Here is a 72,089-nt window from a genome sequence, read left to right on the forward strand (position 1 = left end):
GAGCAAAAAAAGATAATAACTATATCCAACATATTTTGGGACAAACAGTTTTTTACTGTGTAAAATAAACATATTCTGTAGATTCTTAAAAAAAGAATTAAATAACAATATATGAAACATATTATTTGTCAAGATTACTTCTAATTTTTGGAGTGCAGTTCCTAAGTCTCTCTAAATCCATTTGCTCATCAATTTAAAGTCCCTCATAAAGACAGCTATTGACAAACTTTCCTATAGAGTGATGGAAAGAAAACCTCCATCAGGTTTGGAAAGAATGACTCAAAAAACAAACAAACAAACCTAAACTTAAAGAGTTGTTGACTTGGTACAGTAACAAATTAAACTCTTTGATTTTAACATTGCTGTCATATCTGAAATGCTTGGTTTTTAAAAGTAGGAGGAAGAGAGGTAAGCAGGAGAAAAATTATTTTTTGTAAACAAGTATTTCATCAGAACTAAGATACATAGATTAAAAACATCTTGGAGAGCATGAATAAGGTGTTCCTCAAATAAACTACTACTACTATTATTAATATGTAAATAAAATCAGGATATATTTTATTAAGTTTACATATCACAATATATCAAATAATTCTTATTTGCAACTTAATCAGTGTTCTTTGGGAGACTTATGAGGCTTATACATATTTATTCTATGAGAGTATATTCTAGACCCATGCATTTCTTCTCATTTGTTAAATGTGTTCCCTTAGTAGTTGCAGACAACAGTTCTCTTCACTTCTTACAATAATAACATGTAATCATGAAGGTTTCCTAGACCACTTTTATAATGATAGATGATTAATGGGTGGATGTTAAGCTTTCCACTGCTTTGGACATATCATTACTTCTTTATGTAGAAAAAGAGGTGTCACTGTATAAACTTTCTTTAGTTTTAATTTTACATAAATAGTTATTGTCATCATTTGACCCAAACATCATTAATTATAAATAAAACATACACAAATAACATATAATAACATATGATGAAACTTTATAATCTACCATAAATTACTCTAATTTTTATATTACATATTGTCCTAATCAGAACTAAAATATACTATTGCTTTCATAACCATCAAAATTCCTGAAGCATCAATATTTAAAAGCAAATAATCTGCAAAGCAATTTACTCAAATACTAGAAGGTATTTTCCACCAGTGAACAAGAACACAATCACCAATCTCATTTCCCTCCCATTCCACATGCATGTCATTTACTCATCCACACATGCTACTACTCTACTGGCAATATATATGCAGACTTTTGTTTTTCTATGATAAAATACCATGACCAAACGTAACTTATAGAAGAATAAGGTTAGTTTGTCTTATAGCTTCAGAACATAACAGTGGGGAGAGCATGATAGCCGGGACAGGATAAGTACATTTATATCAACACACAGGAAACAGAGACAGCACAATGAGAGAGGTGAGGCTATAAAGCTCTCATTCTGCTCACGGTGAGTACTTCCTCCAGCAAGGCTGCACCAGCAACAGGTTCTCTACCCTCTCAAAAAGTACTGACATCTGGGCTGCAAGAGTTCAAACAAATCTGGGTTATTTCTCAATCGAGTCACTGTTATGGGGAATTCTCTTTGTGTAGCAGGTCTCTTATCCAATTGAAAAGAACAGTTAGTCTGAGAGGCGGAGTTTACATTAAGCAGGCTGGAATGGACCATTCAACCTTGATGGACTCAGAATAAGAGAATCACGGGGTGGGGAGTTAGGGAGAGGGAGAGGTTGACAGGTAGGGATAGGGAGACCCTGAGTTGAATAGGCAGGCCCAAAGGTTTCATCACCCTTTCGGGAGCCTGAAGGCAGTGTGCTGAGTGGATAGCCGCTGCCATGGTAACTGTCTCAGGTTCTTATCTTTTATTTGTATTCGAGTTTTGTGGCATGAGTGCTAATAGGTCTTAATAATAAAAGTCCAGAGTCATATATTGGGGAAAATGTTGAGCAATCAGGGAGACGGGACAAAACCTCAGCCACTTTACTTCTTAACTCTCAGCCTGAAAAAAAGACTGAGTTCCTGTTTCCTCCCGCCTTATCACTTCTCTCTACCTAGCCATGTCACTTCCTGTAATCTGTACAGACCTCCAGACCTGTATGGTGATCTAGTGGCTAACTGTGCCCTCAGATTTTCAGACAAGCTTTACTTGTACAAACAAGATACTACCACAACTTTATAAAGTGCACATGTGGATGGGTCATGAAACACTTTGTCAAGCCCATTACATTGCCAAGACTCATTTACAGTCTTCACGTGTTCATGGACAGGATCACATTTGCAATAGCTCTCCTCAAAGACCAGGTTATTGTAATCTCTAATATCACATCAGCTCTCAAAACCCTCTGAGCAGAGTGCAGCATTCCCACCTGTCCTGTAAGAAGTCCACAGCTACATCCCTGAATGTCACAGGCTGTGTGACATGTTTACTGGAGAAGCAGACATTCCTTAGTGTTTCTCTTCATAGAGTTTCTCTTTCAGGAACAAAAAAATGCTTCCTTGCATTCTTAGCTACTGGTTCCTCTCTCCTTTAGACTCTTTTGTTCTTCTACACATATGAGCAGTTCTGGGTGAGCCTGAGACTCATAATATCAGGGTTGTGTGTTCCTGCCCCACTGGTGTCATTTGTAGACAGAAGTTCCTGTTCTACCTGGTTCTGCAGCCGTTCAGTTCCAAATAAACACATAGATGCTTATATTACTTATACACTGTTTGAACTGTTGCTCAGGTATATTGCTAACTAGCTCTTACAACTTTAATTAACCCATAATTCTTATCTAAGTTTATTCATGTGACTTGGCACTTTTCTCAGTAAGGCATCCTTATCTTGCTTCCTCTGTGTCTGGCTTAAGACTGTGACTTTGTCTTTCCTTTTCCCAAATTTCTCCTAGTCTGGTCACCCCACCTATACCTCCTGCCTGGCTACTGGCCAATCAGTGATTTATTAAACCAGTAAGAGTGACAAATCTTTACGGTATACAGGAGCATTATCCCCTAAAGAGTTTTATAGTTAAAAAATGATAAAAGTAATCTTTTCAAGCCACCACAACTTTTATCATGTATCATTCCTCACTTGACGTATCAGTCTCCTATCTGAGGTGTTATTTCAGTTCTTGGCCCACTTTTTCTCTCATTATTCCTTCCTATCACCCCTAATTGGTTATTAACAACTTCTGGAAATGTGTATCAATAATTTATCTTTTTCTTTCTTACATTTCTTATTGTCTTTTGAAAAATTTTTTAAACTTCAGGAGAAACATATTGATATTAAATTTTAAGGGACATATGTAATCAAAGAAACAATGTAGAGTCATGACAATGAGATAGCTACTATAACACAATTATTTTGTGTGCAGCTTTGTTTAAAATTCAGTATTTGTATTACATGATTCAAACTTATTTAATAAACAAGAAAATAGCAGCATAGAGATGATTAACTAGCTTTTATAATGTATATCTACTGAGTTATAAAGTCGGGATTTGAAGGCTTGCATCCTATAAAATTTGATTGTTTCTCTGAAGCTACAGTAGATGGAAAGTAATTTCCTAACAGGTATAAGAGCACCACTGAGATTGGAGGTGGTAAGTTTAAACAAAATAAATAAAAACTTTTCTTGGGAAGAAAACAGTTGACTCCCAAAAAGACAATATGTCAGTATAGTTGCTTTCCTCAGCAAGGGTCAAGAAAAAATGATATTAGATTAAATAATATGAGTTAAAAAGTCAAATAAGAAAAGAGAATACCTTCCTGCATATGATCATGCCTATATTAGTTTTACTAAAGTATAAAGCAATAGTAAGAGATAGAATTCTGTTTTTTTCCTGATTCATTAGGCAGCATATTAAGAAGGATCACACTCCAATTAGACAACAAGTAGGCTAACTGCGCATTTTCACCTCTCCCTCCTGCCTTTTCAAAATCCAATCCCCCAGGCTCAGGCCCAGCTCTGTAACCGACCACCTGCTGCAACCTCACTTGATGCCCTGATCTCCAGGGAATCACAGAGATCTTCACCTCCAACTTTTTTTCCATGACTCATCACATTATCCCAACACAAACTCCATGAAGCACTTTCCAGAAACCCAGAAGCCAAGTCTGCCAGGGAACAAAGTAGAGCAGAGAAGCAGGTAGGTGAGCTTCAGGTCTTCACTCTCCATCCTCTCCTCTAAATTGAATCCCCCAGTTTCATTGCCAGCTCCATAGCAGACTGCAGGTTGTGGGACCTTCTCTTTCTGCCCCCATTCCCAGGGGACTTAGCAGAACCTGGAAGATCCTGACACCCTATCTCCTGTGGAATCCCTAAGCCAAACCCTCTCCTAGCCTATATCTCTTCTGAAGTGTCAGCTCCTCCATATTTAGAAACACTTTTTATCAGAAACCCCCAGTGTCTACAAGTAGGGGGATCCCAGAAGAATTACTACCAGGTAACAAACAACTACCTTACCCTTTTAAGAAGCAGAAAAGGCAACAGAAACCAAGTAACAAAAATAACAAGACCAGATATTAGCACACAGAATTACAATATTCCCAAACAAAGATATATGGAAACCAACATGTAAACAGAATAACTGTCAGAACAATATGTCTCCACTGGAGCCACGAAACCTTACAATAGTTAGCCCCGATAACTGCTATATAGCTGAAGTACAAGAAAAATACCTTAAAATAGTCTTTATGAATATGATAGCAAGGAAACGAATAAAGCAGTTCAAGACCTGAAAATGGAAGAAGAATCAATAAAGAAAACCCAAACTGAGGGAAACCTGAAAATGAAAAAAAAAAATGGGAATCAGACAGAAACCTCAGAGACAGACCTCACCAGTAGGATGTATGAGATGGAAAAGAAAATCGCACGCATTGAAGACAAAATAAAAGAAATGAATACTTTAGTCAAAGAAAATGTTAGATCCAAAAATATCCTGGCTTAGAACACCAAGGAAAACTGGGACAATTTAAAACAACCAAATATAAGAGTAATGAGAATGGAAGGAGGAGATGCAACCCAGGCCAAAGATTCAGAAAATATTTTCAACAAAACCATAGCAGATAATGTCTTTAACCTAAAGAAAGAGATGACTATCAGGGTACAAGATGCATAAAGAACATCAAACTAGAACAGAAAAGACATTCTCCTTGGCACATAATAATATTAACAATAAAGATATAGAGCCAAGAAAAATATTAAAAGCTATAAAGGAAAATTACTGCGTGGTATATAAAGTCAAACTTAATAGAATAATACCTGACATTTCATTAGCAAATCTAAAAGCAGAATGGCTGGAACAGATGTTCTATAGACTCTAAAACACCACAAATGTCAGACCAGAATACTATAACCAGCCAAGATTTCAATCACAATAGATGGAGAAAAGAAGACATCCCATGATAAAACCAAATATAAGCAATATCTATCTAAAACTCCCGTCCTACAGAAGGTACTAGGAGGAAATGTTCAGCCTAAGCAAGTTAACCATACTCAGGAAAAACAAGCTAATTGAAAAAGCAAACACACACCCCACCACCAACAACAACAACAAAAATCACAACAGCAACAACAACAAAATAAAAGAAATCAACAAACACTATTCATTGATATCTCCCAAAATCAATGGTCTCAATTCTGTAATAAAAGACAAATACAAGCTGAATGGATGCAAAAATAGAACTCATCCTTCGGATGCATCCAAGAACCATGCTTAACATCAAGAATAGATATAACCTCAGTGTAAAATGATGGAAAATAATATTTCTAGTAAATGGGCCTAAGAAGCAAGTTAGTGTATCCAATTTAATATCTGACAATATATGTCTATAGTATGTTTTCTTTTACCATTGATCCCATATTAGACATTTAAATAGACTATATATCTTTACTTCTGTAAATAGCCACATCTATTTACTTCATTTATTTATATTTTTTTATTTTATTTTTTATTAGTACTTTGTTACTTTAAAAAAATACCAATACAAATTTCTATCCCCTCCCATCCTCCCACTTCCTCCACACACCCTCCCAAATTTCACCTCTTCTACCCGAAGGGAGGGAAAGGCACCCTGCCCTGTGGCAAGTCCAATGCCCTCCCTACTGCATCTAGGTTGAGCAAGGTATACATCCAAAGAGAATGGGTTCTCAAAAAGCCAGTACATTCAGTAGAGACAAATGCCAGTGCCACTGTCAGTGGCCCCTCAGTCTGGCCCAACTGTCAGCCACATTCAGAGGTACTAATCCCATGCTCATTCACTCCCAGTCCAGTTGGAGTTAGTGAGCTCCCATTAACGCAGGCAAACTGTCTCCGTGTGTGAACCCCTCACTTTCTTGACCTCCTTGTTCATATTCTCACTCCTTCCACTCTTCAACTGGACCTTGGGAGTTCAGCCCAGTGCTCCAATGTGATTCTCTGCTTCTGTTTCCATCTATTGTTGGACGAAGGTTCCATGGTGATATTTAAGATATTCATAGTCTGACTACAGGGCAAGACAAGTTCAGGCACCCTCTCCTCTATTGCTTAGGGTCTTAGCTCGGGTCATCTTTATGGATTCCTGGGAATTTTTCTAGAGCCAGGTTTTTTGCTAACCCCATAATTGCTTCCTCAATCAAGATATCTCTTTCTTTGCTCTCATATCTTTTCTTCCTCCATCCTGACTATCCCGTTCCCTCAAGTTCTCCTCAACCTTCCACTTCTCCCCTTCCTTCTACACCCTGCCCTCAATGCTCCCAGTTTTGTCAGGTGATCTCATATATTTCCAATTCCCAGGTGGGCCTATATACGTTTTTCTTTGTTTTCACCTCTTTGCTTAGCTTCTCTAGGATCGTGAACTATAAGCTCAATGTCCTTTGTGTATGGCTAGTATCCTTTAAGTGCCTTTCAGCCATTTTAGATTCCTCTGTTGAGAGTTCTCTGTTTAGGTCTGTAGTCCATTTTTATTGGATTATTTGTTCTTTTGATGACCAATTTCTTGAGTTATTTGTATATTTTGGAGATCAGACCTCTGTCTGGTGTGGGGTTAGTGAAGATATTTTCCCATTCTGTAGGCTGTTGTTTTGTCTTGTTTACCATGTCCTTTGCTTTACAGAAGCTTTTCAGTTTCAAGAGGTACCATTTATTAATTGTTTCTCTCAGTATCTGTGCTGCTGGGGTTATATTTAGGAAGTGGTCTCCTATGCCAACGTGTTCAAGAGTACTTCCCACTTTCTCTTCTATAAGGTTCTATATGGCTGGATTTATGTTCAGGTCTTTGATGGATTTTGACCTGAGTTTCGTGCATGGTGCTAGATATGGGTCTATTTTCATTCTTCTACATGTTGATATCTGAAACTGAGAAGCTTCTGGAAAGCAAAGGACACAGTCAATAGGACAAAAAGGCAGCCTCCTGAATGGAAAAAGATCTTCACCAACCCCACATCAGATAAAGGACTGATTTCCAAAACATATAGAGAACTCAAGAAATTAGACATTAAATGGCCAAAATATACTTAAGGGCATGTTCAACTTCATTTACTTCATTTCTCTATCTTTTCTTTTGTGAATTTTTCAAAGTAGTGCACATAGCAGTGCAGAAGTCTACCCGAGACCATGTTTTCAGTTTCTTTGAATATATTCCTAGAAAAAGGATTGCTGGATCATATGTTCGGTTCATTTTCTTCTTCTTCTTCTTCTTCTTCTTCTTCTTCTTCTTCTTCTTCTTCTTCTTCTTCTTCTTCTTGTTGAGAAAGCATTCTCTGCTGTCCATCACAGATACACTCATCCTCATCCTCATCTCCATCTCCTCATCCTCATCTCCATCTGTCTTTTTCCCTTTGATATTAGCTAATACCATGGAAGAAGTCAGTATCTCACTGTGGTTTCAATTTGTCATGGTAAGGTACACTTTTCAAAACGTCAGTGATATGACCACTTTTCTATTTATCTATTGACCATTTACATATCTTTATTGAAGAAATGCCTGTTCAAGTTCATTTTCTGTCAATTTTGTTCAACTACTTTATTACAAGAGTCCCTGTGTATATTTTGAAAATTATCTATCATATATTCAGCTTATAAATATTTATCTACTTTGTACATTATCTTTGCCTTTGTTGTGCAGAAACGTTTTAGTTTGTCATAATTTTCTTGTGTATTTTGCTTTTGTTTTCCTTAGAAATGATTTTTGTATCCAAGAAATCTTTTCTATGCCCAATGTACCGAAGCATTTTTCTCTGTACTTCAATCTAGGAATATGAAACTCTAAACATTATAATTTGGGTCTTTGTCCATTTAAACTTATGTTTTGTGCATAATGTGAGATATGGCTCCAAATTTACTTTCTTGTATATGGCTATTTAGTTTTCTTAACATCATTTATGCATAAAGATAATTCTTTTCCATTGTGTATTCATGACATTATTACCAGAGAAAATTATATCTCCTTGGATATGAAGGTTTACTTATGGGCTATATTCTGTTCCATTAGTCAACATTTCTCTTACATGTCATTATCACACAGTCTTCATTACTTTGACAGAGTTTTAAATTAGTAAGGATGAAGCTTCCAGATTTTTACCTGTTTATTACTATTTGGACTATTCAGAATCATTTGGAACTTACTGTGAATTTCAAGCATTTTTTAATCTATTCTTGTTGGTGGATTTTGATAGGCATTACAATGTGTATTGTGCTCTCCTTCAGTGTATTTTAGTAACACTAAATTGTATGTGCCATAAAACCACCTATTTTTCTATTTATATATTTTAGTTTTCTTTTCAATAATACCTTAAGGTACTGAGTGTACAAATATTGCCTCTTTTGTAAAACTTATTTTCAGTGTTTCATTCATTTTGACATTATTGAAAATAGATTTCTTTTCTATGTGTCCTGTTGTATAGCAGTTTTTCTGGAACTGAAAAAAGGAAGGGGAATGAAGGCTCTTGAGCCTCTGAAAATACAAACAGATGGACAGACACAGAGAGGGAAAGGGTTCTAACCTTTGACTTTACATTTTATTTTCTACTCTTTGATATGAGGATAGGAGAAAGTTCTGGAAATTGTATATCTGAGAATGTATAATTATTGCTTGACTTTGTGAATTATATCTGCTACTCTACATAATCATCAATCCCCACTGAATTTTGGATAATAAATTACCTGTTAATTAGTACAGTGAATTTTGTAATTGATTTTTGTTGTTATTGCTTATTGTTTTTAATATGCAGCCTGTTCTACTTAGAAAATAATTTACTGAGAGGTTATTTCTTTCCTCTGGTATTACATCTACAGTTCTAACAAATATGATTTCTTCATATTCCACATATGAAGAATTTCACAGATAAAAGTTATCAAAAGGTTTTTATCAAGTACTTCTGGCAGGTATTCAAAAGGAATGGTAATAGTCTGTATTGTTTTGAGAGACTCTGGTGCCTCCTTAACAATTTACAAGAAGGTATCCTATACTTGGCACTAGAATTTTTGTTTAGTAACCCAAGCCTAACGCATCATTATTCAGTAATGCAGATGACCACGCTTACATTGTTCATGCTTTAAGCTGACTTACAAAATACTAGGTTTCAGCCGAGCGGTGGTGGCACACGCCTTTAATCCCAACACTCGGGAGGCAGAGGCAGTCGGATCTCTGTGAGTTCGAGGCAAGCCTGGTCTAGAAAGAGCTAGTGCCAGGACAGGAACCAAAAGCTACAGAGAAACCCTGTCTCGGAAAAAAAAAAATACTAGGTTTCAATATTGCATTTTCATACTCTCCTCACTTGGTTTTAATATTCACCTCCCACTTTATCTTTTTCATCTCCTTTCATCCATCACTACTTAAACCATTCCCTTCAAGTATTCATCCTTGAGGTTTTTGCTAATCACCTACATTCTACCCTCTTCACTTTTTGAGGCATTGCTCACCCCTTTCATGCCCAGTGCTGCTGATTCTGATGAGCTGACTATGAGGATGGGGGGATTAAGAAAAACAAACAAGATTGAGTGGAGTGAAAGCATGGGTAGTGGCAACATGTCCAAAATGGCCCAGAGGGTAGGGTGGAAGTGTGAGCAGCAGCAGCAGCTTCCATAAGCTATAGTGAGAAGTTCCTCTAGGAAAGAGTCTTTGTGCCCCAGTCAGCCTCCGTTTCATTCTCATTCCATGATACCCAGCCACATCAACAACCTATGGACCCTCAGAAGCACTTGCACTTAGGGAGGTAACTTGAGCATTAGGCCCCCCTGGAGCTAGAAGAATGATCACCAGAGGCTGTGCCCTGCCTGAACCTAGAGTAGCAATGAACAGATGCACAGCCCCAACTACACCAGTTGGAGCAAGAAGATCCCCTGAATCACAGACTCCACCTGTACTGATTAGAGAAATAAATGGGTAGAAAACAGTGTTGGAATACATTCAACAACATATGGAGAAATACAGCACCTCCAAAAACTAGTGGCTCTACAACAATGAGATGTAAAGAATATCCCTCCACAGATGAAGCAGAAGAAAAAAAGTTAAAAATAACTTAATGAAGATGATTAAGGCCCTTAAAGAGGAAATGAAAAACTCCCTTAAAGAAATGGAGGGAAAAGCAAGCAAAAAATTGGAAGAAATCAACAAATCCTTTAAAGAAAACCAATCAAACCGGTGGCGGCAATGGTTTAAGACTTAAAGACTGAAGTAGAGGCAATAAGAAAACACAAACTGAGGGAATTCTGGAAATGGAAAATCTGGGCAAACAATCAGGATCTATAGATGCAAGCATGTTGATGGAATTTTCTGTCTCACTGGTCCAACAGTCATTCAGTATCATAAAACACACAGGTTATATTAATTATAAACTATTTGGTCTATTAGTTCAGACTGATTATTAACTAGTTCTTACAACTTAAATTAACCAATAATGATTTTCTCTGTTTAGCAATTTTGCTTTGTACCTTTTCTCATTAAGACATTCTCATCTTGTTTCCTCTGCATCTGGCTTACAAATAAATCTCTGCCTTTCCTCTTCCAAGAATTTTCCTAGTCTGGTTGCCCTACTTCCAGCTTTGCTACTGGCCAATCAGTATTTCATTAAACTAATATGAATGACAAAGGGCATTATCCCACAGTACAAGCATAAACAACAGAATACAAGAAATGGAAGAGAGAATCTTAAGCATGGAAGACATGATAGAGGTAATAGATTCATTGATCAAAGAAAATGTTAAATCCAACAAATTCTTAACACAAAGTGTCCAGAAAATCTGGGACACCATGAAAAGACCAAGGCATAAGAATAGCAGGGATAAAAAAAGGAGAAGTACAGTTCAAAGGCACAGAAAATATATTTAACAAAATCATTGAAGAAAACTTTCCCAACCTAAAGAAAGACATGCCTATGAAAATACAAAATCTTACAGAACACCAAATAGACAGGACCAAAAAAAAAAAAATAGTCCCCTCACCATATAATAACCAAAATATTAAACACATAGAATCAAGAATATTAAGAGCTGCAAAAGAAAAAGGCCAAGTAACATATAAAAGCAGACCTATCAGAACTCCACAAACTTCTCAACGGAAACAATGAAAGCCAGAAGTTCCTAGACAGAGATTATGCATACATAAGATACCATGAAAGTCAACCCAGACTACTATACCCGGCAAAGTTTTCAATCACCATTAACAGAGAAAGCAAGATATTTCATGAGAAAATTAGATTTAAATAATATCTATTAACTAATTCAGCCCAACAGAAAGTACTAGAAGAAAAGCTTCAACCCAAGGAAGTTAGCTACACCCACAAAAACACAGGCAAAAGATAATCACACAGCAGTAAATCCCAACGAAGGGAAAAACACATACAATACCATCACCAACATCAAAAACAAAATTAACAGGAATTAGCAATCACTGTTCCTTAACACCCCTTAATATCAATTGACTCAATTCATCTATGAAAAGACACAGGCTAACAGATTTGATATAAAAACAGAATTGATTCTTCTGTTGCATACAAGAAACACACCTCAATTTCAAAAACAGACATTACATTAGAGTAAAGGGTTGGGAAGTGATTTTCCAATCAAATGGACTTAATAAACAAGCTGGTCTAGCTATCCTCATGTCTAACAAAATAGATTTAAACTAAAAGTAATAAAAGAGATGAAGAAGGATATTTCATATTCATCAAAGTAAAAATACACCAAGATTAAGTCTCTATTCTGTATATCTAATATACAGATACAAAAGCACACACTTTATAAAGGAAATATTACTAAAGGTTAGAACGCATATCAAGTCTCACACACCAAGAGTGGGAGACTTCAACATCTTACTCTTATCACTGGACAGATCTACCAAACAGAAACTTAACAGAGAAATAAAGGAACAGATGGCATGGCTCAAATTGGCGTAACATACATCCATACTACATCCCACCCAAACAAAAATAATACACCTTCTTTGTACCCCTTGGAACCTTCTCAAAAATTGACTAAACACTAACAAACAAACAAACAAACCTCAACAGATACAAAAGATTGGAATAACCCCCTGTATCTTATCAGATCACCATGACTTAAAATTAGAATTCAACAACAACACTAATTGAAGAGAACCTACCCACAAACTTATAGAAACTGAACCGTGTTCAACTGGATCACCACTGGTTCAAGGAACAAATAAAGAAAGAAATTCAAGAATTCCTAAAATACAATAAAAATGACAGCACAATATACCCAAACTTATGGGACACAGTGAAAGCCATGTTAAAGAAGAAAGTTCATAGCACTAAATACCTACATAAAGAAGTTGAAGAAATCCCACACTGGCAAATTAACAGAACAATTGAAAGCCCTAGAACAAATGAAGGAAACTTACCAGGAGGAGTAGATGGCTGGAAATAATCAAACTGAAGGCTGAAATCAATAAAATAGAAACAAAGAAAACAATATAAAGAATCAATGTGATTAAGAGTTGGTTCTTTGAAAAAAATCAGCAAGATAGACAAACATTTATTGAAACTAACCAAAAGGCAGAGAGAGAATATGCGAATTAACACAATGAGAAATAAAAAGGGAGACATAATGGCAGACAATGAGGAAATGAAGAGAATCATCAGGTCAAACTCTGTACTCCACTAAATTGGAAAATTTAGAGGAAATGGACAACTTTCTGAGAAAGTACCACATAACTAAGTAAAATCAAGACCAGATAAGCAATTTAAATAGACTTATAATCCCTAAGAAAATAGAAACAGTCATCAAAATTCTACACACATAAAAGAGCCCAGGGTCAGATGGTTTCAGTGTAGAATTGTATCAGAATTTCAAAGAAAAGCTAATATAGTTACTCCTCCACGTATTCTACACAATAGAAACAAAAGGAACATTAACAAACTCTTTTTTACAAGTTTACAGTTAACCTGAGACCTAAACCACAGAAAGACATAACTAAGAAAGAGATTTACAGACCAATCTCTCTCGTGAACACTGATGTTAAAATACTCAACAAAATACTGGCATATCAAAGCCAAGAACACATTGGAAAAATATTCTATAATGATCAAGTAGCCTTCATCCCCGAGATGTTGGGATATTACAACATATGAAAATTCGTCAATGTAATCCACCACATAAAAAAAAAAACTGAAAGAAAAAAACCCACATGGTTGGCTTATTAGAGACTGAAAAAGCCTTTGACAAAAGCCAGCACTCCGTCATAACAAAGGTCTTAGAGAGATCAGGGTTACAAGGAACATTCCTAAACATAATTAAGACAATATACAGCAAGCCAATAGCCAACATTAAACTAAATGGAGAGAAATTCAAAGCCATCGCACTAAATATCAGGAACAAGACAAGGTTGTCCACTCTTTTTTCATATCTATTCAATGTAGTACTTGAAGTCCCAGCTGGAGCAAGATGACAGCAAAAGAAGATCAAGAGGATACAAACCAGAAGGGAAGAAGTCAAACTTGTTGCTATATCTTGCTATTTATATACCAAATAATCTAATTACAACATATATACTATCATATATCATATATCATAACATTTGTATATATGATAGTATACATATGTGACCCCAAAAATTCTACTAGGGAACTCCTGGAACTGTTAAACACCTTCAGGAATGTGGCAGGATCAAGATTAGCTAAAAAAAAAAAAAATAAGTAGCCCTCCTATATACAGTTGATAAATGGGCCGAGAAAGAAATCAGAGAAAGATCACCCTTCAGAATAGCTATAAACAACATAAATTATCTTGGGGTAACTGTAGCCAAACAAGTGAAAAACATGTATGATAGACCTTTTAGTCTTTGAAGAATAGAATTGAAGATGATATCTGAAAATAGAAAGATCTATGCTCTTGGATAGGTAGGATCAACAAAGTAAAAATGGCAATCTTATCAAAAGCAATCTACAGATTCAATGTAATGCCCATCAAAATCCAAACACAATTCTTCATAGACCTTGAAAGAACAATACTCAACTTCATATGGTAAAACAACAACAACAACAAAAAAAAACCCAGGACAACCAAAACAATTCTATACAATAAATAACTTCTGGGGGCAACACCATCCCTGACTACAAGCTCTATTATGGAGCTACAGTAATGAAAACAGCTTGGTATTGACATAAAGACAAGTGGACTGATGGTATAGAATCAAAGACCCTGATATTAATCCACATACCTCTGAACACCTGATTTTTGACAAAGAAGCTAAAAATATAACTAGCAAAAATGAAATCATCTTCACCATATGATGCTGGCATAACTGGATGTCGACATGTAGAAGAATTCAAATAGATCTGTATCTATTCCCATGCACAAAACTCAAGTCCAAATAGATCAAAGACCTCAACATAAATACATCCACACTGGATCTTATAGAAGAGAAAGTGGGAATTACACTTGAATGCATTAGTATAGGGGACCACTTCCTCAATATAACACCAGTGTCACAGACACTGAGAGCAATATGGGGCCTCCTCACATTGAGAAGCTTCTGTAAGGCAAAGAACACAGTCAACAAGATAAAATGGCACCCCTCAGAATGGTGAAAGATCTCCACCAACCCCACAACTGACAGAGGGCTGTTCTCTAAAACATAGAAAGAACTCAAGAAACTAGACATCAATATACCAAATAATACAATTAAAAATGAGGTACTCATCTAAACAGAGAATTCTCAGGAGAAGAAATTCAAATAACAGAAAGACACTTAAGAAATTGCTCAACATCCTTAGCTATCAGGGAAATGGAAATCAAAACAACTTTGAGATACCATCTTACACCTGTCAGAATGGCTAGGATCAAAAATACTGATGACAGCTTGTACTGGAGAGGATGTGAAGTAAGGGGAACACTCCTTCACTGCTGGTGGAAGTGAAAACTTATACAGCTGCTTTGGTAGTCAGGATGGCAGTTTCTCAGAAACCTGGGAATCAATCTACCTCGAGACCCAACAATACTACTTTTAGGAATATAGCCAAAGGAAGAACACTCATACCACAAGGACATTTGCTCAACTATGTTCTTAGCAGAATTATTTGTAATAGCCAGAACCTGAAAACAACCTACATGTCCCTCAACTGAAGGATGGATAAAAAAGAAAATGTGGTAGATTTACACAATGGAGTACTACTCAGCAGTAAAAAAAATCTTGAAATTTGCAGGAAAATGGACAGGAAAAAAAAACCAAATGAGGTAACCCAGACCCAGAAATACAAATATGTTATCTGTTCACTCATAAGTGACTATTAGACATAAAGTAAAAAATGACCAGCCTATAGTCTGAAGCACCAGAGAAGCTAGGTAATGAAGAGGACCCTAAGAGAGTCATACAATGGATTTGCATAGGAAGGGGAAATAGACATGATCTCCTAAAACCTCCATCCAATAACTGATAGAAGCAGATGCAGAGATGCAGATGCAGAAACTAACCACTGGCCAGAGTTCTCTGAGTCCTGTTGAAGAGGGAAGGGAGTGATAACATGAGTGAAAGGGTCAAGACCATGATGGGAAACCCACATTGGCAGCTGACTCAGACTAGTAAGCCCTCACTAACTCTGGACTGACAATCAGGAAACCTACATAGGACCCATCTAGGTCCCCTGAAAGTAGGTGGCAATGAGTGACTTGGGCAGTTTGTGGGGCCACTGGCAGTTAGACCAGGAACGATCCCCAATGAATGATCTAGCTTTTCGAAGTCCATTTCCGATGAAGAGAAGAAATTTGCTCAGCCTAGACAAGAGGGGTAGGGCATTGGTCCTGTCTCAATGTAGTGATGCGGCAGAATCTGTTGACACCCCATGGGAAACCTTACCCTCTCTGAAAAGGAGATGAGGTGTGGCATGAAGGGAAGGTGGGAAGAGCGGGAAGAGGGGAGGGAGGGGGAACTGGAATTAATATGTAAAAATAAAAAGGTGCTTAATATGAAAAGAAAGAAAGAAAGCCAAACAAGGTCGAGCACCTCTGTGTAAGGGAGGCAGAAGATTGAAAGATCTCGAACAAAAGGTTTGCTGTGAGAATTGGTTTCTTGGTCATTTCAAGAGGTACATTTATAAAGTCTCACTAACATACCTACTTAAGTATGAACTGAATAAGGACAATACAAATAAATATGCTAAAGTGGATGAGGAAAAGATCGTGAGACCTCAATCCTCTATAAACAAGTACAGGAGACTAAAACGCGCTAAGGGTGGTGGGGGGACGGCCTTCTCCAAAGATCATACCAAACAGTCAACACTGAAAACATACATACCATACCATTATACAGACTGAGCAGGTTATATTTAGGAACAAATATGCATACACACACACACATATATGTATGTATATATGCATGTACCAACAATGAAAAAAACATGGACTTGAAAGGGACAAGGAGGAATATATAGGAGAGTCTGGAAGGAAAATGGGAAGGGGAAAATGATGTAATTAAACTCTCAAAAATAAAGACAAACACAAAGTAGAAGTGAAGCTGGGAACCAGTGGACAACATGCTTGGATGGAGACAGGAAGCCCCTTGGGTACTCAGTGTTTATTATGTACAGGGAAAATAAGGGAGTGGTCACCTAATCTTAGTAGGTTATCTCATTGTGTGGGTGTGTGATCACCCAGTCTTCAGATGCAAGGAAACAGCTTTCTGAACCCATCCGCATGTACTGCTCTTTTGGTAAAGGTCAGCTATTTCCCAAACATCCTGCTTAAGCAAATATCCCAGTTTTCTGCAAGGAAGTCTCATCGAGGAAACAAACTATTCCTAAGGGTAGGCTGCCCAGCAGTAGATGGGCAACAGAAAGCAAACTCAATGGCATTTTTGGAGGTTCCTTGTCTTATAATGTCTTGTTGGGTCTTCTTTTCCAGTAATTTAATCTTTGAAATAAGTGGGATTTCACATCAGTGATGATAGGAAATAACCAGGATAAAAGATGTGGTAAAAAAGAAATTATATCTTTTTTACATATGATTATAGAATCATATGTCTAAGAAATTAATCTGCAGATATACTCAAGAATTGAACAAAAGTTTTAAAGCTATGAATTTTAATGTTGAAATAATTTAAGTCTGGATGTACTAGAATAGAGAATTGTATGAATAAATTATACTACATGTATTTGATGTATTATTCCATAAGCTTTCACAAAAGTGAGAAAGATCCTAATGTATGGACAAAAAGTGATTTTTCCAACGTGGCTCTAAATTAACCAAACATGCTACTGGTCAATGACAATTATACACTACTGTCTGTTTAAACCCATTGCTAATATTTGTGAACAATTAAATGCCAGAAATAAGAATTTTGACAGTAAGCAATGACATACACAGAAAACACTTCTGCTTTGTATTTTGATTTGTTATCAGTGAGTAACATAAGATATAAGTAGACCATAAATTTACAAATAAAAAGAAATGTGCCCACTGTTTCTATTATACTTGATGGCTAATGCTTTGCAGACGGCTTCTATACATTAAAGGGCACCATGGAATCAGGGATGTGTTTGGTACAGCTATGTAATTTCTTCCAGAATGTTAGCACATTGTAGGGGTTTAATAGATGTTTCGTCCTCTTCATCATGCATAGTACTTCCCAGATCTTGTCAGCAATTTTGCTCTAGACCTTCCTTTAGGGGTGGGCTGAATAATGGTAATGGTAGAATGCAAGGTGACCTGACATTACCCTGGAGTTGCTTCTCCATGTGATACAAAGAAATGAAATCCATCGCATTCACTCAAAGCATCATTCTTTTAGACTTTCTGATCAAGTTTATATTTAATGTTAGGCTTTATTTAACATGTCCTCTAATAATGACAAACTCAAGTTCTTTTAATGAAATGTTGCCAGCTAGCTTTGAATGAGTATCTTATTTACTAGATCTATCTACTTTCCTCTTATTAATAAGCCCCAAGTTCATAAAAAATGATTTTGTATTCTTATTAGTGAATTTTAGATTTAAAATAATATGTTAACAATACTACATGTAATTCCGGTATATAACAAAACAGTCATAGAAAGATATATGAAATTTGCAAAAAATATTAATTCTTTAAAAACATATACTACTTTATAGCAGATAGTGAGTGAAACTTACACCATATTTCTATGATCTCTGAGAAAATAAACTCGGAATTCAAAGATTGATGAGGATGGGAAAATACTAGTTTTGTTAGTAAAGAAAGAAAGAAGACTATAGGAAACAGAAACAAAAGAAGAGTTTACCTCCAGCACAGAGAACTCAGCTGCAGTTTGGAATCACTCAGCTCAATCAGGGAGCATTTAGCTCCCACTACAGAGGGATGAAAAAGCCTGAAACAATGTCAGGAAACCTACACTATGCTCTCAGAACCAGATTGTTTATAGAGGAAGCAGGAGACAAGAGAAACTGTGAGGGACAAGGGACAAAACTTCAAAAGAAGCCCTGCTTGTAGAAGGAGGTATTGAGAGCAAAGGTCACAAAGCAAGCAAATAAACAAAGTAAACAGATAAACAAGCAAACAAACAACCAAAAAGGAAGCTCAGAATTACAGAATCAGAATGGACACATCACTGAGCAGATTTTCAGTTCAATCACACAGAAATCTTGAGATTTGTATATCATAGAATAGCCAGAAAAGTCCTCTTTCTTAAGCACTTTAGCTAGAGACACAAAAGTAAAAAAAAAAAAAAAAAAGTCTTTTTTTTTCTTTTCCTTTCATTGAAAATAGATTCCCCGCCTCACAGTTTCCCCTCTCTATTCCTTCCACTTTCTCCCAACCTCCCCTTCCATCCAGATCCATTCCTCTGTGTATCTTAGACAAACAAACTTCTAAGGAATAATAATCAAATATATCATAACATAATAAGTAAGATAAAACAAAAACTAACATACCAAAATTAAACATAACAGACAAGAAAAGAACCCAAGAGAAGGCTCAAAAACAGAAACCCACTTGTTCACATACTCAAGAATCCCATAAAACACTAAGTGGGAGACATAGTATATAGGCAAGCAACTTATTAAATTAAAAGATAGTTTGTATATATATACATATATATGTATATACATATACATATATGTATATAAATTTTACAAAAATAATAAGATAATTTAAAAAAAAAAGAAGTGCCCTGTTATGAACTGCTATGAAGACAATGAACTTCCAGCGATGCCACTGAATTCATTTTTTGATGGCCATCTACTGCTAGGCATGGAGCCTATCCTTAAAAATAATTTGCTTCCTCAGTGAGAGTGCCTTGGAGGAAACTAAACTTTCATTTGCAAGTGATTATCAATTGGAGATTAATGAAGCCATTGTTTTAAAGAGGCCTGCAGAGTTGGCACCCACATTGCTCTTGAGGCAGAGATTCTTCCCTGCAGGGCCCACTATGAATTCCTGTCTGCTTTTAGGGAACTAGTCTGTAAAACCCACCTTCCTTAGTACCTCAACCTGGAAAAGGAAAATTCTGTAGTGTTTTTCTGTGGTGGAGGTATGTCTAAACCAAAGACTGAGGAGACTCACTAGCTGCCAGAAGACAGATGAGCAGCAGCAAGTATTTAAGAGACGCTAGAGTATGAAGCATGCCTGTGTAAGCTTCTCCACACCCTTATATAGTCCATAGAGACTGACTGATACCTCAATAACAGTACCCATGATCTACCCATAAAGCTCATCTCTGCTTACAGGAAAAATAACGTGAAGATCAAAAGGAAGTGGAATATCACAAAGGTGGTGGTAACCACTTTGGAAGACACCAACCATAAAGACAGTGTGGAGACGGGTAAGGTTTGCGCAGGAAAGTGAATGCACGGTTATAGCTGGCACCTGTGAGTAGGCAAGTGTTCACACAGAACAAGACTCTATTAATATTCATTCTGAATATTGTAGACTCTTGTTCCTGCCCTGTTCTTTTACCTTTTGTTTTGATATAGGCTCTCCCTGCGAATTTGGGTTGGTCTTAGCCAGCTTTCAAGTCTATGAATTGTTTTAGATGATATGACTGCCTTTCTTTTTTTTTTTTTTACTGAGAAAAGGGAAAAAAAAGTTTCCCCCTCCTCCCAGCCTCCCATTTCCCTCCCCCTCTCCCCACTCCTCTCCCCCTCCCTCTCCAGTCCAAAGAGCAGTCAGGGTTCCCTGCCCTGTGGAAAGTCCAAGATCCTCCCCCCTCCGTCCATGTCTAGGAAGGTGAACATCCAAACTGGCTAGGCTCCCACAAAGCCAAAACATGAAGTAGGATCAAAACCCCGTGCCATTGTCCTTGGCTTCTCATCATCCCTCATTGTTCGCCATGTTCAGAGAGTCCGGTTTTATCCCATACTTTTTCAGTCATAGTCCAGCTGGCCTTGGTGAGCTCCAAGGCGATGTCCCCAGTTAGTTCCTTGGGCAGATGAGGATAGGGAACCTGAAACGACCCTATCCTATAGCAATACTGACGAATATCTTGCATATCACCATAGAACCTTCATCTGGTGATGGATGGAGATAAGAGACAGAGACCCACACTGGAGCACTGGACTGAGCTCCCAAGGTCCCAATGAGGAGCGGAAGGAGGGAGAAGATGAGCAAGGAAGTCAGGACCACGAGGAGTGCACCCAACCCACTGAGGCAGTGGGGCTGATCTATTGGGAGCTCACCAAGGCCAGCTGGACTGTGACTGCCTTTCTTTACCTCTTCCTTTGTTTATTCAAACAGCTATTGTTGCCCTTTCTCCTTCTCTCTCTTTATTTTCACCTTAACTCCTCTTCTCTGCTGCAATACTACTCACAATGTATTTATTTATTTTTTCCTTCATATACATAATAGTTAATCTTTTAGCCGAAATACTATCCCACTTTCTTTATTCCATAGATGTTATTAGTATTGAAAGTTTGAGAGTGTATAATTTGCTATTACTCTATTTTCATAAGGGTCCTGCGTGCTGTAGACATTTCTATTGTTTGTGACACTGAAGAACCTATTTAATGCCCTGCACATGTTTTCAGTAGTGAATTAAAACTCCAGTGAAGAAAGGAGAGAAGAGAACCAACATTACTACATACTAGTCTGACTTTAATGCGCTAATGTCCTAAGAAAAGTTGTACAAGTTACAACAAAGAATCACAAGAAGCATGACAAAATTAGGCACAGCAATTTGTACAAATTAAGTACCAACTACATTTAAGGAGTCCAATGAGAGTGAATTAAATGAAGTCCCACACAAGATTCAAGAGCAATTTTTAAATTGATCAAAAAATCAAATAAGACACAGGAAAAATCCTAATGAATATATCAATAAATGAGTCTCTTTTCCAACCTTGCAACAGAATACCAGCTGCAGCCTCCCCTTCTCCTTGGCAGCTCCATGGGTCCCACAGACCATCACCTCTGAACCCCCCTCCCCACACTTATCATTTTATCTCAGCCCCCAACTCTAGCAGGCACCTACTGCTACACCACAGGCCTTGACTGCCAGAAAACCAGGTGGGCTACAAGGAGATCCTTTCCCTCTCTGTTTCCCCAGCCCCAATTCCCTAGTCTTGCCCCAAGTATTACGAAAACAAATAAACAAAAAAATGAACAAAACAAACTAACTAACAAAAAACAGCTGCAGCCTTCCTTCATCCCTGCCCACATCTGTGGATTCCACAAACCATGCCCCTATAACCTCAGTCCTGACAATTGTTGCTTTGTCTGAGACCTCAGTCATAGCAGCAACCTGCTGCTAACCAAGGGCAACTCTTCCCAGGTCTACAAGTAGGCTGAAAGGCAGACTCACACCTCTCCTACTGCTCCTGAGACACAGTCTCCCTAGTTTCATGCTCTGCTCTATAGCTGGAAATCTGTTTTGGTCTCTCTTTCCTCTCTGACCTTGTCCCCAAGGGATCACAAAGACCTTCACCTCCAACCTTCCATCCCCCAACTCATCCCAGTTACCCAACCTCCAACACTAGCAGGCATGCCCTGTGAACACACCAGCTGATCAGGCCAGAAAAACAGGCAAAACACAGCCATTATGCTCTGGGAAAAATCCAGAAGGAAACAGAAACCAAGGGAAAAATTACCCCTCCAACAAATACAGATACAGAAATCATTAGCTAGATGTATTATCCTCCCAAACCCAGATGCCAAGGTGCCAGAATAAAAACACAATCAACAACAGCCGGAGCAGTATGTCTCCACTGGAGCCCAGATATCCCACCACAGCACACCCTGAATATTCCAACGTATCTGAAGCAAGAAAAAAAATCTTAAAACATCCTTTATGAATATGATAGAGGTCCTTAAAGAGGAAATGAATAACTCCCTTAAAGATATCCAGGAAAACACAAACAACAGTTTAAAAAAATAAATAAAACTGCTCATGACAGGAAATTGGAAATATGTCTTGTGGCAGCACGGGCAGGGAGGGGAGAGATGCCTCCCCCCCATCAATGCCTGAGGCATGGGGGAGAGCTGGCCCTGAGGTCACAAGAGAGAACTGTCCCTGCTCCATACTCATCAACTGCAACACTCCAAAAAGCAGGCTCTGCACCTCATTAGGGCGGCACAATAGAGTGAGCCCTGTTGGCACAAGTATGGGTGAGCCAACCTCAAAACTGTGAGCATGGGAGAGCAGTTCCCCATCACCCATCTGTTTTGAGGCAGCATGGGAGGTGAGGGTTGGGTGAGCCAGTCCCAAAGTTGTAAGTATGGTGGAGCTGTCTTCACTACTTTTCTGTCGTGTAATTGTGTAGGAGGAGGAGAGATACTGCCTCCTTCCCTTTGCCCCTTACCATCTGCAGCAGATAAGAGAGCTGACTCTGCCCAGTTGCAAGACTTGGGAAAACAGGCCAAGGTCCTTGCCTAGGCAGCACAGCAGAGCTGGCCCAGAGATCAGAGGTGAGGGTGACCCAGACCAGATGTTGTGAGCAAGGGAGAGCTGTCCCCATTACTCACCTGAGGTGTGTCAGTATGAGTGGAGGAGAGATGCCCTCTCCACCACACCATACCCATCAATGCCTGAGACAGATAGAGGAGCTGGCCCTGGGGTCCTAAGAGTGGGAAAGCTGTGCCTACCACTCATAAACTACAGCACAGGAGAGTGGGTTCTGTACCTCAACTAGACAACACAATAGAGCTGGCCTGGATGGTGTAATTGTGGGTGAACTGACCCTGAGGGCAAGAAAGCAAGAGAACTGGATTCACCCCTCACTCATTCCTATAAGAGGTTAATCAGCTGGAGCAACCCTGGAACACTCACCCTGGTGGTAAGGAAAGCAGAGTACTGGCAGATGGACCAAACCTGCAGCTGCCCAGGTGCAGAACCTGGTTTATGACTTGTCATGCCCCAACATCCATGCCATCTATGATCTTCTGGAGCACATGAAGGGACCTTACCCTCAGACCCAAAGCTGCAGGATCTTCAAAACACAGGGCAACAGGATATCCAAAGAGTCCTACTGAGGGCCCAGCATCAATAGTGTAGTAGAAACCAGAGGCCTCAAACCAGAACAAGACTTTGCAAAGGCCAGACATTACCTAAGGCTAAAGAATTGGAAAAAGATATTCCAAACAAATGGAACTAACATCTAACAGAATATGCTTCAAGGCAAAACTAATCAAAAGAGATAGGGAATGACACTATATACTCATTAATGAAAATACCATCAAGATAACATTTTTACTTTTAACATCTATGCACCACACACAAAGGCACCTAAGTTTACAAAAGAAACAGTGCTACAGCTTAAATCATATATTGGCCATCACACACTGACAGGGGAGACTTCAATATCCCACTCTCACCAGTGGACAGGTCATCCAAAAAAAATCTAAACAGAGAAATACTGAAGCAAACAAATGTTATCAATAGACCTATAAGATATATATAGAACATTTCATTCCAACCCAAAAGAATATACCTTCTACTCTGCACCTCATCGAACTTTCTCCAAAATCGACCTCATACTCAAACACAAAGCAAGTCTCAATAAATTCAAGACAACTGAAATAACTCCCTGCATCCTGTCAGGACCACCACACGTTAAAGCTGGATACCAGCAACGAAAATAACAGAAAGCTTACAAACTGATGGAAACTGAACAACTCTCTATTGAAGGAACAAATGGGTGAAGACAGAAATAAATAATGAAAGACTTCCTAGAATTTGATGAAAATGAATACAAAACATACCCACACTTATTAGACACAACGAAAGCAGTGCTAAAAGCAAAGTTCATGGCTCTAGGTTTATTCAGAGCAACTAAAATTGGAGATATCGTATACTAGTAGCTGAACAGTGCACCTGAGATCTCTAAAATAAGAAAAGAAGTAATCGCCTCCAAGAGCAGTAGACAGCAAGAACTATCAAACTCAGAGCTGAAATCAATAAAATAGAAGCAATGAGAATAATAAGCATCAATGAAACAACCAACTGGTTCTTGGAGAAAAATCAACAAGATAGATAAACTCTTATCAAAACTAACTAAAATGCAAAGAAAGAATATCTAAATTAACAAAATTTTTAAAAAAAAAAGGGGGGGGCATAAGAACAGACACTGAGGAAATCCACAGAAATATGAGGACATACTTTTAAAAACATATTCCACAAAACCTGAAAATCTAAAAGACATGGATAATTTTCTCAATACGTACTATATACCAAAGTTAAATCAAGACCAAATAAACAATTTAAATAGAGCTATAATTCTTAGTGAAATAGGAGCAATTATTAAAAGTCTCCCAACAACAAAAAAGGCCCAGGGCCAGACAGATTCAGCACAGAATTCTTCAAGATTTTCAAAACATTAATGCCAGTGCCCCTCAAATTATTTTGCAATATAGAAACAGAATGAACATGGCCCATTTGATTTTATGAGACCACAGGTACCCTGATACACAAACCACACAAAGACTAAATGAAGAAAGATAATTACAAACTAATTTCCCTTATGAACATAGATGCAAAAATACTCAATAAAACAATTGCAACCTGAATCCAAGAAGCCATCACCAACATCATCCACCACGATCAAGTAGGCTTCATCCCAGAAATGAAGGAATGGTTCAATATATGAAAATCAATAACTAAAAGAAATATACCATATGATCATCTTGTTACATGCACAAAGGGCCTTTAACAAATTATAACACCTCTTCATGATAATAGTCCTAGAAAAATCAGTGATACAAGGGGCATATCTAAATATACTAAAGGCAAGCTATATTAAGACATAGCTAAAAACAAAGTAAATGAAGAGAAATTCAAAGAAGTTCCACTAAAATCAGTAAAAATAAAAGATTGCCCAATATGTCCATAAGTCCATAACTATTTAATATACTGAATGTGGGTATAGTTTTCTAGGCTACTTCCTGCTATTTGGGACATTGAAAATCTTCCCAAAAAAAATTAGGATTATATCAAGTCCTTACTAGAGTATTCTGTGAGGCTGGATCATTTCAGTCAGCAGTCTTGAAGCTGTTCTGGATGTAGAACTCAGAGGAAACTGCAACAAATGTACTCTGAAAAGTTGGATTATCTGGGTCATTTATTTCCATTGGAGATTTTTCAGGGTGTCTTTCTTGATCAAACCTCATGCTTTCTTAGTCCAGAATGAATCTACCGCCTCTCACTTCCTGTGGGAAAAAAAAATCAAAACCTTTTCTCCAAAATAACATATCTTTTGACTTAAATTTTGAAGTCAAGAAAAATTTACAATATATATGTTGGATTAATCCACCAGCATTTTTTTTTTTTTTGGTTTTTCGAGACAGGGTTTCTCTGTGGTTTTGGAGCCTGTCCTGGAACTAGCTCTTGTAGACCAGGCTGGTCTCGAACTCACAGAGATCCACCTGACTCTGCCTCCCAAGTGCTGGTTGCTTCTTCCTCAGCAGTCAAACAATTCAAAGACAACACAATAACACACAGTATCCAGATTCTCTGTGTATTTTCCATCTTTACATGGAATCTAAGCTGGAATGGATGGGAGCTGGGAACATTAGTTTTTCTCCTGAACCCAGATAATTAGGTTTGGGTTCCGATTCCTAGAGCTGGAATTCCAATCACGCCCTGGTGGGTCTGGTAGCTAAAAATCATCAGGCAAATAACTTTTTCATAAATTGGTGATACAAAAAGTTGGGTGCCAAATGAAGTACGATTAATAAAAACTCAGAGAGAGAATGAGGGTTCAACCTGAAGATCAGATCGAATACATTCTGAAATGGTGGTCCTGCCTCCAGGAATCTCAGAATGACATTGTGTTTTGAGAGCTCTTTCCTCCCACGTTATAATCCTCTCTAGGGCTGGGATTAAAGGCAAGCACCACCTGATTTCTATGGCAACTAGTGTGGTTACTGGGATTAAAGGTGTATGTTACCATAACATGGTCTGTAAGACTGACCAGTGGTACTGTTTTACTCTCAGATCTTCAGGCAGTCTTTATTCATTCAAAATAAAATTGAAATACCCCTTCAAATTAATAAATGTGACCTCATGAAACAAGGTTGGGAATTAATCTACCTCAAGATCCATTTATAACACTTTAGGATCCCCACCAAGGCTTTGGCAGTTGTCTCTGCCCAATTTTTGGGTCTTTCGAATGACAAGCCTTAGTATGAGGCCTGCCTATTAAACCAATCAGATGTTTTAGACAGACAAATTTTTACCGAGTTAAACAAATACAACATAAAAAAATGCAACACATCTTTGCATAATTAAATATTCCACAGCATAAACAAATGTAACACATCTTAAATTAATATTCCACAGCATAAATACATATATAGAGCATGTTGTACAAAAATAATCTTGAATTTGTGCCACTATACAAAAATATGTGACAATATAAAATACTTGAAATTAATTTTTAATTATTTCAAAAAACAATCTTTTCTCACTTTACATACCAATCTCAGTTCCCACTCCCTTCCCTTCTCCCAGTCCTTCCACCTAAGAGTTGCTTTTTAGTTTACAGCAGATTCAATAATCTACCCATCCAATCAATCCTATATCTGCTTTTTCTTTTCAGAATGAGATACCTAATTCTAAACTTCTTTGCTCAGATCTCTCCTTGACCATGACCAACCACAATACCTTGTAACTGTTTTAATTATAATTATGCTGGCCTGCCTTATCACCTGGGCACCTGTCCCTTTAAGGGACAAGCTCTGCTCACTTCCAATCTCACAGTTTCTGCTGAGGCAAAGGGATTTCCTGCCCCTTCTCCTCTTTTCTTTCTCTCTCTCTGTTCTTCTTCTGAAGAGGAAGCTTCTGCCTGTCTCTCCTCCCCTGTCTCTCACCCTTTCTCTCCCCCATACCCCTTACCTTTACACCCTCCCAATACCCACTAAACAAACTTCAAACCCAAGCTCTCCCCACATGGCATATCTGTCTATCTTCCACCTGCCTTGCAGACCTGCCAGTATCAACCACTCCCTGACTCCACATGGCAACATAGGGGTTCGGTTTGTGCCCAACCATTCTCATGGCCCCTGGACCTTGTAAATGACGACACAAGGCAGCCTGAGGGGCAGTCCATATTGAACCTCCGGGGCGCTGGAGTTCGGTCTCTTGGACCTTCTTCCCTCACTCATGGAAACTGCTCCACCCCCCGCTCAGATATCAAGCTACATAGCTGCCTATCGTCAGCTTACATTCTGCCAGTCATCAATAGTTGGAAATGCAGCCTATACTTTCTCCCTTCTCTATGTCTGTCTGTCTATCTTTCATTTCTGGAGTGTAATCACAGCCGCGCTAAACTCTGTTCGGCCGGTGCCACACCCCCACTGCCTCCCACTGCAGCTAAGTTCAGCTATGCGGTGGAATCTCTCTCTCCCTTTCAGGGAACCCTGTCTCTGCCACCACTGTGCTGTGGGTCTCTTTTTCAGCCCACAGGAAGGCGGTCCAAGGCATGGGGAGATCCTGCACCCAGACCTGCTACTGGCCCTGTTTCCAACCACCTGTCTGCTGGGACAATTGATATGAACCCCTCCTCCCAGTCAGCTTTTGTTCACAACCAACTCTAGAACTTCCCATGAGCAAGGCTTTCGGGCTTTGCCCTAGCACTGCACTCTCTGAGCAGTGCATTTGGTTTTCTGGCCCAGGGCCCTAGCACCACCTGAGCTGTGCCTTCACTTTTCGGATCTACAAATCCTTTTCGGGGAGGAGAGGAGGGAGGTTCCCTAGTGCCTCTTGGGCAACTGCCCTTTCTCTGCTCCCGGTTATCTTGTGGACAAATACCACAGACTCCTCCCTTTCTTAAACCCAAACAAAATGGTTTGGCTAGGATTCCATCCCCAGGCAAACCAAACATTGTGAGCAAAAGGTTCCACCACTTTTATGCTCTGTTACATATACTGTATCTCATTCCAGACTAAGAAAGCAATGTCTCAAATATTTTAAATTGATATGTACTTTTAAATCTGTTACAACACACTATATATGTGATTCAACTCTGCTTTCTATATAATGATAAAATTTTAAGATTATAAAGATCTATTTCAGAGTAAGAAAAGCCAATATACAGCCTTTCTGTAAGCTGTTCTTCACTATTGTCAGTGTTAAGCTTCTATTGCAAATAGTTAAGTTAAAAATCAGTACAGTCAAGCTTGGATCTAGCTCTCCAGGCAAATCCTATACTGTAGTCATAACATATATTCACCTGATAAACAGCCCTCAAGTGTTCAGAGATCTGGGGAATATGGCATTTGAATGTTTAATTATTAAAAGGCTTTCCATAACAGAAAGACAGGTTGGCTCCTAGCAGCACTACCACATTTACTCCAAAGAAGACAGAAGACAGATGGGCACAGAACAACATCCATCTGCAATTTGCTTCATTAACTGAAAGTGCTAACCACTGGGAAGAACAGCCTTTCATCCACACTGAATGAAAGAAACGTGGAATCGACTACCTAGGTGCCCATGGCAAGGTAGGATTGTCTTCCTAAAATTTTTGAACCACAGGATCTTCTGAAGCCTGGCAGGCCCTATGCTGACAGCAAAATAAGTACAGTCCTGAATCCCTTGAACTCAATGACCTTGGAGGACCTGAGGAATAGCTCTAGGTAACCAATTGAGTAAGTTCTCTGTCATTTTTAAATAACTCAAGTAAATAACTCAAGCAAATTTTATCCTGACAGATCTCTCTCTTTCTCTCAGCCACATAACCCTTACTCTCTCACACCCTCCCGTACCCACTAAATAAAACTCTCTATACCCAAGCTCTCTTCACGTGGTATATCTGTGTCCCACTCACCACGGCCTCTCCTACCCACAATGGGACCTGCCAGGGTCATGCCCATGCCAAAAATCTTTCAGTAATTATTACCCTAAGTAATGATAAACATCCATAATACATTAAACGACCAAAAATCACTCATCCCACCTCTTGGGAATGTGGTCATCATGTTCTCTAGACTGCTTCCTTCTCTGTGAAGATGAAGGCATCTCTAGGGCATCCTGAGAAAATCTGAACAATAGTAAAGTCCTGGGAGACTTAGCTGTGCTATTTTTTGGTGTTGTTTAGTCTCTATGTGATGAGAAAGTGGAGCACTTATCTGTTCTTGGCTGGAGTAGGTTGGACCATCTCAGCTAGCAGCTTTGAAGTTATTGTGTATGCTGCTTTTTGAAGAAGCTGTAGCAAAGGCATTCTGAAAGGCTGGATCACTGGGCTGTTTGTCTTTATCGGTGTCTGATTCTTTTATTCTCTGAAATTGCACAAACTTTAAAGGATAACATACACATCTACATTAACACAAGTATGGAATGTGTGGTGTGCACAAATCAGCTAAATATGATCTCTGTTCTATGCTTGAGCAGGTAAAAGCATCTGTCAGCTTTATTACTCCATTTGGACTGCATAACAAAACTGTAATATAAATCTCGATCCGTGCCATATGAAAGGATGGCATGTAATAATGAATCATGAGAACTCTGATACCAACAAGATTTATCATGTCTCCTCCAGTCTCAGAGCTGTTTCCATGTCAAGGTTTCAGATTTATGTTATCTGCCCTGTAATCTTTCTTTGTTTCTTTTTCTTCATGTCCATAGTCAATATTTTCAGGAGGTCTCCCCCAATCAAATCTGATCTTTATTAATTTTGAAAAGAACCATAACTTTTTGGTTCCCGTGGAAACAAAGGCATAACCTCTCCCACAATGCAATTATCCTGACTTCAATTATTAATTTAAAACATTTTTTAAATATATGAGTTGGTTTAGTGCAGCAGTTTCCATAATCCAATGTCTCTTCTCAGCAACTGTTGTTCAATCAACAGCATTCAGAAAATTTAAAGTCAACAAAACACCACACAGAATCCAGATGCCCTGTGGGTATTTCCCATCTTTACATGGTTTATTCATTTTATATTACTTTTATATTACTTTGCTCTTTCTTTAAAGACTTTACTATTACTCTTAAACTATTTTTTCTATGACTGTCTATACCCATTTTTTACTGTATCTCTGTAAAGGTTTTCTCAGTCTCGACCATTTTACTGCATGCCCACAGCCTTCTCTGACTGTGTGAGCAAAGCCTTATTCCTTCTGTGTGGCTACACATCTGCTCCTGGCTGCCTCAAGCCCACAGATAGTGGCCAGGAGCTGTGTTTCTGTACACCTCCGCCTGCTGAAAGACTGCAGTGCTAGGAATCCATGTCTGGCAACGTGTTTGTGTGTCTGGAACTTTTAAAGAGATTTGTCAGGTCCTACATGGAAATGTATGACCCCACGTTGGGTGTCATTTGTACTGAGTCTCTCTGTCCCAACAGCCAACTCCTAAATAATGGCACAGAGACTTATTATTAATTTTAAAAACTTAGACTTTATCTTAGACTTGTTTTCAACTAACTCTTACAACTTAAATTAACTCATATTTTTATTAATTTATATTCTACCTCATGGCTTTTGCCTCTATCCCATTCTGTGTGTCCAACTCATTGTGCATCTGGTTTGCACCCGTTGTTTGCCTAGACACATCTTGAGTTTCTTTTCCCTGCCTGGAAGTCCTGCCTATCTCTCCTGCTTAGCTATTGGCCACTTAGCTCTTTATTAAACCAATCAGAAGGTTCTTTAGGCAGAGACACATCTTTACCGTGTAAACAAACATTCCAAAACAATGGAATCTCATCTGGCCATCTCTTATAGCCAGGCAAGGTTTCCAGTGATGGGACTAGACTGAATTTAAGTTTTGGCCAAGAGTTCCCATGGAAATCCTCAAACAAGTCAGGCTGTTGCTAAGGAAAATGTTGCTCTCTGCAGAATGATAGCAGGGCCCCATTGCCAGTGCGAATACTCACATAACTCATTGAACATGAACAAGTTGAACTGATGCCTGTGTGGAACCTTCACTCCTATGTTCTAGTCTCTTTGATATAGAAAGGTACTCGGTGGACTACAAAAAGAGAAATGTAGACACCAACGCAGCCATAAAACCTTTGACCTAAAGTATGTTCTGCCTTTGAAAAATGTTCTACTTAAGGCAATGGTGACACAAAACTTGTGGGAGGAACCAATCAATGCCTAATTTAACTAAGGTCCACTCTACAAGAAGGGGCCCTTGCCTGGCTCTGCTTGTTTAGCCATGAACCAAAGAGTAGATAACCTAAAGACCTAGGGTAAAATCAAATGCTACTAGACAAAATAAAAAATAAAAAAATGACTCCTAATAATATTCTGCTATACTCATAAATCAGTCTCAAATCAGTCTTTATCAGAGAGGCTTGCTCTGGCTCAGATGTGAACAGGTGCAAACATCTACATTCAGACGTTATGAGGAGAGAGAATCTAATCAGAGATCTCTATCAAATCCTCACCTCAGACCTCAGATAATCTCAAGGAAGAGGAGGAGGAATGATTATAAGATCCAGAGAGGAGGAAAGATATCAGGAGACCCTCTGAATCAGCTAAACAAGGTACATATGAGACCACAGAGACTGAAACAGCAAGCACAGAGTCTACGTGGGTCTTCACCAGGTCCTCTCCTAACGATCTTTATGGGACTCTTGACAGGGAAAATGACTGGCTTTTTGACTCGTGGGCCTTCTCTTAGGACTCTTTTATTTTGGGGGGGAAGAGGTTGCTGTATCCTGCTTCTGTATGATAATATGATAGTTTTTGCTTCATGTTATTACATTTTATTTTTGTCATATTTGGTTGTTATCCTTTAGAAGCCTGTTATTTTCTAATGAGAGAAAGAAAGGGAATAGATCCAGAAGAGAAGAAACACGAGGAGGAACTATGAGTAACAGAGGGAGGGAAAACTATAATCAGGATATATTCTATGAAAAATATAAAAGGAAAATATCCCTGGGAAGATTCTGTAACTATGCACTGTAAGAGCAATCAAGTATGATCTTTTTCTAAAATAGCGTATTAGATTATAAACTAATTTTATGAATTATCCTCACTGTCAAAAATTACAATTTAACAGCTGAATTAAATAAAGAAGTCAACGTAAGATATTAAAGAGCAGTTCGATCAATTAAAATATTATAAAGTAGCAAAACTATAGGCATAATAAGCTAAATAAAATACTTTGTGGTAAACATGACTGATAGTCTGCCTTCAAGTGGGAGACTCATTTTTTTTGTATTCTCTCTGATATCAATGGAATAAATATAGAAGAGAAATAAATAGGAAGAAATTAAAAGAAGAGAAACTGAAAAACATACAAATCATGAATTTTGAACAACATACTATTGAGTCATGAGGGAGCCATTGGAGAAATTAGGAGGGAAATTAAAGCTTTCATAGGCTGAAATGAAAATGAACACAACATACAGAAATCATTTCTAAGAAAAATATCTAGCCATAAATGCCTAGACTGAGAAATCTGAAGTAAACAACTTAATGATGCATTGCAGAATCTTAGTACTATAACAGACCAAGCCCTAAGTCAATAGATTGAAACAAATAATCATGATCAAAGAAGAATTTAATGAAATAGAAACAAAATAATAATAAAATACTCAATGAAACAAAAGTTTGATTTTTTAAAAGGAGATAAACATTGAAAAGCTCTTAGCCAAACTTACCAAAAGAAATCGACACTCAAGGGAGGGGACAAGAAAGTCTTTCAACTTTGCATAGCTGAGATACGGTCTCTCTTCTTCAGAGATCTGGGATCATTGGCTGATTACAGATGACAGTCTACTGCAGCCTGTGCTCCCCTATATAATTTGCTTCCTTTGGAGAGCTTGCCTACACTCTGAAGCAGCATGATGTGCAGCTGTTGGAACTTTATGGATATCAGAGCTCTATAGACAGGCCCCAGACCAGAATCCAATAACAACATTCTTGAAAGATACATAGATATCACTAAAAGAACTTTCTATTCTGAGACATTAACTATTTTTATATCTTTAACTGTCAAAGGAAGAGGAAGAGAAAAGTGCAGTCATTTAGGAATCCAGCACTGGGAAATCAACTAAAATTCTTTCAAGGATAGTCTCCCACTTAGTCTTGCAGAAAAGGTTGGGAGTGAAACAATTGGGTCTCTGATGGGGAAGCTCAGCAAGTTCATTACATACAGCTGAACTAGGAGGCGGAGTTACTGCTGACCTCTAATTGTAAATATCCAAGGGGAGAAAACTGTGGTATATCTTTTCTGAATGCACTGTAAGCATCCACACATGGGCTACAGGAAGGTTTTGCTATGTCTCTGAGCCTCACCCATTCAGACATTTTCCCATGGTGCTGAGGCTAGGGGCTTTGATTTGGCTTCCTCATGACAACAAGACATCCACCCAGGTCTTCCAGAACTTCCTCTACACCTCAAAATCCCTACTGCTGAATGCACCACACACCATAACAAGACTTGCAGATATAAATCTGTATCTTTTCCCAGAATCTTCTTTCTGAGTACCTGAAGATACAATGCAGTGTGCCAAGAAAGAAAAGAAATAGTTTATCCAACTGTAATGCCAGTGTACCAATTGCACCAGAAGTGCAGCAGCACCATTGATATCTTGGGAATGAATGGTCAACAGCTAAATGATTGGATTTGAGTGTACCAATAACACCAGAAGTGCAGCAGCAGCACCATTGATATCTTGGGAATGAATGGTCAACAGCTAAATGATTGGATTTGAGGCCCACTGAATAGGTAAATTTTCATGTCTGTGACAGAAACCTAGCTAAGTAATATTGCCTGGTGAGGCCATGGAGACTAGAGGAGAACTAGTACTGCCACTTTTCCAAACAGGTATTCTCTCTAACTACATGCATAACCCTTCCATGTACAGATAAGTGTATCTCCCACTTCTTGATAAAGAAGGTTCTTTTTGTAGCAAGCATATCACTACAGCAAGCCAAAACTGCTCAAAATGCAGAGAGCAATGGACAGTGAGAATGTCAAGCTCAAATTCCTGCACCTGAGGATCAGTGAACATTGAGGAGAGGCTAGGAGAAAATTCAAAGAGCTCTAGAAACCAGGATATCTACTGCAAAACTGTGTTTTCTCTATGAGACAGGGAAGCTGCACTACATAATCTAAACAATATGTCTGTCTAAACAAGACCTGAATATCACCAGCTAACATGCCACCATGGATAGGGGATTTTTACAAAACTCCATCCCTAGATGAAGAGCTACTGAGTAGCTAATGACTACTGAGAGAAAGAGAATCAGCCTTCCTTATGGATGAATGCCTTATTTGGTTATCTGATACAAAGTAGTTGGTGATATAAATACATCCAAGTGATTTCAAACTGATTCATCAGGTTGTACTTACATATTTATTGGTGTTTATAATATATAGAAATTGAATAACGTAATAGTTAAAGAAAAAGAGGTCATAAATTTAAGAGGGAACAGGGAGGTAGGAGACATACAGAAAGTAGTGTAAATGGAGAAATGGTACAAATATAGTATATCGTGTGTGTATATGCAAAATTTTTGAGGGGGTTTCGAGACAGGGTTTCTTTGTGGCTTTGGAGCCTGTCCTGGAACTAGCTCTTGTAGACCAGGCTGGCCTCGAACTCACAGAGATCTGCCTGCCTCTGCCTCCTGAGTGCTGGGATTAAAGGCATGTGCCACCACCACCCAATGTGTGAGAAATTTTTAATTAAAAGAGTTGATATAAAACACTAAAATTGACAAGGAAAACAAAATAGAGCTACAAAAAAACACAAGTAAGTTTATTAACAGATATATAACATAAATACTTATATCTCCCCAGACATGAGTATGACAGATAACACTCAAGACTATATCCAATATATAAATAAGAGCAAAATAATTTTGGAGAAGTGGCAGGACAGAAGAAAAGGAATTCAAGTATATGGGAATTAATAAGTATTACAGAAATTCAACTACATGGGAATTAACGTCAGAGAAAGACCATTTAATAAAATGTATTACATAAACATCTCTAATAAGCTGGTAAGCAGTTTTAATGATTAACTTTTGTCTGTTTTGGTAGGGTATCGATGAGAGACACCTTGATAATTTATGTTCTACTTTTTAAAATCGTGTAGAGCAGATAAACTTTGCTCAGACAGACTTCTCAATTCCCGTCAGTTCCAAATGGTGACATGTCAAAGTAGTGTATTTTAAGTAACCTATCTTGATGCACTTAATTCTCTATTGTTTTACCTTATATTTAAATTTTAATTTGAATCATTGGTCAATATTATGTCAGTATGGATTAACTTTAATTGTAAGTAAAAATGGCTATTTTCTGAAGAAATAAATACAAAAAAGAAAGCAGTCATTATTGAAAATGGAGGTACAATCATAGGAAGTCCTACCATTATTCAATAATGTACTCATTCAATAAAATCTCTGGAGATTCTTTGTCTTATGTTGTCAGGGCATTTAAAAATGAATTATTATTAACAATTATTATTTACTATAATTATTTAAACTTACAGATCCTTTGTGCATATATTATTTATAAATGGTTTGACATGTATGTAGCTCCCATGTGTGTAAATGTGTACGTCCCTTCATCTATATGCATTTCTTATGGTTTGTTCCCTCTTTTTCTTGTTTGCTTTTTTAATCAAATTCAAATTATTTGTTTTCTACTTATTTTCTTTTCTTTTATTATTATTCCATATATGTTTGTTATTTTTCTAAGGAGAGGCAGAAAGGGTGTAGTTCTAGGTTGGAAGGGAGGTGAATAGGAACTGGGAGGAAGAAGAGGAGGGAAAATGTAATGAAGAAAATCTGTTGTCAACAAAAGAACAAAATAACAAAATCATTAAACATGATCAACTTGTCCTCATTCCAGAGAAACTGGGGTGACTCAACATGCCACACCACATAAAGAAGCTCAGGGACAGAAATGTAGAAAATTATTAAAAATGATGAGTATTTAATTGTGAGACTCTCATAATTTTTGTGTTTTTTATGAAGGTTTTAGACAGAAACACTTGAAAATCACTGGAAATGAGCATTGAAATTGGGATTTCTATTCTCCTCTGAAAGCATTTTTGTTCTTTGTAAACAGAAAGATTATACTTTTAGGACAATTACTATTTCTAACTGTTTTCTTTTTGTTATACATTGATAAAGAACAGATGTTCCCAAGATAATAAAAAGAAGAGAACAATGGGTCTTGACTTCTTTTCTTTTTATTCTTCTCTCATATACTACATCCTGACCACAGTTTCCCCTCCCCCCACTCCTTCATGTCTCTCCCTAACTCCCCTCACCCAGATCCACTCCTTCTCCATTTCCCTTAAGGAAAGATCAAGCCTCCCAGGAGTATCAATCAAACACAGCATAGCAAGTTACAAAAGGACTAGGCACAAACCCTAATATTAGATCTGGGTGAGGCAATCCAGTAGGAGAAAAGAAGTCTCAAGAACAGGCAAAGAGTTAGAGACATGGTCATGTCCATTGTTAGGAGTTCCACAAAAATACCAAGGTAACAACCTTAACATATTTTCAGAGGACCTAGCACTGATGCATGCAGGCTCCATGATTGCATTTCAATCGCCTTGAACCCCTATGATCCTAATTTAGTTGATTCTGTGGGCCATTTTCTCCTGGTGTTCCCTATTCTCTGGCTCCTACACATTTCATAATAGCTACAAATGATATAAAATATCATGGGATAACTCTAACCAAGCTATGATAAAATACAAGTCTTTAAAGAAAGAAATTGAAAAAGATATCAAGGAAGGAAAAAATCTCCAGTGCTCATGGATCAGTGGGATCCACAAGGTAAAAATGTCCATCCTACCAAAAACAATCTTCAGACTCAGCATAATCCCCATTAAAATTCCAACACAACTCTTTACAAACCTTGAAAGAACAATACTCAATTTCATATGGAGAAACAGAAAAAAAAATCCAGGGTAGCTAAAGCAATCTTGAACAGTAAAAGAACTTCTGGAAATATCACCATCTCTGAATTCAAGATCTAAAACAGAGCTATAGGAATAAAAATCACATGGTATTGGCATAGAACAGACATGTTGATCAATGGAATTGAATAGAAAATCGATATAAAAATCCACACACATATGGACACTTGATTTTTAATAAAGAAACCAGAAAGACACAGAGGGTAAAAAAGAAAAAATCTTCAACAAATGGTCCTTATCTAGCTGGTTGTCTGCATACAGAAGAATGCAAAAGATCCATATTTATCTCCTTACACAAAACTCAAATACAAGTGGATAAAAGACCTCAACCTAAAACCAGATACGCTGAACCTGATGGAAGAAAAAGAGGAGAAGAGCCTTGAACACATTGGCACAGGAGTCAACTTCCTGAACAGAACATTGATAACATAGGACTAAGACCAACAATTAAAAAAATGGAACCTCATGAAACTGAAAAGCTTCTGTAGGGCAAAGGACACATTCAAAATGGCAAATTAGCAGCCTACAGAATGAGGAAAGGTTTTTACCAATCCAACATCTGACAGAGGCCTAATATTCAAAATATACAAGGAAATAAAAAAAAATAGACATCAACAAACCAAATAATCCAATTTAAAAGTAAGGTTCATTTTTTTTTAAACAGAGAAATCTCAATAGAGAAGTCTCAAATAGTTGAGAAGCACATAAAGAAATGTTCAACATCCTTAGTGATGAGGGAAATAAAAATCAAAACTACTTTGAAATTGAATCTTATACCTATCAGATTGGTTGTGATCAACACAAGTGACAGCTCTCTCATGCTGGAGATGATGTGGAGCAAAGCAAACATTCCATACATTGCGGGTGAGAGCGAAAAGTTGTACAAGTCCTGTGGAAATGTGGCAGTTCCTCAGGAAGTTGGAAATCAGTCTAGTTTAAGATCCAGCTATAACTTCCCTTGATTATGTATCCAAAGTACAGTCCATCCTACCCAGAGGACACTTTCTCAGCCATGTTCATAGCCAGAAACATTCAACTGAAAAATGGATTAAACAAAACAGTACATTTACACAGGGGAGTATTACTCAGCTGTTTTGAAGGTATGACAAATGGATGGAAGTAGAAAAAAAAGTCATCTTGAGTGAGGTAACTCAGAACCAGAAAGACTAATAAGATATGACGTGATCACTTAAATGTGGATATTAATAAGATCTCCTGAATAAATTGGGAGCATGGGGACCTTGGGGGAGGGTGGGAGGGGAGGGGAGAGGCAAGGAGGGGAGCAGAGAAAAATGCAGAGCTCAATAAAAATCAATTTTAAAAAGTGAATATTAGTTGTTAAGTAAAAATTAAGCATGGTACAATCCACAGACCCAGAAAGTCTAAGTAACAAGGTGGGCATGAAGAGCAGCACACAAATCACCCTGGGAAGGGGAAATAGAACAATTTTTAATTCTGATTTATATTGTTTTTATTGAGCTATACATTTATCTCTAATCCCCTGCTTTCTTCCCATTCCCCCTTCTACCTTCTCTCATGACCCCCATGTTCCCAATTTACTTAGGACATATTCTCTTCTTCCTATGTAGATCCTTTTATGTCTCTCTTTGTTGTCTAGGTTCTCTGGGGTTGTGGATGGTAGGCTAGTTTTTTTTTTTTTCGCTTTATGTCTAAAAGTCACTTATAAATGAGTACATATTATAAATTTCTTTCTGGGTCTGGGTTACTTCACTCAATATGTTTTTTCTAGATCCACCCATTTGCCTGCAAATTCCAAGGTGTCATTATTTTTTTTACTACTAAGTAGTACTCCAGTGTATAAATGTACCACATTTTCTTTATCCATTCTTCAGTTGAGGAGCATTCAGGTTGTTTCCACGTTCTGGATATTATGAATAATGCTGCTACGAACGTTGCTGATCACATGTCTTTGTGGTATGATTGAGCATCCTTTGGGTACACACCCAAAAGTCATATTGCTGGGACTTGAGGTAGATTGTTTCCTAATTTTCAGAAAAATCACCACATTGATTTCCAAAGCAACTGTACAAGTTTGCACTCCCACCAACAATGCAAGAGAGTTACCCTTAGCCAACATCTTTCATCAGTACAACAAGCTTTCATCAGTGTTTTTTATATTGACCATTCTAACAGGTGGAAGGTAGAGTTGCTTTCTTTTGCATTTCTCTGATGGGTAAGGATTTTGAGCATGTCCTTAAGTGTCTTTCAGCCATTTGAGATTTGTTTGTTGAGCGCTCTGTGTTTAGGTATGTGCCCCAATTTTTTATTGGGTTGTTTGTTCTTTTGATGTCAGTTTTTTTATTTCTTTGTATATTTTGGAGATCAGTTCTCTGTCCAATGTGGGTTTGGTGAAAATCTTTTTCCATTCTGTAGGCTATTTTGTCTTGTTGACTATCTCCTTTAATTTACAGAAGCTTCTCCTTTTCAGGAGATCACATCTAATAATTGTTTCTCTCAGTGCCTGTGCTACTGAATTTTTGACTTCTTAATGGGATAAAAAATGATAAAAGTATATTAAAGTTTTACAAATCCAGGACACAAACCGCTATAAAACCAATAATCAAAGTTCATGAGAAAATTTTCAAAGATAAAATTTGTTTCATTTTCTATAATAAATGTGTGATTTATCCAAACAACCATCTCAGTTATTTGTATTTTCTAATTTTCTGAATGTTCCATGAAAGTTTTCTGGCTAACATGGCAGGCTTTTCTAACAGCAGGGCAAAACTTTGAGAAATTTGGAAACGTGATTAGAAAACATAATGTTTTCTCTCAAATGTCAGATACCACTGATTAAATTATCTTCGTGAATATGAGATTATGCATACAAAATAAACAAATTTGAATGTGGATACAATTAACCATAATGTGGAAGTGAACTCCATGTTGTTCGTGAACTCTAATTATTTAATCTCACACATGGAGACTTTTGTGGTGTAACATTGATGACTCATATTAGAAGCAGATCACAAACTGTTACTATCCAAACTTGCCAGCTTTTATTGTAACATAAAAAACCCACAAATCTATAAAATTGGTTTTCTTTTACCACAAACTATAGAAACTTGATTTTATGTTCAATTAAGAGAAATTTTACTCAATTATGGAAATTATATTAAATTAGCAAGCATGATGTATTTTTCATGATTCTTTGTCATTCCTTACCTCTCTGATAATAAAGTCTTCTAGCCAACCAATAATACACTTCCTTTAACAGTGACATTTCAGCTTCCGGTCTTTTCTTAGAAATTTTTTCTAATGATAATATCATTTAAAATGCAATTATTACACCAAATATTTATTTTATTCCTTTGAACTATTAATTTTTCAAGAGGAGCCCATAGACTCTTGTTTAGTGGGCCATAAATAAGCTCGCAATCTGCCCCTTCAGCGCATCTCTAATTGTAACCCATCCTGTACTGCTATAGGCCATTATACATGTGCTTCTTTTATTGAAAGGTGGCCGACAGTGACATTGAAATGTGTGCTTGCTTTGGAAGACTGTGAATTCAATCACTAGTCTTAATGTAATAGGTTTTTTTTTCTGTAGAAACGCCAATTTGTTTAGTTATGTTTTTCCTTTAAGTACACTGTTACATTTCAAATCTTGACTATATCAACTAAATGAAAGACATAGTGCCGTGTTTCTGATATAAATATCAGCAAAGATATAAGCTATCTCTGTTTAGTGTCTTTCTTAGACTATTTTGTAACTTACATCTTTCACATTGTTGCCACTGAAAAGTTTTCAGTACTATTCATTACATTACAGTTAAACTATGTCCCTCCCTTTGTTAATGTAATCAAACTGGAATGGGAGTCTGCTGGTATTTTGCCATCAGTGTATGTTGTGGTCCTGTTAATGAGAATCCCATTTACTTAAGGGAACTGAAGGTTGCAAGTTTTTGGTGTTTCAGCCTTTCTCGTTTTCAAAACCAGGAGAAAAAAAATCTACTTGCCTATTTTGGTAGTCAGATATTTCATGAAGTATAATCTAATCACAGGAGTGACACACTGGAAAGAAGAATGCCTGAAGAAGTCTAAGATGTTTGCCAACCACAATGGGAAAGTCCATGGGAATTTATGGTATAGCAGTTTCCTTTGATCTCAAACCTCCATTTTGGAGGAAAGCTCTTTAAAGTACAGAATGTTCTAAAGCAGTGGTTCTCAACCTTCCTAATGCTGTGATCCATTAATACAGTTTTTCATGTGTGGGAATCCCTAACATGCTATTTCATAACTGTTATTTCACTGCTATTATGAATCATAATGTAGTTATCTGGGTTTTCTGAGGGTGTTAACTGAACCCTGTGAAAGGCTCATTCCACCTCCAAAGGGATCTTAGTCCACAGATGGAGACCTGCTGTTTTAACGGAAGGTAAAACACTGCAACCAGTGGGAAAGTTTGTTAAGCTCAGGAAATAAGAATCTCTGAAGCTTCAGGAAATCCCTGAAACTGACCAGATTCACTATATTTACATGCAATAAGGACTACTGAGATACATTTTCAAACATGCTGAACAGACTAGAAAATGATCAGATTATCTAGGCTGCCTGAAAGAAATGCTTACCTGTTAATTTTGCAGTAATCTTTGCAGTGAGCTCCATGTTGCCAACTTTTGTAAACTCTCACCCAAGCTGAGGTGGGCTTTGGTGATATGATTTTTCTTTGAGTCACTTCTACTCCTGCATGTAACTCTCCACACATATTTTTCTAATTAATCACATTTATTTGTTTACCAATTGAACTTTGTGGCATCCTTACTATAGTCTGAGGTGAGGTTTACTCACAGTGACCACTCTGCTGTTAGTGCTATGTCTGAATGTTGAGGTCAATGATGATTTTGTATGAAGAAAATTTCAGTAGCTAATAATTAAAAACTAAGTACATCTTATACTGTGTTGCATGAATACAGTGATGAAACAGCTTGTGTATATATACACAAAGAACACATGGATCTCTCCCCACCACTTTCTCTCTCTCTCTGGGTGCTAAATCAGGGTCTGTTATGCATCACAGAATAGCTTCAAATTTATGGGATTCCTATCAGCTTCTAAAGTCCTGGAACTATGAGCATGTTCTACTATGCCTACCATAGACATTGATGTTTTAGAAGTAATTTACATAAATTGCGGTGGATATCTTATGTGTGTTTGTTGATCTATTTTCACAGAACTAGGTAAAGAATATTTTTTGACTCCACAAATTTCTTTCATTCTTCTCCTGTTCATTTTTCTATCCTAAACACAGGCAATCATATTATAAGTTTCAATGTTATATTTTAGTTTTTGTCTAATAAAATTACTAAAACATTATCTATGTTAAATTACAAAAGGGTTTTGTTTCAACTTCATATTTTTATGTTTCATCTATGTTGTATTTATTATTTCATTTTTTTTTCTGGTCAGACTCCACTGTGTGTTTATTATGTTGAGGCAGGCCTGTTCAATACTCAGTGTGTATTTATGTTGTATTAATTTGGGACCAGTGTGAATAAATTGGTTATGCGTATTGGTGGACATATCTTCTTATGGCCATGTGTGTCATTCTTCTTGAGTAAATTCTTAAGAATTTCACTTTTGAGTTGGATAATACATTTATAACAATTGCTACCAATATGATAAAACATGATTTTTCATCCCTACTAGTAATGTTGAGTTTCCTTCGTTCCTACTGATGTCTTCCTTGCTGTGCTGTCATTTTAACTGGTCATTTTGACTGGTGCAAAGGTAGATATTTTGACTTCTTTCAGGTCATTTATTTTTCATTTCTTTTTTGTTGATATACTAAAACACAATAAAATAAGCTCAAAACTATCATATTAAACTTGGACATGGCATCTCAACAGAAAAAGGAGAGCCACAGGAACATAAGAGTCAGAAACCCATTCATTCTCACAGTCAGGACTCCCATAAAAATACAGAACCTGGAAACAACCTAGATGCCCTTCAATGGAAGAATGGATGAAGAAAGTATGGAATATCTACACATTAGAGTACTACTCAGTGGTAAAAAACAATGACTTCTCGAATTTTGCATGCAAATGGATGGAAATAGAAAACACTATCCTGAGTGAGGTAACCCAGACCCAAAAAGATGAACATGGGATGTACTCACTCATAATTGGTTTCTAGCCATAAATAAGGGTCACGGAGTCTACAATAGGTGAATCTAAAGAAGCTAAATAAGAAGGGGAACCCAAGGAAAAACATATAGTTATCCTCTTGGCTAAGGGAAGTAGACAAAATTGCCGGGGAGAAAATTGGGATCTTGGGGTGGGGTGGGTTGGGGGTAAGGGGAAATGGGGAGAGAAAAGTTAGAAGGGAAGGAGGTCGGGCCTTGGGAAAGCAGGAGGATTGGGATAAAGGAAGGTTGGACAGGGGAACACGGAACCACAATTCTTAGTTAAGGGAACCACTTTAGGGTTGGCAAGAGACCTGACCCTAGAGGGGCTCCCAGGTGCCCAAGCCGAGGTCCCCAGTTAGTTCCTTGGGCAGTTGAGGATAGGGAACCTGAAATGACCCTATCCTAGAGCAATACTGACGAATATCTTGCATATCATCATAGAACCTTCATCTGGTGATGGATGGAGATAGAGACAGAGACTCACACTGGAGCACTGGACTGAGCTCCCAAGGTCCCAATGAGGAGCAGAAGGAGGGAGAACATGAGCAAAGAAGTCGGGACCACGAGGGATGCACCCACCCACTGAGACAGTGGAACTGATCTATTGAGAGCTCACCAAGACCAGCTTGACTGTGACTGAAAAAGCATGGGATAAAACTGGACTCTCTGAACATGGCGAACAATGAGTGCTGATGAGATGCAAAGGACAATGGCACGGGGGTTTGATCCTAAGTAATGTGATGGCTTTGTGGGAGCCCAGCCAGTTTGGATGTTCACCTTCCTAGATATGGACGGAGGTGGGAGGTCCTAGGTCTTACCACAGGGCAGAAAACCCTGATGGCTCTTTGGACTGGAGAGGGAGGGGGAAAGGAGTGGGGGGAGGGGGAGAAGGGTGGGAGGAGGGGGCGTAGGGAGGGAGGAGGGGGAGGGAAATGGGAGGCTGGGAGGAGGTGGAAACTTGTTTTTTTTCTCCTTTTCTCAATAAAAAAATAAAAAAAAATACTAAGCTAAGAGCTGTAATATATACACAGAAGATCTCGTGCGCACCCACCCATGTAGGACTGTGCTTGTTTTTTTTTTTTTTTCGGTCTCTGTGAGCTCATATGCACATACCTTGCTCAGTTGATTAAGAACATCTTCTCCTTCTGGTGTCCTCCATGTCCTCTTATTTTTGCAATCTTCACACTTTGTCTTCCACTAGATTCCCTCAGCTAAGAGGGAAAGGACTTGAAGTAGACCTCCCATTTAGACTCTCTCTTCACATAATATCTGGCTGTGGATCTCAAATATGCTAGTACAATAATGGCACAAAACTATTGGAAGTCAACCAATCTCTGATTTGACATAAGGCCCGCTCCATGTGAGGGAACTCATGCCTGACACTGCTTGTGTAACCAAGAGCCAGATACTAGATATCCCAGAGACCTAAGATAAAACCAAACACTACTGGTCTAAAATAAAAACTATCAATAAAATGACTCCTAATGATATTTTGTCATACTCATAGATAAGTGACTTATCCAATCATCACCAGAGAGTACCAGATTGGAACAGATGCAGAGACCCACAGCCAGGTCATTTTCATTAGGGGTCAATATTATGGGATTGGTAGTATGTCGATGAGACAACTTGGTTTTTCTTGTTTTGGTTTTGCTCTGAAGTTTACACGTTTGGAATAATTTGTTGATTTAGGTTCTTTCTCTTTAATTCTTTTTTTCTTGGGTTACTTCTCTTTTTTCCTTGGAAGCATTATCAATATTGGGATACAGAAAACTAAAAAGAGTCCAAATAAAATAAATGCACACACACAAAATATTCACACATGAATGCAAAAATATTGGCACATGTTGGAAAAATATTGAAAATCAACGATAATGATATTTTAATGGAAAGAGGAATATTATACATAGAAAATTATTTGATATTAGTTGACTTATCATTATGAACAATACAGCTAAAAAATGAAATGATCCAATTTATATGCTAAACAACAAAAAAACTACTGTCTATATAACCTGATTTAAATAGATAATACATCTAAACATGCCTTTCTTTTCTTCTTTTTTATTTGTTTTTGTTTTTTCTCTGTGTAGCCTTGGCTTTCCTATAACTTGCATTGTAGATGAGGCTGACCTCAAACTGACAGAGATCTGTTTGCCTTTACCCTCTGAGTGCTGGGATTAAAGGAATGGGCCACCACTACCCAGTCTAAACATACATTTTTAAGAAGACAAATGAGGACAAATGGCCATGGCCCTGTAGCAACCAGGATCTGTGTTGTTGCCTTAGGCTCTTATTGCCATTGAAGGCCATGTGGGTTTCTTAGGGCCTTACAGCCATTGGGTCAATTTCAATCTGGGTGACCTGCATTGACAGCTGGAGCCATGGTGACATTTGGGCCCAGGATGCTACCAAGGATGCTACCATATCTGAATCCTTATTCTAAGCACACCTGGGGTCTATGTTGATATCCATGAGCTGTAAAGCCACCTAAAGCAGATATCATAAGTCTGTACCACCACCTAAGGCCATGTTAGTGTTCTCTGTGTTGATGTCCTTGGCTTCTGTTACCACCAAGAGCAGTGAAGATAGGGCTTCACAGAGTTGGCCAGCCCTGTTCCTTACTGGCTGCAGCACTAGGTAGAACTGGCCCTGCCCCTCAACAACTGCAGCACTCAGGAAAGTGGGCCCTGCACCTCACCTAGACAGCACAGTAGAGCTCTCCCTGTTGGTGGGGGCTGAGGTGACCTGGCCCTGATGATGTGAGTGGGAGACCTAGCTCCACTGTCTGGTATGTTCCTGACCTTCACCCCTTGACCCTTGACCCTCACCCCACAACTCTTGCCACCTACTGCAGGCAGGACAAGCTGGTCCCTGGGTTTCTTGAGTGGGAGAGATAATCTTGCCCTACACTGGCTGCAGCACTAAGGAGAATGGGCCCTGCACTTCACTGGGGCAGTACAGAAGAACTGACTGTTGACAGGAGATGCATATGACTCGTTCCTTGAATACCTGTGAGAGATCTGGCCTTAACTATCTTCTGCCATACAATAGACTGGGTAAGAAAGAAATGATCTCTCCCCTCCCCTGACCTTTGCTACCTCTGAAAGGTGGAAAAGCTGGTCCTGAGGTCACAAGAGTTGGAGAACTGCCCCTGCCCCTCACTGGAAGCAGAATTTGGGAGAACAGGCCCTGCACCTCACCTGGGCAGCATGATAGAGATAACCCTTTTGTTAGGGTCATAGGTAAGCTAGTCCTGTGGGCATGAAAAGAGGAGAGTTGCCCTGCCCTTTCCCTTGTATGTCATGTGATAGATAGAATGGGTGAGAGAAATATGCCCCAGACTGCTTGCCATCTGCAGCGGAGAGCTGGCCTCAAGAACATAAGAACTGAAGAACTGGTCATGCCCCTCACCAAATACAGCAATCTGAACAGCACATCCTGTGTCTTGCCTGGGCAAAACAGTACAGATGGCCTTGGTGGTATGAGTGCAGATGAACTGTACCCGAGGGTGTGAGTACAAGAGACCTGGCCCTGATCCTTGTTGTCTACTACACTGCGTGAGGTAGCCAAGGTAGTGATGGAGACTTCATCATTTGGTGATGATAAAGGAAAGTTGGTGGCCTATGCAACCCAGCTACCACCCATACCTAGAACAAGGGCTATGAGTTAGTCCACCCCAACATCCACCTCGTATATGAACTTCTGGAACATGTGAGGGGGCCAGACCTGTAGATCCAAAGCTACAAGATCTTCATTACATGAGACTTAAATAAGCATGCATATGACTCTATTGCAGAAGAGCCATTTACTTTGGTTACAGGACACAGAAAAATCAATCTTAAACTCATCATGATACTCTCTCTGCTTGTTAGACTTCATAGAGGTCTAAAGTGAGCAGGGCAATGGGGGGAGAAAAGAATGTCACTGGTCTTATGCAGCAGTGACCCTGCATGCTACAATACTGACTTGTGTGGCAAGGTGTGTCCAATGGTGCAATAGTGTGAAAACCATTGTTTATGGTAACTAGCTGTCATGTTGATTTGAGTTAATACCTAATCCATGGGAGAAAACTCATGCACAAATACTGTCAAACCCCAATGGTTGGGGAGGTTATTCACCTCAGAGAAGACTGTTGTTTCTTAAATTTTTATATTGTCAAGTTGCCTTCTAAATATTTATGTTTATATCCAAAGACTTGTACTGCTTCCAAACTTGGTCAGAGAAATGCCTTGTTATAGTGGATAATAATGGTCAGTGTAAGAAGATGTAATGCAATTTCAGCATGCTGAAAATGTGCAACCTTGAGTGCTCACATGGGACATTATCTAATGCTTAGGGAACAACTTGAAAGAAGAGTTGGAAAGAATGTATGACTCCCGGGGGATGGGGAGGAGTACTGTGAAATTCTGTCCTCTGGATATAATATGTTTGTTGCATAATGAACTCCTAACATCTATAATTATTTACATTAAGTCTGCACAAGATGAAGCTAGTTAAGATTCCAACATGGACTGGGGAGGAACTCACAAGGTCCATACCTAATTGAGAAGCTATTGACAGTTGCTGGCCTCTGCAATAGGGAAATTCACTTGAATGAAGTATAAAATTTTTGAAGAAACAGAAGTGTGGATCTTTTCTGAACAGTTTTCCTCAATCTGATGAAGTTCATAGTCTTTTAAACCCTAAGTTCAACTTTTATTTTCTTATGATGAGCTAACTTCGAGCTTTGGATGTGTTTTCATCTTTCCAGTGCTGTGTTGAGGACTCTGCATGTGTTCAAAATGCAGCACAGATTGTCTTTAGGGTTCTCTTCTGTGATGTCTACCCAGTGCATACATGACTGTTTCATACATGGTATCTAGTTTTATATTTGTTTCAGACAATGGAATTATTTTTGTACCATTCATTTCATCATGGTCCAAAGCTGGTGAAGGAGATAGACGCTGGATTCTAACCAGTAAGCCACAGCCTCGTGCCAATACATAAATCTATAAAAATGGGTTAATTCAAGATGTAAGAGCTAGCTAGAAATATGCCTGAGTCACTGGTCGAGCAGTTTGTAATTAATATAGTTTCTACGTGATTATTCGGGTCTGAGCAGTTAGGAAAGGTAAGAACAGTCTCTGACTACAGATGTCTTTTACATATATATGTTGAAAGTCACCTTCTTGATAAAGTTTTATATAACAACCTTGTGTTAATACTTGCTGGCATTTTTAACTATCCCAAAACCAAGTATGTTGTTACTATCATGTTTATGATCCTTTACTAAAGCCTTTTCTTTCATCCTTCACAACATACCCCCCAGAAGTAACTAGAGCACTCATTCCCATCTCTCTTGGGGGTCAGCACACACTTTTGTTATGTTTAATTTCAAAGGTAGCTGCAAGTACAATCTTCCTTACTGCAGATCTTGCCACCTTTTACAAGGAAGGAGATGTCTGTTCATTCATGGATAGAATGACCACATAACTTCTAACACCCAATGATCACTCTAATTTAACACAATCAGTGCAAGAATTATTTCCTCATTGATTATCCAACTTTAAAGCACCTGAGACTAAGGAAACCTTTTAAACATGATTTTAAAGGTTCTATATCTAAAATGATGTAATGTTAGAACATGCCAATTTTCAGACTAAACTTTGACCTAAATTTGAGTATCAGCACTTGAACAATACAGATAAGAAAGAATAAACTGGCATTGTTTTTAGCATTACTTCACCATGACCTCAAATAAATAGAACCTAATGTTTTTCTGTTCCTAACTTAAATCTTTCCACTCCAACAATAATTATAATCTTGTAGGTGGACTCTCTATCTTCAATCTTTGGCTCTCCACTGCTTTCTTCCTGTTATTATCTATTTATTTGTGCACTTCTTTCATCAAAAACTGAATTAAAATAGTCTTGATACAAGTTTAATCCTAGCCATCTGCCATGTCTTTCTTTCCCCTCAAAGCACAGTTTTTTGAAAGTTTTCTTTGTAGCCATTTCTTTGACCCCCAAGTTGTTGAATCTATGAAATATTATAAGCCACTTTACCAAAAATAATTGAGCAATAGAGGCCAGTTTTCTCAATCATTCATATGTCATTTGATACCATTTTTCTCTTTCATATTAGGCTTAAGCATCTGTATCCCCTTGGCCCTCATTCTTTCGAAGCAGAAATTCTTTTTCATAATGGCTGCTTCTTCCTTTAACCATGAATTAATGCTACTTGAGGATCTGTCACAGGTAAGTTCTAAGTAGATATATTATTCACTTGTCTCAAAATGTGGTGTTGTTTTGAGATGCTGAGGGAACTAGGATGTTGAATGTAGCTAGAGACAACAGGACAATAGGAGCAGATCTCAGGGGCATCTTGTCCCTGGCTCATGCTAGTTTTTCTCTTTGCTTCCTTTCTGTCTTGATGTATCTGCCACATGCAGCTACTGCCATGCTGTTCTATCAGTGGCCCAGAAACATGAAACCAAATGACAATGGACCTTCTAAAACTGTGAGCCATAATAAATTCTTCCTCTTGAAGTTGTTCCTGTGAGGTATTTTAATAAAACAATGTGAGAATTAACTAATAAGATACAAGAAAACATGCTTCTGAGAAAGGCTGTTATTAGCGCTGGGTTTGTCATCACCAGAAGACACTCCTGGATCTGCTTAGTGAAGGTCCCAAGAGTGAGTCAAGCAGAGGGTGATTGGAGTGGTCCCAGTGGCAGTGACAAATATAGCCTACCAACAGCAGCTTTCCTGGGGCTTCTTCAGATTTATGGTGTAGAATGCATCGCTCCCTATTTGTAGATGTGCTGTTCTGGAAATCAGAGATGGTACCATGTAAGTGGGTTACTATTGCAAAGAATTGAATTCTCTTTCTTCATCTACTAGACATCAAAGACTCTAAACAGTAGGTGAGCGTTTCTTTGTAAATTATGGGAATAAAGAATGAAACGATATGAATTCCACACTGTTTAAAAAGCTAACTTTTTAAACAAATATTTTTAAGTCACTTGTATTCTCTCAATATATATTGATAGGCAATGGACTCTGCCTAGCCACCAAAAATGTCTGAGTATTATATTCAACTTGTCTTTACTTATAGCAGAGACAAAAATACATGAATTTTCATGGAGAAATAATGGCAATATTGGCGCCAAATGTGAGGTTCAAATCACATAATTATATAACCTGAAATAAGTTGCTATTTAAACATCTATATACACTGTAAGGAAGGTTTAAAAAGTAATTATTTCAAATTAGTATTTGAATTTTTAGATAAATAAAAAAACAAATGGGATTGCAGTGAATCTTAAATATCTCATGATAAAGAGCTTGTGTTATTCACTACTTCCTTCAGAAAGCTGGTACCTTATCATTATTAATGTCTTTAATTGACATATCATGTTTGGAATTTACTGATCAGCAGTTTTATTTCTAATACTATAAAACTGAAAAGAGAAAAATGACATCTGAATTGCTTGTGATATCTTTATAAATGCATGTACGAATCATTAAGTAGCTGCCACTCTCCTTCCCCAGCGCCGACTTATTTACTATGCATTTATTTATTCTTCTTTGTATAATGAGTCCCCAGAGTACGTTTCATTATAGGAGAAAGCTCACATTCCTCACTTGCGGTCAGTGGTATGTGGTTAATTTGAAATCACTTAAACTATTAAATCTGTCAATTGCAGTGATTTTTATTTTCAATTCACATCAGTGTTTTAGTATGCATTTTCGCTGCTGGGTCAAACTGACAAATTAATTTAGGAGCATTCTCTGGGAATACTCTTCATTGCTGTCATTATATGCAGGTCACTATTTGAAATTAATACCTTCTTATTAAAACTGACTACCAAAGCTACCATACTTAACATAAACAATAGTATGTAGATAAAAATTGGTGCTATATTCTCAACTCCTGTATTATGAGGTTATAGAGTTACATCAAATATTTCATGAAAATTGGACTCTAAAAGCTAAAAGTAACAAGAAGCTGAAAGAGATCTTTAGAATCTTACAGTAGGGACCCTGAAAATAGCCTAGTAAGTTTTTTTTCTGTATTATTTAATTCTGTTCTTCATCATACTTTATGTTTCAGGTCTCTGTGTGAGTCTCTCTCCTCTCTCTCTCTCTCTCTCTCTCTCTCTCTCTCTCTCTCTCTCTGTGTGTGTGTGTGTGTGTGTGTGTGTGTGTGTGTGTGTGTGTGTGTGTGATGTGAGAAGAGGATGGAGGGGACAGATTTAGAGTCCAGGTACTTTGTGGCCTAGTCATTTAAAGGTGAATATTGGATTGGATTATATAAAACATTCTAGATTAAGCTTGTGAAGATCCAGGAACAAAGAATGCCAAAACACTACCAATTTATTGTCCCCCTTTAACTGATATATAGCCATATTAATAAAAAGTAAATACAATCTAAATAAGCATCAGGAAAAAGCACTGTCACAATAGTATGTTATTGCTAAATGGTATTTTGCAGAGTGGAGTCATGCTTTCCTTATCGAATAATAAATAGTGCTAGGAATGCTAAGCCATCACCCAGTCAACTACTTTCTTGAGGATTCTCAAAGTGTCACAAGGTTCTAATAACAAAGATACAAAATCTCAACAATAATAAACACTGATCATGCATCAAACTTTTTATTTCCTTGGAAAGTAAGAACTCTAGAAATAATGCTTTGAAATGACCTGTCTTTTAGTAAAATTGAGTACATCAAGAAATAATGAATTATTTCTATTCATGATCAACTTGAAAACTTCATCTTTCAAGTACCCATACAAGACCTGAGAGCCAGACACAAGTCAAAGACAGCTCCAAATAAGGTACTTTCTCCAGTCATCTAAACTTATACAGAAAATATTTTAAGAATTACATCCTCAGAATAAATGGGTAACAACCCAAAAGTACAGAAAATCATGAAAAAGATTCTGTGACAGGGATGTGGGGTGGGGGGCAGGGAGATTGTATAATCACATTCTAGAGAGTCAAGTGCATATGTTAGACACAGTTGCTTCTCAGTCACCCTTATAATTTACACATATATTGAGAATTGAATAAATTTGACAAGAAAAATAGCTCTATAGGTAAAACATACTTTATATTAAAAGATAATATTAGAACCAGGTGGTGGTGGCCTTTAATCTCGAGACTTGGGAGTCAGAGGCAGGCGGATCTCTGTGAGTTCTAGGCTAGGCTGATTTACAAAACTAGTTCCAAGATAGACTCCAAAGTTACAGAGAAACCCTGAAAATCAACTCTGACAACTTGCCTCTGACATCCACATATGTGGTATGAATACACACACACACAAGCACACACACAAACACACACACACATGTAACACACAAGGAAAAGTAACTAGTAATGTAACTTTGAAAAATAAATTAAAAGATCATATTAAAGAAGAAGCCAAAAATAATGAACTTACTAAAGGTTAAAAGCGTTTATGTAGTCAAATGAGCAATTCTTTTTAACACAAATATATTCTTTAACTATTTTATTAAGTCTTACATTTTAAAGACATTTTAAATCATGATTGCATTCACCTTAGACACTTCCAATGTAATACTCTTTAGCTGAGAAGCAGAACAATTTTAGAATCACAACTTTCAGTGAACCCAATCAACTGATAGAGTGGCAGGTCCTTGCCTCTGCTGAGATTACTATGCTGATGAAGCCAAGTGGGCCAATTTACCCTGCTAAAGGAAGTTTCTTAGACCTTGGCCTGACATCTTGCAAATGGGAGCCATCAGTCACGGGGAAAGGCTGGGGGAAGTGTCAGTGGAGTACAGCCAATTTATCCCCATTGTAGAAAAACAGCTTCAAGTCCAGCCCAGCTGATGGTTATGCCACAGCATTTCTCTCGTTAATAAAAGAGGAAACTACTGTCCAAACAAGACTGAACTGGCATAGCTCACCGTATAAATCTGATCTGCAAAAATGAACGTTTAAAACCAAGTGTGCCCACAATTACCAAGCTAGTCATCGATTCCTGGTTTGATGAGGACTGAAGCAAGAATGACAGGTATGGGGAGAATTGAGAATGATGTACAAATTTAATTATGATGCATTCTTTGCCAACTTTCAAAAATGATTGGCAGCTACTCACAAAAAAGAATGTAACTTCTTCAGAAAAAAAAAATTGCAGTAATTAATTAAATAAAACAGAAGCCATCAGAGCACCGTGAGTCCAACTTTTGTTTCACCCACTAGCGAGGTAACTAGCAAGATGCCAGACAGTTCCAAAGAAAATTTGGGAAACTGAAGGCTCTTAGCCAGTGGGAAACAAACAACAAACAAGCTGAGATAAAAGTGCCGAAATAGGCATAAGATTGGTAAGACACCACAACACAACTCTCATATCTGACTACTGTTTACAGAATTGTAAGAAAGCCCTAATCAGTTGCTTAAACAAATCCAAACTCTCTTAAAGTACATTTGCGACATCCATAAGTCTCCCCCCCCCCAAAAAAAATACTAATGGTTACATCCTACCTTTAATATTCTGATTACATTTGAGTGCTAGCTGAGACACAGTTTCTAAACACTTGCAGCTGATGTTCGTGTGCAATGAGGCTGAGTGTCATAGCCAAAGACAGCAGCTGTGCTTTTGCATGGGCTTGTAGAGTTGTGCACAGTGCCACACTGTTCTGCCTGCAGTCTATGCCCACTGCTCACAAGTGCCACCATCACCTGAGAACTACTGGGAATTTGGAGTCTCAGCCTCCCTCCTAAGTGTACCATCAGAAACGTGCCTTGTAAAAAATATTAACAGAGGATTTAGGTACCCATCAAATATCAAAAACCCTTCTCTGATGTGATATTTAAATAATTATTATAGTACTATAATCATCCTTTGCCTTACTACAAGGCTGAGAAATTTTCTCTAAATTAGCATCACCAAGAAACTGATACTGTTCTAAAACACTTAAATGAAATAAATTCATAAATATCACCCATCCCCCATAAAGAGTAGACCACAAATACCACATTCAAATAAGAATGTTTTTGGTGAGGAGTCAACTGCATGCTAGCAAACCTGCACTAGAAACTCACTACCCTACCCTTGGCCGTTACTACCAGGGGGGCTGGGTTAGTGGACTTGGGAGTATTCAGTATTAACAAATGGGTGCTGCAGAGGTCGTAAGCACCCTGATTTGCGCGTCATTGATTTACCTTTACTGAGAAGCAATAAAGACTTGCAGTATGGCTTCCATGTTTGACAGTCCCTTTTAGCCATTTCCAAATCAAGTGATAAGCAGAGGGTAGCATCTATGTAAGCAATCAGTAGAAAGTGTTTGATTTGAATGATTATCAGGAAAGAACACAAAAATTTGAATAAATATGTTGTAAACTTAGTATGAAATTGTTAACATCTTTTAGATTGATGTGCCAAGCTACGCTTGGCGTTAACTACATTTACTGAAGAGCTGAGAAAGAAACTGTCTGCCTGCTGACTATTAAAATGCAAAGTATAGAAATCAGAGAAGAGACAATCTCTAAAGACACATTAGGAAAATGTAAAATATTCTTAAATGAAAATGAAAATCCTCACAAGAGTGAAAGAACACTAACTATGAAATAATATGAGAATGGCCTGTCCAAAATTTCAAAGTTACACCAATTTTCAAAATATAGTTTCAATTAATATGTTTTGAAGTTATAATGTAATTACATTATTTCTTCAATTCATTTTCCTGCCTCCATCCCCTTCCATGCAAACCTTCTGGCTCTTTCTCAAATTCATGCTAATAAATTGGCTTAGTCTGTAAAACATTGACAAGATGTACATGATCTCAGGGCTGACCACTGGGTATTGGCCAACAACTGAGGTATGGAGAGGACTCTTTGAGGGAGGAAATTTCTCTTTAGTTGCCTGTGGCTTTTTATCTAGAGTTAAACCCTGTGAGGTGTGCTTTTCCCTTTCCGTGTTAGCAAGTCCAATGGTGTCACCATTGACAGGTTCTGTTAATTGGACTTCATGGAGTAGTCACTTTGACATTTCGAAGAGACACAGTCTCACTGCAAAGCTCCTATTTCTCTAGCTTGTAGAATCCTTCTGCCCCCCTCTTCCATAGTGATTCCTGAGCCTCACATGCAAGAAATGTGTTGGTCGTATCAGTTGGAACTGTGCATTTTGCAACCTCTTGTTCCCTACATTGTGATTAGTTGTGGTTTTCTAAAATGGTCTCGTCTGTTGCAAAGAGAAGTTTCTTTGTTGAGAAGTTTAACTTCTTTCTTTCCAATTCGAATCCCCTTGATCCCATTATGTTGTCTTATTGCTATTGTTAGAACTTCAAGCACTATATTGAAGAGGCATGGCGAAGAGTGAACAGCCTTTTCGTGTTCCTGAGTTTAGTGGGATGACTTTGAGTTTCTCTCCGTTTAATTTGATGTTAGCTGTCGGCTTGCTGTATATAGCTTTTATTATATTTAGGTATGACCCTTGTATCCCTAGTCTCTCCAATACTTTTATCATAAAGGGATGTTGAATTTTGTCAAATGCTTTTTCAGCATCTAATGAAATGATCATATGGTTTTTTTTTCTTTCAGTTTATTTATATGATGGATTATATTGATAGATTTCCGTATGTTGAAGTGAGAACTACACTTCTTAATAGGTAAAAAGATAAGTATTTAGGGTATAGTTAAGAATTGTGTTGTTTAATTTTTCTTTCGTTATTTTTCACAGTAGTGTTTTCCTAGGTTTGCAGTGAGATAAAACATACCTGTTTCTGCTTTTATGGAGCTTATAACTTGTTAAACAGGAATTTGGAGGGTGCAGTTTTGTTTAGTTTTGTTTGTTTGAGATAGGGACTCTGTATTGACCTAGCTAGTTTGGAACTCACTGTATATATCAAGTTGATCTTGAACTTATGTCCTCTCAGGTGATTGTGCCACAGAACTGAAGAAGTGTTCCAACACAATTGGATATAAACGTTATTAAATAAATTAATAAGTTGACAAATATTATTAGAACAGAAATTTAAAAAATGAAGTCAAGTGATACATTCAAAATTTAATACTTAGATGTTATGTATTATGCACAACTCTATGAGGTATTTTGAATAAGTTCATAATTAATTTCAATAAATGTGTAAATATTGACAGTGTTGTATTAGGGGCAGCGGGCTGCGTCCCCGGCACCCGGCCGCCCCCACGGCTAGCTTTACCCGAAATAATTACACGGAAACTGTATTCTTTTAAACACCGCTTGGCCCATTTCTATCTAGCCTCTTCTAGGCGAACTCTCGCACCTGAACTAGCCCATTTCTAATAATCTGCTGTAGCCCACGAGCTGACTTACCAGGAATGATCTTAACCTCCATCTGTCTGGAGTAGGAGAATCATGGCGACTCCCTGACTCAGCTTCTTTCTCCCAGCATTCTGTTCTGTTTACTCCACCCACCTAAGTGTTGGCCTATCAAGGGGCCTAGGCAGTTTCTTTATTAATAAGAAATCACTCCCACATCATGACAGTGTTTAATTAAAGCTATTAATTAAACTGTTGACTGGACTTAACTCCTTGAGTGATGGAAAACATCCAAATGCTACTTTTGTTTTTTCTCCCCTGTGTCGAGTACCGTGGTGTTCTCTCAGCACCTGAGCCTAGTGTGTTCAAAAAATCTAAAAAGCCAGACAGATTTAATGAAAGGCACAGAGATGGCACACAGATCTCAAGCATATGCATGCACACTTACAAATATCATGCCCATATGTTCTTATGTACTTGTGAACACAAAAAGAGATTCATTTCACAGAAGTGAGTATGACATCATGTTTTTCATTGACATAGGAAAAGGCTGCTATTTCACTATGACTAATTGTGGGTCTTCTCTCTAGAATTTTCTGTTTATCATAGTAAATTTCAGTCGCAGTAAGAATTGATATCTTTTGCATTATGTATCCACAATACCTCTATTTCTCCTGACTGATTTCTTACCTTCACTGCTGAGGGCTTCTTTGGACTTTTAACACTAAGCTGCAGTCCCTTTGATATTTCTTTGATGGTCAGTTTTAAACATGCTTTGTTTATAGTGAGCCTCACAATTTTTAGTTCTAAATCTCATTATTCCCTCTCCCAAATAGTTCTGGAAAAGGAAATATTGTTAGGGATTATTCAGCAGGGAAATGTACATATACATAATAAATAGAACACTTTCTGCATTACTGATTCCTAAAAGTTTCCCATTATGATGAATGGGACATGGTGCTGGAGAGATGGCTCAGCAATTAAGAGAACGTGCTATTGTTCCAGAGAGTTTGAATTCAGTTCTAAGCACCCATGTCTGGAGACTAAGGACCACCAGCGGCTCCACCTGAGCTGTATCAGAACCCTCTAATCTCTGCAAGTGCCTGTATTCACACGCACATTCCTCCACAGATACATTCATATGCCTTATTAAAAAACAAAAATAATTGCTTTAAATATGAATGTGACCAAAGAGACAAAGCATAAAATTTTCTCAAGAAAAAAATTTCTTTTGGATGATAACAAAGAAATAATGATTCTCTGTTACAGAAAATGGATTTATGATGGAATTTCAACAAAAATAGGAATGCTTAACTAATTCTAAAAACTGTGTGCATTTCACAAACAGGACCCAGAACTACCGAGCTAAAACTGACCTAAACACTCACTGAAGACTACCTATCACGATACCAGAAGGTACCATGAAAGCTTCCAAAGGACAGCAGTCCTACCCAGCTATGATGCCTATAAACCACATGAACAATCAGTATGGCACTGTAATTCTATGGGTACAGTAGCAGCATACATACCTTCCCGGTCACCAAGAGCTCTCTAATTAGACTTAAGACACACTCAACAAGAGGGATACCATTCCTGGTACTGAAAATCTAACTACTCGTTAGTGAAATCATGGTTATTAGAAAGGAATCTACAACGAAAAATTTACTATGTCAACATAATCCCTATTCTTAGTTGTCTTTGGCAAAGTGAAGACAATCATCAAAGGGGCAATAATAAATATACATAAGTTTTGTGTCATAGTCTATAACAAAACAACTGGGGCTTGATCTCAACGGATTTGGCTGATTCTTCTGTCAACCTATATCTCTCTCCTAGGCTGGTTCCAGCCCCTGTGTAAACCTTCTTAGCAGACATGCCACCCCTCTGGTATCTCTAATAACCTTGAGTTTTGTCACAGCCCAGGCCTTGCTTTCATGTCTATTAGGAACTCCTTATTGGGAATTGACACACATTCCTTTTCTCAGTGACTCTGAAATTGCACACGATTAATCTATGGCTTCCTCAATCTTGTAGCTTTTATCCCTCCCAAACATTACCACATTGACTACACTGCCAAGATCAATTGTCATCTTGGGATGAACTTGGCCCCAATTGACCACCATTGCAACACCTTATGTATCCTGAAGCATAAGTAAACTTTTACTAGATAGTTTTTTCAAAGAACAGGCAGCCCCTTAAGTTCTGCCCTTTCACAGACTGGAGGCTGAACTGTGTGGGGTCTGGTTCTCATGGCACCTTTTCTGTTGTTCCAAGTGTAGAACAAAAGGCTTAGCTTTGCTGAAAAAGCCTTTTTCAGCAAATGAATTACTGTAATTTTATGATTCTTACTGATACACTTCTCTTCAAGTTGCATTTTTTTTTCATTTTGCCTGACATGTCCCTCTTTTTCATTGTAGACCTCATACACAAAGTGGTCAATAATAACCATTCCATAAGCTTAATGTTATACTATCTTAAACTTTTATCTCTTGAGGAAATTAGCCCATTACTCTTGTAATTGAGCCTCATGAAAGCTCTCAGGATACAGGTAGAATTGCCAAATTCCTTATCACAATGTCATGCAACTAGCCTCTATCTCTGTTATTAATGTAGCCCTTATTCCCCTGTGAAATTTCATGGGCGGGTCTTCCCCTGTCAGTCTCACTCTCAGCATTAAGTCTTCTAAACTCAGACAAGAATAAAGCATTAAATTCCTCTATACCAAAGTTCCAACTCTTCCATGTTCCTCCAAAAGCCAACATCGTCAGTTTCGTCAGACAACAGCCCAATTCTCTACTCACAATTTCTGTTAGTTACATTTCTGTTGCTGTGATTAATTTAAAAACAAACCTACCCTGACAAAAAGTAATACTGATTAAAAAGGGGTTTATCTTTGTTTATAGTTCTAGAAGGAATGTGTCAGGAATGAATGACAACAGAAACATTAAACTTGCCTTTTAGTCAGGAAGAAAAATGATCTCATTTCATCTGTACACACAGGAAGCAGAGAGAGAGAGAGAATAGGCATCCACGAATGTTCAAAGCCCAGGGCTGTTCAGAGAACTGGCTACCCTTCCAGAGGACCAGCACTGAATTCTCAGTGTCCACAGGGCAGCTCACAATTGTCTGTATTGTCAGTCCAAGGAGATGTAATGCCCTCTTCTGTCTCTCTGAGTACTGCATACACCACCCAGGCATGCCTTTGGGCAAAACACTCATAGACACTAGCTAGATGATAGGATAGGTAGATAGATAGATAGATAGATAGATAGATAGATAGATAGATAGATAATTGATTGATAGATAATTCATAGAGATAGATAGATGATAGATAGATAGATAGATAGATAGATAGATAGATAGATAGATAGATAGAATGTAGAAAAAAATTAAACCTCAAAGCCTTTCCTTCAGGAAGCCTCCATCTTGTAAAGGTTCCATAACCTTCCCAAATAGTATCACCAGCTAGGAGCCAGCTGCTCAAACATATAGGTCTGTGAGGGACATTTCAAATTCAAATCACAATAACAGGGGAATACCAAGGGTGTGTTAACCAGGAATCTATGAACCATGTGAGTGTGTCCTGGAAATGTGTGATTCAAAGGTTTGTCCACCAAAGATGTGTGAACCAGGAGTGTGTTTTCTGAGTGTTTGTGTATCGGGTACCCACAGGTGCAGGAGGATTCTGTGTCCAAGTGTGAGCCAGGGGTGTGTTTGCCCGCTATGTGTGCAACAGAAGGAGTGCATGTACCAGGGATGCATGGACCCAATGTGTGTGCACTAGAGGTGTGAGATAAGACATATAGGAATCAGCATGTGTGTGAACCAAGGCTGTGTTACATTGATGTGTGCTTCCAAGCCCATATGTGCACTTGCTGCACAACGGAAAGAAAACATGTTTCTCAGTCTATTTGCATTTCTTGGTTTGTCTCATTTGAACATTACTCATATACCATCTTCTCTGTAGCCTTGTGTGAAATTTTCTAACGTCACCCCAATATCTAAGCAATCCATACCTCTGAGGCTTTAACTGACCAGATATGCTATATTCCCAGGTAAATTGAAGCACTAAAGCATCATCAGACTTGCTTGATTTTTGTTTGAGTAATCAAATCCTCCAGTTTTCTCATTGGAAAAAAAACATAGTTTGTGTTTGAACGAGGTTAGGAAGTGAATTGGGAGCACGAATTTATCTATGGAGTTAAAAATAAGAGTGGGTAAGATGGCTACATGCCTAATAAGGCAATCAAGTCCAATGTCAAAACTTCAGCATGAACTTCTTTTTTAAAGCAACAGAAGTTTAACTTAAAAAGAAGTAAAATTTAGGATAGTTTTCTATTTCCATCCATTTGCATGCAAAATTCGAGAAGTCATTGTTTTTTACCGCAGCGTAGTACTCTAGCGTGTATATATTCCATACTTTCTTCATCCATTCTTCCATTGAAGGGCATCTAGGTTGTTTCCAGGTTCTGGCTATTACAAATAGTGCTGCTATGAACATAGTTGAACAAATGCTTTTGTCATATGATAGAGCATCTCTTGGGTATATTCCCAGGAGTGGTATTGCTGGGTTCAAGGGTAAGTTGATCCCGAATTTCCTGAGAAACCGAAACACTAACTTCCACAGTGGTTGCACAAGATTGCATTCCCACCAGCAATGGATGAGGGTACCCGTTCCTCCACAGCCTCTCCAGCAAAGGTTATCCTTGGTGTTTTTGACTTTAGCCATTCTGACAGGTGTAAGATGATATCTCAAAGTTGTTTTGATTTGCATTTCCCTGATTGCTAAGGAAGTTGAACATGACCTTAAGTGTCTTTTGGCCATTTGAACTTCTTCTGTTGAGAATTCTCTGTTCAGATCAGTGCCCCATTTTTTAATTGGGTTAATTAGCATTTTAAAGTCTAGTTTCTTGAGTTCTCTATATATTTTGGAGATCAGACCTTTGTCTGTTGCGGGGTTGGTGAAGATCTTCTCCCAGTCAGTAGGTTGCCTTTGTGTCTTAGTGACCATGTCCTTTGCTTTACAGAAGCTTCTCAGTTTAAGTAGGTCCCATTTATTCAATGTTGCCCTCCCATACCCAAAAAGATGAATATGGGATGTACTCACTCATAATTGGTTTCTAGCCATAAATAAGGACCACGGAGTCTACAATAGGTGAACCTAAAGAAGCTAAGTAAAAAGGTGAACCCAAGGAAAAACATATAGTTGTCCTCTTGGCTAAGGGAAGTAGACCAAATTTCCGGGGAGAAAATGGGATGTTGGGGGTGGGGTGGGATGGGGGTAAGGGGAGATGGGGAGAGAAAAGGTAGAAGGGAAGGAGGGGGTCCTGGGAAACAGGAGAATTGGGATAAAGGAAAGGTGGATAGGGGAGCACGGAACCACAATTCTTAGTGAAGGGAGCCACTTTAGGGTGGGCAAGAGACTTGACCCTAGAGGGGCTCCCTAGTGCCCAAGATGAGGTTCCCAGTTAGTTCCTTGGGCAGCTGAGGATTGGGAACCTGAAATGACCCTATCCTAGAGCAATACTGACGGATATCTTGCATATCATCATAGAATCTTCATCTGGTGATGGATAGAGATAGAGACAGAGACCCACACAGGAGCACTGGACTGAGCTCCCAAGATCCCAAGGAGGAGCAGAAGGAGGGAGAACATGAGCAAAGAATTCGGGACCACGAGGCGTGCATCCACCCACTGAGACAGTGGAGCTGATCTACGGGGAGTGAAGTAATAAGGGCGGCGGCGGGGCTGCCTCCCCAACACCCCAGCCGCCTGCCCGTCTAACTTATGCCCGAAATAACAACACACAAACTGTATTCATTTAATCACTGCTTGGCCCTTTAGCTCTATCCCTTACTGGCTAATTCTGATATCCCGATCAACCCATCTCTAATAATCTGTGAGAACCGGTCTTACTGGGAAGATTCTAGCCTAGTCCATCCTGGGTCGGAGCTTCATGGCGTGTGTCTGCCTGGGAGCTGGGAGTATGGCATCTCTCTCAGGTGTCTGCTCCAGAGAGCAGAGCTGTCGAGACTCTGAGCTCACTTCCTCTTCCTCCCAGCGTTCTGTTCTGTTTACTCCTCCCACCTATCCTCTAACCAATAAAATGGGCCAGGGCAGTTCCTTTATTAGCCAATGACCTTCCTCCATCATTTCCCCTTTTTCGGTTTAAACAAAAAAAAAAAGGCTTTAACTTTAACATAGCAAAATTACATATAACAAAACAGTTATCAAGTAAAAGTTACAATAATCTTTATCATAACTAAGGAAAACTATAACTAACTATTCTTAACTCCATCAAAGACTCCAGAAGATACAATACTACCTAAGCAAACAAGAAAAAAGCAACTTTTAAAACTCTAGAAATGACAGAGACATCTCGCTGCCTGAACAGTCACCCAAAGTTCCTCTGTACCGTTGGGGCATCCATCTTCAGCCTTCAGGCCCATGGTATCCAGCAGACATTTTCATCAAGCAGGAAATTCCAAAGGCAGTCACTATCTGCTTGTCCTGAAGAATGTCTCGCACACTCTCTCATGAATCAGGAACCCCGAAAGATCATCTCACCTTTAGGCAAGTTCAGTAGTCCTCTCTCTGCGGGTTCTCTGTTTCCAGTTTATGCAATAGTCCAGGCAAGAACAGTTTCTTGCCCAAATGGCTATCAAACTCCATAAGGATCCTCTTCGATGCCCATCTTCCTCTTGAAGTAGATTGGTGCTGCCAGGAGCAGAGTATCTCATTGTCATGAAAAGTCCTCAGTTATTAAAACATTAAATGTCCTATTCTGTAATCTTTGAAAGACATGAAGAATGTCTATCTAAAATATATCTCTATATATCTAGAAAATCTAACTGACTACAAGCTTTACTATTAACGAAGATTATCCATTAACAACCTATATTTCTTAATTATACAGTACATATTTAAATGAACTACACAATCACAATACCTTAATCAAAATCAGAAACACTTATACATTGACCTTAAATCTCTATCAATAAAGCAAAATCTATACTAATGAAAATTATTCATACCTATATCATATCCCCCTTTAAATGTAAAAGGACGTTTATAAACCATATTTGGGAACATTGGCGCAGTTTTTTCTCTCCAAACTGCTTCCTGCTGAATGGGGGCGTCGTTAAGTAGGTCTTTCATGGTATAACCTGTGTGCTAGTTTCATCTCAGTTGGCAGTTGAGCGAAGCAATTTTCTGAAGATGTTCACTGCAACCCTTCAGGAGGGCGTGGTCCATCATACCAAATCGGAATAGAAGAAATGAACAGCGTCTCATCCTCTGTGAAAACAAAATAAGAAACTCCTTTCCAAAGTATCATGTCCTTAGATCCAAATTTCAAAGCCAAGGCATCAAAACATCCATGTTGGATTAGCTCAGCAGCATCTACAAATAAATATCTTTTAGCAGCTGTTGGTCCTTCCTCAGCATTCAAACGATTCAAAAAGAGCATACTAGCATACAGTATCAAGATTCTCTGTGTATTTTCCATCTTTGTTCATTTTATTTTAACCTCTATTTTGTTTATTTTTACTTTTAACTTTTTGCTTTTTGAGATGGGTTCTCTGTATCTTTGACCTGAAGTAACTCTGTAGACCAGGCTGTCTTTGAACTCTCAGAGATACGCCTGTCTCTGCCTCCCAGGCATTCGGGATTTAAGGTGTACACTACTACACCTTGAACTCACAGAGATCTGTTTGTCTCTGCCTTCTAGGCACTGGGATTAAAGGCGTGTGCTACCACACACAACAACTCTCTTCCTTTTTTTGTTTTTTGTTTTTTTTTTTACTTTAAGAACATTAAATTTTAGTCTGCATATATTTTTAACACACTTTAAACCATTCAGAAATTTTCTCTGTCTTTGAATCTCTCTTTACTGTATATCTCTCTTTTTCTGACCACACGAGCCTTTAATTTAACAAGCAATCTCAGTAGGACTCAAGGCGTGGCTTTGCCAGCTAGATCCAGTCCATTCCTTAGCTTTCCAGCCTCATGGCGGAAACTGTTACTGCCACAACTGTATGGCATTTCAAGGTCCCTGCCAGCCAGCTAGCTACAACAGACAACACTCAAGTCCTCTCTCGGTAGCCGGCCCTCCTGCCTCCAACAATCAGAGTTTGCCCTGGCAGGATGGCCCAGAAAGCTGGCATTTTTAAACGGCGCAGCTTTTTTCCTGCTATGGCTGAAAACTGAAAAGCATGCGTTCAGCTTTTCGTCAACACCGTTTAAGTGTTTCATGGCAGGACCTCTTAATGAGCTGCAGGCTTTGCAGCTAAAGCTGAGTCAGGAAGCCTCTCTTAGATGAGGTGCTTGCTTGCCTCTAGCAAGCAGAGTAGAACCGAGAAATTGTTGCTACCAAGAAACCAGGCACAATGCTTACATTTTGTTCTAGAATTACTTCCCAAGCTGTCTCAGGCTTTATGTGGAAGCAGTTGTCCACGTGGGCGCCATATGAAGTAATAAGGGCGGCGGCAGGGCTGCGTCCCCAACACCCCAGCCGCCTGCCCGTCTAGCTTATGCCCGAAATAACAACACACAAACTGTATTCATTTAAACACTGCTTGGCCCTTTAGCTCTAGCCCTTACTGGCTAATTCTGATATCCCGATCAACCCATCTCTAATAATCTGTGAGAACCGGTCTTACTGGGAAGATTCTAGCCTAGTCCATCCTGGGTCGGAGCTTCATGGCATGTGTCTGCCTGTGAGCTGGGAGTATGGCGTCTCTCTCAGGCGTCTGCTCCAGAGAGCAGAGCTGTCGAGACTCTGAGCTCACTTCCTCTTCCTCCCAGCGTTCTGTTCTGTTTACTCCTCCCACCTATCCTCTAACCAATAAAATGGGCCAGGGCAGTTCCTTTATTAGCCAATGACCTTCCTCCATCCGGGGAACTCACCAAGGCCAGCTGTACTGTGACCGAAAAAGCATGGGATAAAACCGGACTCTCTGAACATGGCGAACAATGAGGGCTGATGAGACACCAAGGACAATGGCAGGGGGTTTTGATCCTACTTAATGTGCTGGCTTTGTGGGAGCCTAGCCAGTTTGGATGTTCACCTTCCTAGATATAGACGGAGGGGGGAGGACCTAGGACTTAACACAGGGCAGGGAACCCGGACTGCTCTGTGGACTGGAGAGGGAAGGGGAGAGGAGTGGCGGGAGGGGGAGAAGGGTGGGAGGAGGGGGAGAAGGGTGGGAGGAGGGGGAGAAGGGTGGGAGGAGGGGAAGGGAAATGGGAGGCTGGGAGGAGGTGGAAACTTGTTTTTTGTTTATGTTTTTTTTTCTTCTTTTCGCAATAAAAAAAAAAGAAGTAAAACTTAGAGAATCTGCACTGGTTTGAGACAGCTCCGTTGACAGCCGAGGAAGGTTTGCCATCCTCTATTTGTGAGAAAATGCAAAGTTTTGATTTTGAAAATGGCTACTGTGTATCTAGTAAATGGAAATCATAGGCCTTGACAAGAAGAGTAAATATGTTACGATTTTGGGGGAAGAAAATCCTTATTCTGGTCTTGCTCCTCATGAGGCTCACAGCAGTGTCCCCAGCAATCCAGGACCCTGTCACCACAGCGTATGGCAATCCTAGTATGAAAATATCTAATGCTTCCACTTTAGCATTACCACAGCTATTTTGTAGATCCAAAATAAATTTACAAAGAAAACTGAAAAACATAGTCCATAACAAGAGAGAAGCAAATGTTGTACTTGGAAAATGGGGGAAAATACAAGAAGGCTCAGAGGCAGGAAGCATGAAGGAATATTGCACACTGGCTTACCCCCAGTGTTTGCTTGGCCTACTTTCTTACAAAGTCCAGGATCACTTGCTCAAGGGTGGCACTTCCCATAGCGGGGCTGGGTGCTACACATCAATCATTAATCAAGAAAAACCCTCAGCCTCGCATATAGGACAATGTAGATAGGCTTTCTTTGGATTGCCAGTTCCTAAGCTAATGGCACAGAGACTTCTTATTAATTAAGAATGCTTGACCTTAGCTTAGGTTTGTTCCCAACTAGCTCTTATAACTCAAATTAACCCATTTATATTAATCTATGTTCTGCCATGTGGCTCTTTATCCCTCCTCCATTCTGCATGTCCTACTCGCTCTGTATCTAGCTGACTTAATTCTGAAGGCCTCAGATTCTTCTCAAATTCCTCTCTCTCCTACAGAAGTCCCATCTATTCTCTCCTGCCTAGGTTATTGGCCATTCTTTATTAAAGTAACCAGAAGGTGCCTTGATCAGAGACATATCTTCACAGTGTACAAAATAGTTATCCCACAACAGGACAATCTGATTAAAAACATTTTCTCAACTGACATCCCACTTCCCAGATAACCCAACTTTGTCAAGCTGAAAAAACAGCATACTAAACATAGTATTGCTTATGCATTTCTGAACTCATCTTTTCTTCCTCATTGCTTTGTTATACTTGTGTCTCCATGTATCTATGTATGCATATGAAAGTTTCAAGAGCTCATTGTGACTGAGCCAGGTTAATATAATAGCCTTCTTCCAGTAACATTTTTGTCACCAACTCTTCCTCTTACCAGCATTTTGATGATCTAACCTTTTAAATGACAAATCAGATCATGGTATTTCACTCTGAAGTTCTTCAAAAATTCTTCTGCAGTTTTGAAGTTGAAATCAAGGACCCGAGTTTACCTTCAAGATCCATTTCAGTCTTTTCTATGCACTTCTGAGCATTCATATCTTAGGCTTTTTGATACAAGTCATAGCAGAGTAATGGGTACATACATAAAAGGTACTCAGAAAGGTTTCACAGAATAAGCTATATGGGGAGTAGTAATGGAGACATGATTTCCAGTCATAGATGAGCAGAGACATATGCAGGAGTCAGGGGTCCAGTGCAGAGCCAGCTCACAATTCAGTGAAGCTATACCTGCAGCATAAGATGTGATATGTCAGAGATGGAAGCCGAAAACCATGAGTTACAGAAACAGGCTGAAGGGTTAAATCCCATAGAGCCTTTTGGAATTTGAAATAGAAAAATCTCTGCATGGTGATGAGGTTTAAGAGGAGGATTGACCACAGTTGTATCAAGATTGGTAATTATAAACTTCATTAGACCAGTTATCAAACTATGATAAATGATTAAAGTAGACAAAACCATATTTCAAAAATATAAATCAAATTCTGTCCCTCCCCGTTGAATAATCTTAAAGGTTATTGTGGATTCCTGGGCATTTAGAATAAAGCTAACAATTCTCACCCTGAATTTGAAACTCTGTATCAGCTCTAGGACCCATGACTATCAACCATCCACTACAGCTAACATGCTCCACCATGTTCACAACATTTCAGTCACAGGGACCTCTTGTGCCAGCTGTCAACATCAGTCATTTTAGAGACTTTGTACTGCTCTCTCACCCAGCAGTTTTATTAGCTGATAATTTTTATCAAGACTTCTACTTATGGTATAGTTTTCAGCTCAGCGGGTTTCTGATCACAATTATTTCAATTGTTTGTTATTTATTGATCACTTGTCTCTTATGCTAGAACATAAATTCTTTGAAAAAGGAGACCCTATTTTCTTTATTGCCTTAATTTTAGCATGCAGAAAATGATGCATTATGTGTACTTATTAAATATGTATTGAGTGACTGGCATACTTAAGTAAAAGTTTAACATTTTAAATATAAAGACATGTAAATGTATAAATTAAGTATATGCATGCATGAAAATATAAAAATATGCAACACACAAATAAGTAAAGTACCAACTAATAGATATGTTCATATATATTCCTTTATTTGATAAAATAACAGAGCTGGAAAAATCAGTACATATTACAGTGAATTGCTATGTCAAATCTTAAAGAAAAAATCAGGGAAATTAAAGTTACCTGAGAATAATACATTTAATGTGTGAGGTTTGCCTCTTGCAAACCAAGTGCTTATAAGGAGAATGAAAATAAAGAGCAGAGAGAGTTCATTCTTGATCACATCTGGGGAACTAGTACAAAGAGATACTTAGAAGAAAGGGAAGAGAAATATGCTGGGATCACAGAAGGAAACTGAGTTGAAAGGAGGGGGGAAATCTGCATTCCAACTCATTTGGAGGAGACAAGGAAAGGCTACGTTATCTGAAGACCATGTTCACCAGGGCAATCAGGCTGAAAAAGAAGCTGACAGCTGGGAAAGTCTTATGTGCCCCAGATCTGAGGGGCAGATGAAGATTGTTTACACAGCACAAGAAGGTGCTGGGAGAAGGGAGGACTAGTCTCACATGTAAACATATGCTTCCCAAAGCATCTTCAAAAATAAAGCATGCAGTGTAGGGAGAGAGAAACATCTGTGTTGCACACAGGCAGACCACCAGTAGAGCAGCAGGCTGGAGGTATAAGGGAAAAGCATACACAAACAAGATTAGACATTTTGTCTTGCCAAAATGACAAGTAAAAGCATCAGGTCTGCGTCTTATTCTCTGGTAAGTTACTGAGAACTTGGCCATCTGGCCACAGTGAAGATGAGTAACCTAGCCACATTCCTGTTTCCATGCTTTAACAGAAATGGCAAACTATCAATAACAAAACCAATGACTTTCAGAATAATATATACACATATGTATACATACATATGCATACACATAAATACACAGATAATGTATGTATACATATGTAAAATATGCACACATGTGTGCACATAAGTAGATAATATATAAGTTAAAGTAACTGTCTCAGGTCCAACAGCAGATATGAACACAGTAAGAAAAAGAAACTATAGGGTAATCTCCTTGGTGAATGTGAAGAAATTCTCAATAAGAAGCTTGAAAACTGAATTCAAATACACATCAAGATCATTCACTATGATTAAATTGGCTTCATTGAAATAAGAGTATGGTTCAAACTACAAAAGTCATAAGTGTAATATATCACATACTCAAAATAGAAATCACATGATCATCTCATAAGAAGTAGAAAAGGCCAATGAAAAAGTTCAATATTCCTTACAATAAAAATTCTGAAGCAACGAAGATTTTAGGGAAAATACTTCAACACAATAAAGACTGTATGCAACAAATGTATAACCAATACTGTATTATTGGTGAAAATGTAAAACATTTCCATTAAAATCAAGAAAGTGGAAAAACTGTACAAATTTCCCACTATAACTCAGCACAGAACTTAAAGTGAAGGTAGATCTATAAGACATGAAATGAATTTAAACTGAAAGAGTTAAATATAGGAAAGGAAGAAGTAAAAATTACCTCTATCTGCAGATGATATGATCTTACATGCAGATACCCTGAAGAATCTACAGAGATGATACACTCTTTCAGAGAAGCAGATAGGTACAAAGCCAACATACAAAAATCAGTAGTGTTTCTGTATAGTGATAATAAACTGGCTGAGAAAGAAAGCTGCCAGGTAACCTGAATGATAGTTGCTTCAAAAATAAAATAAATATCCATGAATAATTGTAACTGATAAACAGAAAGAATCTCCATTAGAAAAATTTTAAACACTGAAGAAGTCATTGAAGAAAAGAATACTCTGTTGTTCTCAATCATCCTAATGCTGAGACCCTTTATGACAGTTCCTCATATTGTGGTGACCCCCTATAAAACTATTCCATTGCTACTTCATAACTATAATTTACTACTGTTATAAATAATAATGCAAATATCTGATTTATAGGGTACCTGAAATGTGACCCCAAGCAGGTTGTAACCTACAGGTTGGAACCACTGGAATAGACTAGAGAAAGAATTCATGTACCAGAGGAATCTGTTATACCTGTACAGATAGATGGGTTAAAATAAATGGATGGTAGACAGACAGACTATGAAAAAAGTGATCTACAGCTTCAATGGAAGGCTCATCAAAATTTCCATATTATTTTTCACCAAAATATGCAAAACAATCCAAACGTGGAAGAAAAAAATACACTGGCTGTCCAAAACAATCCTGAAAAATAAAATAAAAAAAAAAACACTGGAGATATTAAAGAACTGCTTTTTAAAAAAAAAATAGAGCCATGTTAGGAAAATTTGCGTGGCGCTGGCACGAAGTGGTGACATAAATCAATGTAATAGAACAGAAGGCTTGTATATAAATCCATACCAATCAAGGCAATAGGTTTTCTAAAATAATCTCAAAAATACATTGGAAAAAAGATACTCTCTTCTACACAGGATGTTGTAAAATAGATAAAATAATGTAGAAGAGTAAAAGTAAATCCATATCACTCAATTTACAGTGCAGCAAAGATGTGTAACTTTGAATCTATGAGAAGAAAACATAGACAAAAATACTTTAAAATGCATACATTAGTAGGTCTTTCTGAAAAGCTCTTTCACAATTAAGGGTATAATTTCCCAAAGTGACAATTAGGAATATATAAGACTGAAAACCTTCTACACAGAGAACAAGACAATTGAAAGAAGACAATTAAAAGAACCAACATAATGGCGGAAATATTTGCTTGTTGTACATCGAATGGGATTTATACCCAGAAAATGTTAAAAATCTCAAAAAATAAACATTGCTAAAATAAATGACAGAAGTCAACAAGTGGATGTATGAGCTAAACACAAAGTCCTTTAACAAGAATGAATCATGTAAAAAGCATGTGAACAGCAGTGAGAATCCAGCCCTTAGAGAAATGCAAATTAAATCCATTTTGTGATTCAGTCTCGCCTCAGTCATAATGGCCATCAAGAAGAGAACAAAGAATGAAGGCTGGTGATAATCAAAGAGAACGGATCCATATGCTCTGCTGAAGGAAATGGTGCAGTTACTATGGAAATCACTTCAGAAGCCCCTCACAAACTAAATACTGAACTCCCATATGATCCAAATACACCACCTTTCTCTATATATTTGAAGAACTCTGACAACATAGTACAGAGAAATTTGCATATCTATGATTACAGCAGCACTGATAATAATAGCCAAACTATGAGATCAGCCAACTCGTCCATTGACAGATAATTGGTGTGAGAAATA

Source organism: Microtus oregoni, unplaced genomic scaffold, assembly GCF_018167655.1.
Source record: "Microtus oregoni isolate MIOR12 unplaced genomic scaffold, Mior012 000028F_ref0000031, whole genome shotgun sequence".
In the NCBI taxonomy this organism is placed as follows: Eukaryota; Metazoa; Chordata; class Mammalia; order Rodentia; family Cricetidae; genus Microtus; species Microtus oregoni.